Raw genomic sequence first — 72,089 nt, forward strand, 5'->3', positions numbered from 1 at the left:
AAATGCAACATCAACTGTCGCATCATGCTGCTCATCTCATCCAACATTGCTCCCTGACGGGCTTGATCGATGCCTTGCCTTTGTTGTTCAGTCCTCAAGTCACTTATCTCAGTCTGTACCCAACTCCATTGGTCAATTGACCAAGATGATGAACCCGCCGCCTGCTGGATGGGTTCCTGATGCTGTGGAACAAACTGCTCAGGAGGTGCTTGAGGATATTCTTCTTCTCTTTCCGTTCCTTCTTCCTGGTCATCTACAAAGTGCTCACCTGCATTAAAATGGTCAGTTTCATGGCCTTCATCCACATCGAGATCGACACTCACATATAACCAATTCGCACAGTCAGTGATAACAACTCTGTCCGGATCCGGCAGAGCGATGATAAACCTTTTATGAATGAGGACGGAATAATAGGTAGGGGCAACCGCAATCATACCTTGGGAAATCAGAGCAGACATGTCAATTTTTGTATTACCTGCAATTGGCGTGTCCTCGAGTAAAACAGCCTGATACCTGAAATGCAATGCAATTTGGGTAATCATACCTCCCACGGAAATGCCTCCGGAGTTCGCTCGGCCGACTCTCCCCAGGTAGTCTGCTGCAAAGGCAGCTACATTGATGGTCTTGGTTTGAGCCATCGAGTACATGAAGAATAGCTCTCTCTGAGTAGTTACTCCAGTGTTGTCGCCTCTACCGAACAGGGTATAGGCTAAGCCTTTTTGGGCGTACCTGAAACAGGGATTCTGGATGCCCGAGGCTTTCGCACCTTTAGAGGAGTAATCCATCCTCCCAGTTATGGAGATCCATAAATCCTTAGGAGAAAACCCGTCTGGGACCGCTCCGGGTCCATTCAAAGGGAGTCGGAGTATTGCAGCTAACTCCTCAACAGATAATTCATGATAATTATTAAACAACCAAAAACGTAAGGTACCGAAATAATACCTGGTTGTGTTAATCCACCGCTTTTCCAGCTGGAACTCTAAGGTACTGAGGAACTCGAGAGTGATGCGCTCGTAGGTCGACTCCTCCAAACTCATAAACTCGAGCATGCCCAAAACATGGAACATTCGGTCGACCTCAATTTTCAGCCCTAGAGCGTTCAAAGTATGCTCACACATATGCCTGGTCGGCGTGCGCTTTCGCTTCCGGTGAATTTGGTAACGTCGTTCTTGCTCCGTATTGTCAAACACAATATTGTGGGGATTAGGATTCCGACTTGGGCGTTTCCGGGACTTCGCCATCTCTGCAAGTTGTTGCTTTCCGGTAAGGATTCTTCTCGGGGGCATTTTGGACCTGCAAAAAATAGCAATATTCCGAACTTTTGAGTTAGGAAAATCTGAAATCGTGGTTACGACCGGGACAGCGAGGTGAGAAATATTTGTGAAGGGTGTGTGAGCTATAGGTGAGTGGAACTTGGTTGCATGGAGGGTTTTGTGTGGTGAGGTGAGTGAGTTTTAATGGAGTTTGTGAGTGAGTGAGAGAAAAAGACGAAAAAGTATGAGAGAGAGTGATGATAAGTGTGGTAAAAAATCTGATAATGATGAGTGATAAGGGAAAAAGTGTGGTTAAGAGTGGTTTAAGTGGGTGGGTCCCACGAAAAATTCAAATTTTCAAAAAAAATTCAAAAAATCCGCATGCCTGACACGACTGTGTCAGTTGACACGGGTGACCGTGTCAGGCTACTGTTTAGCCACTTTCCACAAAATGTTTTACAGTGATCCTGACACGGGCCGTGTCAGCTGACACGGTCGACCGTGTCAGGCCACTGTTTTACCAAACCTCAAACCAATTTTCCCTCAGTGCTCCTGACACGGCCCGTGTCAGCTAACACGGGTGGCCGTGTCAGGCCACTGTTTTCCAACACTCTTCATGCATTTTCGTCCTCTGACACGGCCCGTGTCAGCTGACACGGGTGGCCATGTCAGGCTTTCCTTTTGGCCATTTTTGGGTCTTCTTGTCAGGTCAACCTCTGGTTCCTTTGGCTCCTCCTTGTAGAACTCCTGTATATCTACAGACATACACAAATGCTTAGAAATAAAAAAGTGTGGGTTGCCTCCCACAAAGCGCTTCGTTTAACGTCGCATGGCTCGACGGTTCATTCCCCTTATTATGGGGGGTATTTCAGGTTCAAAACCTTGTTGCACCTTTTGTCCACAACTAGGACGTTGTCTCTTTTCTCAGTGTGGACTCCTTTGTGCCACGATTCCTTTTTAACCTTCCTCTTGGTGTTTGGAATAGAGATGGGAATCTTTTCGTTTAAGGTGGTTACTGGCAGTGGTGAGATTCTAATAGCATTCAATGTCCTGATTACGCCTACTTGATACTGAGATTCTGTATCTTCCTCCAGCTCCTGGTCTTCAATAGCATTCAATGTTATTTACTTATCGTGAACTTTCAAGGTTAATGTGCACTGATCCATGTCAAGCTTGCATCGACTCGTCTGCATGAAAGGTCGACCCAGAATGATGGGTGCCTCATTATCTTCAGGTATGTCTAGGATTACAAAATCAACTGGAAAATTCAAGTTCGTTATTGTTACCAGCACATCTTCAGCTATACCATATGCATCTTTTCTTGAGTGATCCGCAAACTTCAGATTGGTCTTTATATCACTAATATTTTTAATACCCAGCCTGTGATAGATCGATAATGGCATCAGATTCACACTAGCTCCAGAATCTATTAGTGTCTTTTTGAAGGTTCTTTCTTTGATTGTGCATGGTACTGTGACAGTTCCTGGATCCTTTTGTTTGTTAGGAATGTTCTGCCCTAGTGAGTTTGCATTATACTGTTCCTTCCAGGATACCTGTTCTTCAGTGGTTGGTTTCTTTTTAGCCATTACCTCTTCCATGAATTTCTTGTACATGGGCATCCTTTCAAGTGCTTCAAACAAAGCCATATGACCCTCAACCCTTTTAGCCATTGTCATGAATTTCTCCAAGTCTGACTCACTAGGTTCTTTCTTTGTCATTCTCTGAGGGTAGGGCAACTTAATCACCGGTTTAGTTCCTTTGGTAGTTTCCTCTTTAGTCGGCTCGCTCGGTGATATAATTTTTTTCTTTTTAGCAGCCTTTTTCTCCGTTTTCGTGACGGTATTAACATTCTCCTGACCTCTCAGATTTTGAACTATTTCACTTGGTAAGGAACCTGGTGTTCGAGAACTTGCTAGTTGTTGTGCTATCTGACCCAACTGGACTTCAAGATTCTTTAGAGAGGCGGTGGTGTTTTTCTGATTGTTTTTAGTCTCTTCTTCAAATTGCTTATTTTGAGTTGCCATGTTTTCAATGGCAATCTCCCAATCTGCTTTCCTTGGAGCTTGTTGTTGTTGATATTGAGTCTGATATTGATTTTGACCCTGTTGTGAAACATTTCCTTTTTTATCTTTCCAGGAGAAGTTTGGATGATTCTTCCACCCTGGATTGTACGTGTTAGAATAGGGACTATTCTGCTTCAAGAATTTGATCTCTTCAATTTGTTGGGGAGTCACAAAACAATAGACCGTATGATGAGGTCCATTATAGATTTCACAAGTGCTTGCCTGAGCTTCCTGAACATGTGCTATCTGTTGAGTACCTATATTCATAGCTTTCAACTTTTTGTCTACTTCGGCCGCAACAGTGTCTTCCAGACGGATTTTATTTGTTTCTAATTTTAGATCAATTACCCCGTCTGGCTGACTGGTACACCTGTCATATAGCTCTAGATGCTCATTAGCAGCTATTGCTTCAATAATCCTCTTGATACCAGTGGCTGTTGAGAAATTTGTTGAGCCACTGGTTGCTGTATCAATCAACTGTTTTGTCTTTATTTTCAGCCCATTAACGAACATCTGTATTTGTTCTGTCTGACCCATATTATAAGTGGGACACGCGACTAAGATCCTTTTGAATCTTTTGTAAGTGCCTCCCAATGATTCACCATCCTTCTGTTTGAAATTCAGAATTTCATACCTTTTTCTCAGGAATACTGATGCTGGAAAATATTCATTTATGAATGCAGTTTCCATCTCCTCCCAGGAAATGATACTACCGGCAGGGAGAGAATAGAACCATTCTTCCACGTCTTCAGCTAAAGTGAACGGGAACATTCTTAATTTTTTTGCTTCATCATTGTGACCATCAATTTTCAAGGTGGTGCTCATGGTCAGAAATCTCTGCAGGTGTTTGTTGGCATCTTCATTAACCTTTCCGGTGAAAGGTTTTCTTTCCAATTGATTGATCGTGTTAGGATGCAGTTGAAAATTTGTCACATTCACCGGTTGGTTAACAATGGTCAGTCGACCACCCGGTGCGTTTGCACCTCCATAGTCACCTAGGAGTCTTTTTGGAGGTGGAGGAGGTGGAATTGGAGGAACTTCAGCCATTGGTTCCTTGACTTCTGGTTGATCCGAGGTACTTTCTTCTGTAGAATCCACTCTTTGTTCTCTGCGTCTTCTGTGAATGGTTCTCTCGATCTCTGCATCAAAAAGAATTTCAGCTGAGGGTTTTCCTCGCATACACTAGTTAGTAAAATATAAATGACAGAAAAATAATTTTATTGCAGAGCAACAAAATTTTAATTGAAATAAAATTTAAACTCTATATTTTTGGCAGTCCCCGGCAACGGCGCCAAAAACTTGATCGAAAAAATAGCAAGTGTACTATTTTGTCTTTTATAGTAATAATGGGGAAATTCCCCCGAATGTCGATCTCAAGGACTGCACGTTAGTATTGAGTTTAAATTATCATTCAATTAAACAAAAAATATTAATTTGGTTTTTGAGTGTAAAAAGAAAATAATAAAGAAATATGAAAATAAGGATTTATAGAGAAAAATGAACAATGTCAGGGAAGGTGTATGATTTATCCCTGTAATAACTCTGAGTTACTATTGCATCAACAAATATCAATTACTACCAGTTCTCAAGGGTATTTTCTCCCAAGTCCTTGGTGAGAAAACCTTTAATCAATCTACCCTAATTCCTATGTCCATAGCCAATTAGGGTGAAGTTAAGCTGTATAATATCAAGAATGCTCTGGTTCATACAGGGTATCCCTAGTCCTAGGTGATATCTACTACAAAGTAACCTGATGAAAACCTTATCACTGGCGGTCCAGCCTAAGTGATAACCATAGATCAATTTCAATTGGTCCGAAAGAGAAAGCAATAAACACATCAAAAGGTTACCGTAAACAAAATATTATAAATGCAAATGTAAACTCAAATTCATTACAATTCTAAATCAGGGACACCCCATAGCATTGGGGGGTTTAGCTACTCATATTGTTTAAAATAAATTCAAGATAAAAATTATACATTACAAGTAATTGGATGACTTTGATCTTCAATCGCTCCCGCTCATGAATCTCTTCAGCTCTCCAAATGCCTTGATCTCTGTAATACTTGATTGCTTCATAATACTGTGGTTTACTGTATTCCAAGATGATTTTTCCTTTGGCAGAAGACCTCTTTTTATAGTGAAAGTTCCCAGCAGCAGTTGGACAGGTCCAAAGATGTCCCCACAAAGGCCGAAGAATGAAAAGCCCAAGAAAATTGGAAATATTGGGCTTGGGCTGACACGGCCCGTGTCAGCCTACTGTTTCTCCCGACACGCCCATGGCAAGGGGGGGGGGGGGGTTCTGCCTGACACGACCCGTGTCAGGCTACTGTTTTCATTCCTTTGCTTCCCTTGCCCTGACATGGCCCGTGCACCTGACATGGCCCGTGTCACCTGACACGGGTGGCCGTGTCAGGCCGCCTGTACCGGGGTTTTCTGGCTCCTTTGCGTGTCGGAATCTCGCACTGTCTTCTTCTGAGTTCTCCGATTCTTCTACCTGGATCTGTCGGACATAAACACAGCTATCCCATGCATAAAATCAAGATAATAAAAGGTAAAACATAACCAAGATTAAAAATGCGTAAATAAAATAACGGAAGTAAAACTACTCGAATTGTACCTTAAATGCTTGCATGGTGTATCAAATGTCTCTGTTTTGCGTCGGATCAGTAATGAAAACTTACTATAAATGGTGACTAATCAGTATCCAAGTGCATAACGTCTAATAAGGTTACGTAAGCACACCCGTGGTGAGTATTCAACTGCATAACGCCTAATAAGGCTACATAAGCACACCCGTGGTGAGTATCCAAGTCCGTAACACCAAAAGACTACACAAGCACACCAATCCATAACTCAGGTGAGTATACAAGTGCGTAATGCCTAATAGGGATACACAACCACACCTATGGTGAGTATTCAAGTGTATATCGCCTAGAAGTTTAGGCCCACTCCTTCACTCGAACATGTGAAAAGAAACCACGTCCAAACATTCGAAATGGGAACGAAAGGACAACCGAGAATGTAATGAAAGGCATAAAATTGTACACTATATTGATGCCTCAGCTTCCCATAGAAATTGACCATGCCTCGTTCTGAATTACAAAACTCAAGATACGCTAAGATAAGTGAAACTAAATTTCATCTTGAGAGGCTCCCTTAGCCACCCCCAACGATGTCAAAGTGAGGCCAGAAAGAATTGAAATTTTTTCCCCAAAATAGGACTCTCAGTTAAAAAGCTCTGGATCACTTAGTGAGAAAACCCAGGAATCCACTTTTGTCATCCATGAAGGCTCGCTTAACGAACAATGGGTCGCTTAGCGAGCAAACCCAAAAAGTTGAAAATAAACACGCATGAAGGCTCACTTAGCCACAATTATTCTCACAAAGCAGGATTAGCACAAAAGGCAAAAAAAGGACATTTAGAACATGAAACAGATTCCACAAACACCACATGCATGGATCACAATATCCGATTTACATATTAAGCATGCAATAAACACCAAGTATCACATTTAAGCAATTTATCACACAAATGATAAGATTTCTAAACATTGTCACAAGCACACATGTGGTGAGTATCCAAGTGTATGGTTCTCTTACTTACTAATTTCATGAATATACAAGTAATGAGTAACACGATGTTAGGATTCCATTATCATCCTAGTTCAGGGACTGTTAGATTCGCTCTAACATTAATGTTAATTAAATTACCCGTATTACACCAGTGTACTGAGTGAATTTTGGAGTAGTATCTGCCATCCCACTTAGGCCACACAAGCACATCAATATATATCCAAGGTGAGTATCCAAGTGCATAACGCTAAAGGGATACACAAGCACATCAATTGATAACTCAGGTGAGTATCCAAGTGCAATATGCCTAATAAGATACACAAGCACACCTGTGGTGAGTATCCAAGTGTATAATTTCAATAGATTACACAAGCACACCAATCGGTAACTCAAGTGAGTATCCAAGTGCATAATGCGAAAGGGTTACACAAGCACGCCAATCAATAACTTAGGTGAATATCCAAGTGCATAACGCCAAATGGCTACACAAGCACACTAATCATTAACTCAGATGAGTATCCAAGTGCATAACGTCTAATAAGGCTACATAAGCACACACGTGGTGAGTATTCAAGTGCATAACGCCTAATAAGGCTACATAAGCACACATGTGGTGAGTATCCAAGTCCATAACACCAAAATACTACACAAGCACACCAATCCATAACTCAGGTGAGTATACAAGTGTGTAGTGCCTAATAAGGCTACACAACCACACATATGGTAAGTATTCAAGTGTATATCGCCTAGTAGTTGAAGGTGAGAAAAACAAGAAAGGGGGGTTTGAATTGTTTGGAAAAATAAGCGCTTTTCAAAATGAAAATCACACAAGGATTTTATACTGGTTCGCTTATAACACAAAGCTACTCCAGTCCACCCGGCCAAGGTGATTTCGCCTTCAACAAGGACTTAATCCACTAATCTTGAAAGATTACAAACAACACCTAAGAGAGAAGAAAATCTCTTAGTCTTCTCAAGTCTACAGACCACACAAAGTCACTTGAGGAAATCAAACAAATAAAAGATACAAGATATGTAATCTAGAGTGCTTCTAAGAAAGCAAGTATTACAAACTTAAGAACAGATTTTTCACTTAATAAGCAAAAGCTTAGTGAAATTCTTTGAGAGCAAAGATGATTTTCTTGAGCGTGAAATAATTCAGTATAGTTTTGGCTAGTTGATTTCTTACTTACTGAATGTTGATTGCATCTCTATTTATATAAGAGTTGGAGTAGAGTTGAATCTGGTGGATATTAAACTGAGTTTACTCCATCACTAAAATAGCTTCTGCAGTTTAACTTTTCGTCTTTGAAGTGACTACTTACCACAAGTAGTATCTTCTCTCTTGGAAGTGGAGATTAACGTCTCTTTCTCAATTAGGAAATCCATTTGAAAATCTTTACTTGTCTTCAACGTTACTCTTTCATGATTAGCAAATCCATAATCAGAGTATTTGTGTAACTGGAGAAACTAGGAATCTTGCTTCTGATGTTGATCTAAAAGATTCTTCAGAGGGCGTTGTTCAGAGTCAGAGCTTCTAGACTTTACTTCATGTTCAGATGCTTCTGATACTTTGTAGTTTTGTCCAGAGTCAGACTTTCTTGAACGAGATTCCACTTCAGATGCTTCTGATACTAGAGAATTTGTATCTGATCTTGTTGTGCATCTGATGACATCATCAGATTTATTACTTCTTCCTTTAGAACCCTGCACACTTAGAAACTTTTCGTTAGGGTGCCATTTTTGGTTTCATCCTTTGTTATCATCAAAATCAAGGAATCTGTTGTAGAACAATTTTTGTTCTTACAATCTCCCCCTTTTTGATGATGACAAAACAACTTGAAATAGCAGATGAAACATGAATAAAATAAGATCAGATAGACAGAAGCTCCCCCTGAGTTAGTGCTAGGGAGTTCAGAAGTTCTTACCAGAGCTTTCCAAGTAATGAGATTTCTGAAAACTTTCTGCAATTTCTTAACTTTAATGTTAGAGCTATTTAATCAGAGCTATTTCTACAATTGTTGCAGAGTGCTTAAGGTTTTAGACAATTTTCATCAGAGCTATTTAATGATTTCTCCCCCTTTTTGTCAGAATCAAAAAGACATAGTAATAAAAATAACTTAAAGAGAAAAACACTTCATTAAAAGAGAAACACAAAACATCGGATTCAAAAAGATCAAGAGCAAAACATTAGATCCAAAAAGAAGACAGAAGCAAAAAGAAAACAAAAGGCAAGCAAAACATAAAATCCTAAGTGCCTAAGGGTTCTGAGGCAATTTCTGCAAGATCATGGCAAGCATCTTCTGGATATTCTCATTGACCGTATCTTGCTTGTCCATTCTGTCTCGGAGGATGTTCTGATCTTCCTTGAGGTCCTTCAGAGTCTGAAGGATCATGGGAACAGCAGTTGAAGACTCCCCCTGAGTCAGAGCCTGCTGGGCTTCAGCTTCTGCAGCAGCTTGAGCTTCTGCATCTGCCAGAGCCTTAGCTTCAGCTTCTTGTTGCCTTAGGATTTCTGCTTCCTGAGCAATTCTTTCCTCTTCTATTCTTCTTGCTTCTTCTGCTTCTCTAGCCAACCTCTCCTCCTTTAGCCTTTTGGCTTCAGCTTCTCTGGCTAATCTCTCCTGGAGTCTTTCCTCAGCATCTCTGATGTAGCCATTTCTGACTTGTTCAGAGACACTCTTCAGCCTATAAGACTCAGAGGTCATCCAACTAATGACTCTGTTCCAGTGTGTCCTAACAGATTTAGGATCATCACTGACTTCAGAGTTGTTAGCCAGAGACTTGACCTTCTGGATTGAAGCTTCTGCTACCTGCCTGATGGCTTCCTCAAGGGTAGGTATGGTAAGTTCAGGTTCAGGTTCAGGTGAATGAGGTGGAGAGTTTGGAGGGCTAAGATTTAGAGTTTGAGGTTCAGATTCTGCTTCTGGTTGAAGTTTAGAGCTAGGAGATGAAGCATAAAAAGGATTTAGATCTAATGGGTCAGAGTCTGGTTCCGGTACAGCGGGAATAATTGGTGGAGTGATATTAGAGGTGAAGGGATCAGATGGTTGAGTTTCAGAGGGTAGAGTTGTTGTTTGTTGTGGTGGAAGTGAAGTTTGGAGTGGTGAGGTTACTTCAGATTGTGTTAGAGTTTGTTGTTGAGAGGCAAGTCTATGAGCATATAGAGTGGCTATTGTTGGGGAGTCAGGATCAGAAGGTTCAGGGTCAGAGGAAACAGTAACGTAGGGAGGTGATTCAGGTTCAGAGGATGAAGAAGAAGAAGTGCTTTGGTGAGTTTGTGCAGGTATAGAGGGAGGAATGAAAGTTCTGGCTATGTTTAGAACTGGTGTAGGTTGGGAGGTTCTGATAATTGATGGTGGGATTTCAGAGGTAGTAAATAAGGGAGGTGTTGTGAGAGGATGAGAAGAAGCCATCATAGGTACAGAAGTAACAAGAGGAATAGACATACCAGAAGAAGAAGTTTGCAAAGGAGCAGGAGATTTGGTTCCAGAAGATTCTCCAAGTCTGGCTTTCTTTGCTTTCCTTGCCTCAGCAGCTATCTGTTTCTCAGAGACACCTCTCTTGTATCTGACTAAATCTTCTTCAGAGTCCAGACAGTCATCGAGGCTGAAATCAGAGACATCAAAACCTTCTTCCAGCAGACGATGAAGATAGAGGGCAACAGCGTCTCTGGGCTCATTCTTGAAGAATCTGGCAAGGCCATGAGGCATCTTCCTCTGATCTTTCAGACTATCCCAGGATACTTCCAGAGTTGGTTTGACTTGTATTTTCTTGATTATCCCCATACTCTTGAGGTTTCTGGCATTCAGAGGCTTCCCTACATCAATTGCCAGATCATCCATACATCTGGTCTTTTCCAGATCGTCTACCAGTCCATGCTCAATGAAGATGTCAGAAAGCAATCTCCCCAGAGGAATGTAGGATCTGGGCTTCATGTTATTCCTGGTTTCTCTGACTGAATCTCTCAGATATCTGAAGAGAAGAGCAGGAAGGTTGATCTTCACACCTTTCTGGATGCAGTATAAAATGCATTTTTGATCTGCATTTATGTAATCTGAAGAATTTGAAGCTGGACGGTGGTGGATTGTTCCCAGGATGATTTTCAGCCACACTCGGAGGTTCTGGTGTAGCTCCTTGTTCTTAGAGGGGTTTCCTTCAACATTTGGTTTGAAGATAGTTGGGTTGATGACTTCAGTGATGCGCTTAGACCTTGGAGGAATGTTATAGATCCTTTTTCCTCCACTTTGCTCCATATTCAACAAGGAAGCAATAGACGCTTCAGTGATAACTATCTTCACTCCCAGAACAAAAGAGACAATGAAGTTGTCATCTGCATCTGCATGTCTCCAGAACTCCTTTACCAGAAGAGGGTAAATTGGACCATACAACCGTTGGAAATAGTTCTCCCACCCTTGTTGACGCAGTTCACCAGTAAGATCAACGCCATTTCTTTTTAGGTTGTCGAAATCAACCAAAGATTCATACAAAACATCCAAACCTTCAAAGGGAGTTGAAAGGTTTATGTGGCGTTCTCGGTCAAGAATGTGGGGTTCTTGATAAACAGGGGTTATAGAAACACCGGTGACGGTTGGAGTTGAAATACTAGAGGTTTGAGCGGTGGAACTTGACTCCATTTGCTGTGAGTAGTTGAACAGTTGTTGTTGTTGAGCATCCATTGTAAAGAAGAAGATGAAGATTGATGAAGTTGAAGAAACTTGCAGAGAATGCTTCGAGAGAGGGTTTAGGGTTTAAGAGTGAGTGAGAGTGATAAGTGTGAAATGTGAGTGAAAGTGTTTATATACTCTAAGTAAAACACATGCAAAACGACAACACATGCAAAACGACACACATACCAGCGTTAGCACAAAAATCAAAATAGCACGTTTGGGGGGAAAAATGATTACAGCTAATAAATGAATGTCTAATCCCAACAGTACGCACACTGCTCTAGGAGATTTCAAACGTTCTGACCTTTGATTTCTTTTGACAGCTGTCTAGAAGTTCTAGGGTTAGACGCTTAGAGTTCCACGTGTTGATGTATCTGATCTTCAGGAATACCAAAAGATTTCTGAAGATTTCTAACTCAGATATCTTCTTAACTTGGTAGAAGTATCAGAGTCAGAGGCAGAAGTGTATTTGTTTTTATCAGAGTCTCATTTTACATGTTCAGAGCCAAATTTTACTCAGGGCAATTTTTAATGTTCAGATTTTCTAATATGAAAAGAAATCTATCTTCAGCTAGAGGCTTAGTAAAGATATCTGCCCATTGATGTTCTGTATCAATGAACTTCAGCGTTACTATCCCTTTCTGAACATAGTCTCTAATAAAATGATGTTTTATTTCTATGTGTTTGGCTCTGGAATGTAGAATGGGATTCTTACTTAAACAAATAGCAGCAGTATTATCACAAAAGATAGGAATGTTACTCTCAAATATCTGAAGATCTTCTAGCTGATGCTTCATCCAGAGCATCTGAGTTGTGCACAGTGATGCTGAGATATATTCTGCTTCTGCAGTTGATAGAGCAATTGTTGACTGTCTTTTGCTAGCCCAGGAGATTAAATTGTTTCCCAGAAGCTGGCAATTTCCAGAAGTACTTTTTCGTTCTATTCTATCTCCTGCATAATCTGCATCACAATAACCCGAGAGTCTATACTCTGATGTTTTCTCATACATCAGGCCCAGGTTAGGAGTTCCTTTCAGATACTTAAGAATTCTTTTAACTGCTGTTAAATGAGATTCTCTAGGATCTGATTGGAATCTGGCACAAAGACAGATACTAAAGAGAATATCAGGACGAGTAGCAGTCAGATAGAGGAGAGAGCCTATCATACCTCGATAGAGCTTCTGACAAACCTTGTTGCTTACCTCTTCCTTCTCCAGAATGCAAGTTGGGTGCATAGGAGTTTTTGCAGAGTTGCATTCAGTCATATCAAACTTCTTCAGAACGTCTTTAATGTACTTGCTTTGATGAATGTACGTGACTTCTGGAGTTTGATTGATTTGAATTCTCAGAAAGAACTTTAGTTCTTGCATTAAACTCATTTCAAATTCAGCCTGCATTAACTTAGAAAATTCTTGGCAAACAGAGATATTAGCAGAACCAAAAATAATATCATCAACATAAATCTGGCATATCATGAGGTCATTATTAAGGTTTTTACAGAAGAGTGTAGAATCAACTTTCCCTCTGATAAAATTTTGTTCCAGAAGAAAATTACTTAAGCGTTCATACCAAGCTCTGGGAGCCTGTTTAAGTCCATATAAGGATTTCTTAAGTTTAAAAACATGTTCTGGAAAGTTTGAATTTTCAAAACCTGGAGGTTGATTAACATACACTTCTTCTGAAATATAACCATTAAGAAATGCACTCTTGACATCCATTTGGTATAATTTGATAGAATGATTAATAGCAAAAGATACAAGAAGACGAATAGATTCTAACCTCGCGACTGGAGCAAAAGTTTCATTATAATCAATACCTTCTTGTTGACTATAACCTTGAGCTACCAGTCGAGCTTTGTTTCTGACAACTTCTCCTTTCTCGTTCAGCTTGTTTCTGAAAACCCATCTGGTTCCAATGACATGAGTGCCTCTGGGTTTAGGAACGAGATCCCAGACATCATTCTTGGAGAATTGATCTAATTCTTCTTGCATAGCTGCCACCCAATCGTTATCTTGAAGAGCTTCATCATAGGACGTAGGCTCAATCAGAGACACTAGTCCCAGAGGAATATCTTCAGAAGTTCTGAAGGTAGATCTGGTTCTAACAGGTTCATCTTTGTTTCCCAAAATCAAATCTTCAGATACGTTAATGCGACTTTTAACTTTCCTTGGAATTTCTGGAGATTTAATTTCTTCAGAGTCTTGAGTGACAGTTGCTTCTGGAGTTTTATCAGATTCTACCAGAGTGATCTCTAAATCTGCAAACTTTTCAACTAGCTTTGACTTTTCAGGGTCAAGCTTATCATCAAATCTAACATGAATTGATTCCTCCACAATTTTGGTTTCTGTGTTGTATACTCTGTAGCCTTTAGAGCGTTCTGAGTATCCTAACATAATACCTTTCTGTGCTTTGGAATCAAACTTGTTCAGATGTTCTTTAGTATTTAATATAAAGCAAATGCATCCAAAAGGATGAAAATATGAGATGTTAGGTTTTCTTCCCTTACACAGTTCATAGGGAGTCTTTTCCAGAATAGGTCTAATAGAGATTCTATTCTGAATGTAACACGCTGTATTTACAGCTTCTGCCCAAAAGTGCTTTGCTACATTAGTTTCATTGATCATGGTTCTGGCCATCTCTTGGAGTGTCCTATTCTTCCTCTCTACAACTCCATTTTGTTGTGGAGTTCTAGGGCAGGAGAAATCATGGGATATTCCATTAGAATCAAATAATTCTTCAAAATCTTTATTTTCAAATTCTCCACCATGATCACTTCTGACTCTAACAATTTTGGAGTCAAATTCTTTTTGCACTTTGGAACAGAAACTGGTGAATACAGAGTGAGACTCACTCTTGTGCTTTAGGAATTTTACCCATGTCCAGCGACTGTAATCATCAACAATGACTAGTCCATACTTCTTTCCATTAACTGATGCTGTTTTCACAGGACCAAATAAGTCAATGTGAAGAAGTTCCAGAGGCTTAGAGGTAGAAACAACATTTTTCTTTTTAAAAGATGTTTTTGAAAACTTTCCTTTTTGACAAGCTTCACACAGAGCATCTGAAGAAAACTTCAGTTTAGGTAAGCCTCTGACTAACTCAAGTTTAGTTAGCTGAGAAAGTTTTCTCATGCTAATGTGGCCTAAGCGTCTATGCCATACCCATTGCTCTTCGTGAACTGACATTAAACATTTAACATTTTGATCTTTTAAATCAGAAAGATTTATTTTATAGATGTTGTTTTTCCTCTTGCCTGTGAAAAGGACAGAGCCATCGTTCTGATTAATGGCTTTACATGTTTTTTGATTAAAGATTACATCATAACCGTTATCACTTAATTGACTTATGGATAACAAGTTATGCATTAATCCTTCTACATAAAGAACATCAGATATAGAGGGAAGAGTACCATTACCAATAGTTCCGGAGCCTCTGATCCTTCCTTTCTGATCTCCTCCGAAGCCTACAAATCCAGCGTCTTTAAGTTCCAGGCTTTGGAACATAGACTTTCTTCCCGTCATATGTCGCGAGCATCCAGAGTCCAGGTACCATGACTGGTGTCTGAACTTTGCTGCATAGGATATCTGCAACATAGATAATCTTATCTTTCGGTACCCAGAATCTCTTGGGTCCTTTTAGATTAGTTTTCCCAGAGTTTCTCACAACTTTGGGTCTTCTAGCATTTTTAAATTTGTGTTCTTGTGTGTGTGTGTAGTGGTATGAAAAAGGAGATTTAATTTGATCACTTGTAGAGGTTTATCTTTCTCAGGATCATAACCAATTCCCCTTTTATTATTCTGACTTACTCCATAAATCATGGATGCCATAATACTCCTATCTATCCCATTCTTCAGAAATTTTTGAAAGGCTTCTTCATATTTATAAATAATTTCATTTGAAGTTTGTGGTGCTTGAGACAACGCTTCTTCTAATTCTAAGCTTTTTGTTTTAGCTCCATCTCTTTCCAACGTTAAAGATTTGATTGTATCTTCATGTGCTAGAATTGTTGTCTCAAGTTCACTACATTCTTCAAATTTTATTTTAAGACAGCCTTTAACGTTTTTAAACTTTTGTTTTAATTTCTGATAAGAAGTAAGAGTTTCTGACAAACATGATTCTAAGTCAGATCTAGAAAGTTCAGAAAATACCTCTTCAGATTCTTCGTCTGAGCAGCTGGATGTGGTAGCCATAAGTGCTACGTTGGCCTGTTCATCAGAGTCAGATTCTGATGATCCAGATTCACTGTCATCCCAGGTAGCCATCAGTCCTTTCTTTGTTCTGAAGGTGTTTTTCTTGAAGCTTTCTTTTCTAGGATTGTCTTTCTTCAGCTTAGGGCATTCATTCCTGTAATGACCTGTTTCTTTACATTCATAACATGTAATATCTTTGTTAGCTTTACCTTTTGAAATTGACTCTGATCGATCCCCTCTGGGTCTTGGTCTTCTGAAGTTGTTGTTCCTCTTTTTCCAGAGTTGCTTAACTCTTCTGGTTAGTAGGGACAGCTCTTCTTCATCATCAGAGTCTTCAGGTTCAGAATCGTCAGTATCTTCAGCTTCTGCTTGGAGAGCTTTGGTTCTGTCAGGTTTCCGTCTTTCAGATCTGGACTTCAGCGCTACTGACTTGTTCCTTTTCTGAGGCTCATCTTCCTCTAATTCTATCTCATGGCTTCTGAGAGAACTAACAAGTTCTTCAAGGCTAATATTGTTCAGATCTTTTGACAGCTTCAGAGCAGTAACCATAGGTCTCCATTTCTTTGGCAGACTTCTGACTATCTTCTTAACATGATCTGCAGTTGTGTATCCTTTGTCCAGCACCTTGAGACCTGCAATAAGAGTTTGGAATCTGGAAAACATAGCCTATATAGCTTCATCATCTTCCATTTTGAAAGCTTCATATTTTTGGATAAGTGCCAGAGCCTTTGTCTCTTTGACTTGAGAGTTTCCTTCATGAGTCATCCTCAGAGAGTCAAGTATATCTTTGGCTGTTTCTCTGTTGGTGATCTTTTCATACTCGTTATAAGATATAGCATTTAGGAGTATGGTTCTGGCCTTGTGGTGATTCTTGAAAGCTCGTTTCTGATCATCTGACATCTTACTTCTGGGAACTTCAGCTCCATTTAAGACTGGAGGTGTGTATCCATCTGTGACAATGTCCCAGAGGTCAGCATCATAACCCAGAAAGAAACTTTCGATTCTATCTTTCCAGTAATCAAATTTCTCTTCATCAAAAACAGGAGGCTTGGCATTGTAAGAATCTCTTTCATTTGAGTGGGCCATTTGTTTTTCTCGAACTGGATCTCTCTACACGGTTAAGTGTTTGATTAGAAAATCAATAATAGAGCCGGAGCTCTGATACCAATTGAAGGTGAGAAAAACAAGAAAGGGGGGTTTGAATTGTTTGGAAAAATAAGCGCTTTTCAAAATGAAAATCACACAAGGATTTTATACTGGTTCGCTTATAACACAAAGCTACTCCAGTCCACCCGGCCAAGGTGATTTCGCCTTCAACAAGGACTTAATCCACTAATCTTTAAAGATTACAAACAACACCTAAGAGAGAAGAAAATCTATTAGTCTTCTCAAGTCTACAGACCACACAAAGTCACTTGAGGAAATCAAACAAATAAAAGATACAAGATATGTAATCTAGAGTGCTTCTAAGAAAGCAAGTATTACAAACTTAAGAACAGATTTTTCACTTAATAAGCAAAAGCTTAGTGAAATTCTTTGAGAGCAAAGATGATTTTCTTGAGCGTGAAATAATTCAGTATAGTTTTGGCTAGTTGATTTCTTACTTACTGAATGTTGATTGCATCTCTATTTATATAAGAGTTGGAGTAGAGTTGAATCTGGTGGATATTAAACTGAGTTTACTCCATCACTAAAATAGCTTTTGCAGTTTAACTTTTCGTCTTTGAAGTGACTACTTACCACAAGTAGTATCTTCTCTCTTGGAAGTGGAGATTAACGTCTCTTTCTCAATTAGGAAATCCATTTGAAAATCTTTACTTGTCTTCAACGTTACTCTTTCATGATTAGCAAATCCATAATCAGAGTATTTGTGTAACTGGAGAAACTAGGAATCTTGCTTCTGATGTTGATCTAAAAGATTCTTCAGAGGGCGTTGTTCAGAGTCAGAGCTTCTAGACTTTACTTCATGTTCAGATGCTTCTGATACTTTGTAGTTTTGTCCAGAGTCAGACTTTCTTGAACGAGATTCCACTTCAGATGCTTCTGATACTAGAGAATTTGTATCTGATCTTGTTGTGCATCTGATGACATCATCAGATTTATTACTTCTTCCTTTAGAACCCTGCACACTTAGAAACTTTTCGTTAGGGTGCCATTTTTGGTTTCATCCTTTGTTATCATCAAAATCAAGGAATCTGTTGTAGAACAATTTTTGTTCTTACAGTAGTTTGGGCCCATTCCTTCACTCGAACATGTGAAAAGAAACCACGTCCAAACATTCGAAATGGGAACGAAAGGACAACCAAGAATGTAGTGGAAGGCATAAAACTGTCCACTATATTGCTGACTCAGCTTCCCTTAGAAATTGACCATGCCTCATTCTAAATTACAGAACTCAAGATACGCTAAGATAAGTGAAACTAAATTTCAGCTTCAGAGGCTCCCTTAGCCACCCCCAACGATGTCAAAGCGAGGCCAGAAAGAATTGAAAATTTTACCCCAAAATAGGACTCTCACTTAGAAAGCTCTGGATCACTTAGTGAGCAAACCCAGAAATCCACTTTTGTCATCCATGAAGGCTCGCTTAACGAACAATGGGTCGCTTAGCGAGCAAATCCAAAAAGTTGAAAATAAACACGCATGAAGGCTCACTTAGCCACCACTATTCTCACAAAGCAGGATTAGCACAAAAGGTATATAAAAAAAGGACATTTAGAACATGAAACAGATTCCACAAACACCACATGCATGGATCACAATATCTAATTTACATATTAAGCATGCAATAAACACCAAGTATCACATTTAAGCAATTATCACACAAATGATAAGATTTATAAAAATTGTCACCCAACCTTAGGTTTCTAAATCCCCAAGTCTTAACTAAGGACTTACCTTGATTGATGAAAAGATGTTAGTTAAGGATTGAGTTTAGATGATAAAGCAATCAAAGAGTTGAATTGTTCTTGATGCATGGAATTGAGGAAGATGAAAGTTGTTGGCTTGCTCCCTCTTTTCCTTGTTTTTTCACATGTTCCTTCTATCCCACTATTATTTCTCGGTTTGGAACAATTGGAATATGAAGGAATGAGGAGTTGAGTAGAAATATGCATCTCTACTAAAGGGGTAAAAGTATTTATATACCCTTTTATTTAATTGGTCAAATTCTAGTGGAAATCCTAATTAGCCGGATCATTGCACTACTAATCTCCTAATTAGTCTTACTAACAATTCATTAGAATGTTAATTAGTCAATAGTTTGTGTTGAGGTATTACATTAATGGTTTGACACAATCCCAACAAGGGGTGAGTGATGTGATCAATGGCCGAGTGATACATCCCATGGTCGTATATTGTGATTGATGGGCGACTAGAACCTAAGCTTCAATGACATTTGATGTTAGCCATTTACTCATCTAGAGCTGACCTATCTTGTTTCCCATTGTTTTATCTTCTGTTAGAGAGAGAGAGAGAGAGAGAGAGAGAGAGAGAGAGAGAGAGAGAGAGAGAGAGAGAGAGAGAGAGAGAGAGAGAGGGATATATATATATATATATATATATATATATATTATATATATATATTATATATATATAATATATATATATATATATATATATATATATATATAGAGAGAGAGAGAGAGAGAGAGAGAGAGATATTGATTTTAGTGTTTACATAAGTTTCATATTTTATGCATTATTGTTTTTGACATTTTAATTTATAGGATAAAATATTTTTGAACTTAATTATTTATAATGTATATATTAATTGTGTATTTACTAAAATTTGTTATTTTATTTTTTAAAAAAATTCCAGTGGTTGAAAACGTTTTTTCCTTTTATTGGGAATTTTTTTCAAGTTTTTCCTTATTTTAGTGTCATTCTTTATTTTATATAACCATTTATTTATATATATTATTAATTAACGCTTATTAATTTTTAATTTATTAAATTTAGTTATTTTATTTATTTTGAATTTTTTAAAGGTTGAAAAAGTTTTTTCCTTTTATTTTTAATTTATTCATTATTTTAAAATGATTATTTATTTTATTTAATCAATTTTTATTATATATATATATATATATATATATATATATATATATATATATATATATAGATTTATTTTTATTTTTATTTTTTATTTATATTTTATTTCTATTTATTATTGGTTTATATTTATTTATATAAAATATTTTTTTCAAAAATATTTTATATATTATTTTGATTCATGTTTATTTTAGTTATATATTTTATAATATTGTTATTTCTATTAGTGTTTTTTAATTATAAATTTTTATACATTCAAATATAAAAAAAATTCTTCAAGTTTCTACTCTCATCCATATTTGAACATATTGTCAATTTCATTGACATAAAGTAACAAAATTAAATAATTGGACTTATTTCTCTTGGAAAAAAAAGTGATCGACATTGCACCTCTTGAATCTTTCCTTGTGCATAAAGTTTTCAAACTTCATATACCATTATTTTAGAGATCGTTTAAGGCCATGCAAGTTCTTCTTTATTCTACAAATCTATATTCTCACTTTTTATGAGAATTTTTCAGTAGTTGATGCATGTATATCTCCTAAACTGAGTTTGTATGAAGAAATGTAGTCTTCACGTCCAATTTCTTACGACAAATTTATTCACTGACAAAAATATTTATCACACCTGATAGTATTATACTGCACAATTGGAACTAATGTTTCAGTGTTCTTAACTCCTTCTTTTGGTTAGAATCATTTTACCACTAGTCAGACTTTGTATCACTTAGAGCTATCATGTTCCCCCTTCAACCAATACACTCATTTTGTTATAAATTTTCTTCTTTCCCATATGTAGTTATTATCTAGTTCCCATGTTTCTTCTTTCCCATATGTAGTTATTATATAGTTCTCATGTTTGCTTGAAAATTAAAGACTTAACCTGGTCTTTCATGGCAAGCTCCCACTGATTAGCATATGTTGTCTAACTTGCTTCTGCATAATCTCCAAACTCTTCTCCAAGTTAACAACATGTAGTTCATGTATCTCTTATTAGAAACACAAGGTCAAGAAAACCTTCTCAAGACATGCTTTGGAGTAGGATGCTCTGGTATGTTAGACAATTGTGTGTTGCATGATTCAATTGATTCCTCTATCTGAGGACTTTCAATAGTTAGACTTTCAGGAATATCTCCCATATCTGCATACATAGGCTCACTCTTATCTGAGTTATTGGTGGTTGTGTTTTTTCCCGTCTTTGTACACACTCTTTCATTGAAGATCACATATTTATTGCATATCATCTTTTTTACTTTCACCATTTCAAAGTTGGTAGTCAAACTCATCCTCGCCATAATTCATGAAAGTTCACTTCTTTGGTTTGTGATCATGTTTATTCATGTCTTGATCACTAATATATACACATTATGCAATCGAAAACTCTAAGGTGTGAGATTTTTACCTTTTTTTGCACTGCATACCCCTTACGATATTTCGTGCTCTAACGGAGCCAAGTGACCTCAATTGATTAAGTAAGCTGGTGAATTGAGTATTTGTTTCCAAGAACTGCTTTAGTAAGTCTGACTGCACACTTAAGTTGTTGGCTATCTCAACTAATGTTTCATTCATACACTCTCCAACACCATTTTGTTAAGGAATTCCTTGAACAATTCTTTCCATTTTGATCATATACTCTTAGAAGAACTTCTTGAATCAGGTGTCTTGATATTCACCATCATTGCTAGTTCTCAATTTTTTGATCTTCATTCTTGTCTCATTTTCCACCATGACTTTCCGTCTCTTGAAAGCTTCAAATATTTCTGACTTATGTTTAAAAAGGTATACGCATAACTTCCTAGAGATATCATCAATAAAAGTAACGAAGTAGTGCTCCCCCAAATTGATGGTTCAGTTGTTGAATCCCAAATATCAAAGTGAATAAACTTGTATCTCTATTTCTTTGGAGTTCTTCCACTTGTCAGAAAAGTTGTTTGTCTTATGCTTAACAATTTGACTATTTTAAAAAAAAAATAATGTAATTTTTTAAAATTTTATTTATAGCTTATTATATAATATTAAATTACAATTTTTATTTTTAAATTATATTTTTGAAAAAACTCACTAATTTTTTTTTATCTTATCATGCTGATTTCTAACTCAACTCAAATCCAGGAAAATATTTTTAATTAAAGAGACATGATACAATAAATTTCATAATTAACTTATTATATCATCTTGTCTCTCGAAAAAGTGGATTAAAACATGATATGATCAATTATCTTATTATGTCTTTTATTTTATGCACCAAACCGATTTTAAAATCTCTAACAATTTTTTTATATTGTATATATTTTTATAATTCTATCGATAGATTGCATAATTTAGTTTGTGTTAGTTTGTTTTATTATTTGTTATAGATTTGTGGATTAAAAATAAATCTGTTAATATATATGCATTTTGAAATTAGTTTAAGACTAGCATATTTACTTTTACTTTGAATTATTTAAATATATTATTAAATAAAATTAAATAATTCATTATAATATATTTATTAATATTATTATTGAAAAACATTTAATTTCATTTAATTTGTCTAGACTTAGTTCAATGGTTAGAATTTGAATTTGTAACTTCAAGGAATATGGTTCAAATTTCTTCTAGACAACATGCCAAAAATTGTTGTAAATAATAATTTTTCATTTCCTAAATTTATAAAAAATAAATAAATTAAATTTTGTTGGGCTTTGTATGTGGGCTTACTAGGATGGGTAAATGAGCCCATATTTTTAACATAATAAGTACCCTATTTATAGGTTTTGCCTCATTTTTATTTTCACACAAAATATTGCAGAATAGAATAGAGACTGCTCTGAAGAAAATCACAAAATATTCTGGTAATCCTAAATCTCTACTTTTTATAATCTAAATTTTTTGTTCATGTTGTTGTAATTTAAGATTAGATTAAAAATTGTATGAGATTGAGTTAAAAAATTTATCAATGAAATTACAACTATATATTCATTGCTTCATTTTCAATTTTCATGTTGTAATCTAAATTTGTTGGTTGAATTTTATATGAATTTCTGTAGAATAACTACCTAGTTCTCTTTTTTTTGTTTTGTTAAATATATGAGTATATTGTTGGTGCATTTTATGATGATACTATATAAATTGTTTTTGTAAATAAAAATGTTGAAACTTAAGTGTTATTGTAGCACTTTTCATTAATTTAATATTTTTCTTTTTTTCTTTTACTATTTAATGTATTTTAAAATATTATTTTTTGTTTCTCTGATTATTATTTTTAATTAAAAAATAGGGAAAGAAAAAAAAATATTATTAGAATTTAATAAAGTCAAATTTAATATTGAGTTAACACTTTATGAATAAAATATTTGACTAATATTAAAATTTCATTCAAAATAATCTACTTTTTATTTTTTAAATATTTAATCATTTACTACATCATTAAAAAATAGTATTAAAACCTTTTAGTATTTTTTCAGTCAATAAAAAATAATACTAGTATTTATTAATATTAATATAACCTATTCAAAGCACAGCTATACTTGCAAACAAAAGTGAAAATTAATAATACATTTATTTATTTATTTATTTATTTATTTACAGAACTATTTATTTATATAAAAAAATACAATAAATATATAAAATACAAAAACGGTGGAAAGTGTTATGGTTGGTTGAATGTTGACCATTAGAAAACGTTAAAAAAAATTTAATTTATTTATTTATTTATATTTTTATTTTGACCAAAATTGACGAATCAATTCACTTCATTTAAAATTCTAGTAACTTTGAAAAAGTAACTGTGTCACGTTTTACCGTGGTCAAATTCATGTTTTTACTCTTATTAGTTAAATTTGTTAATTCTTGCTTAAACGTCACTTGTCTTAAACAGTGATTAAAGCAAAAGTTATAATGATAGTTTACGTCGGTATAAATATAATAATGTGATTTTCAACTTTAATCACTTTTAATTAGTTTAATTAATTTAATTAACCTTTGAGTGATTAAACTAAAAGAGTTATAGTATATTCCAAAACGAAAAGATCATGTGATCTGTCTCTCGCTGGAGCCATTTCTGTCCGTTAATAATAAGATTCCATCTTTTTGTTTTCAATTATTATTATTTTTAAAAAATAAAATAATACTAGTATTTAATATTATTAAATAGTAAGATATTTTTTTAAAAGTGAAGAAGTTGCTGATTATGGAAGAAGAACACAAGAACAAACAAGACGATTACTTCTCACAACTCAGAAAAGTGATTATTTGAAAAGTGATTTTGAAAAGTGACTTTTTTTTTCGATCTGTATTTTCAGGTATTTAATTCAATTAAGTGATTATGAATTTAAGTTACTTTTTCACGTTTTGTTGTTGTTATTACTGTGATTGATTGATTATGGATGTATATGTGTATGTATATATTCTCCATCAACCTCAACCTCACGAGTCTTATTCTCAACTACCACAGTTTCTCTTCTAATACACTGTTAGTTGGATTCATTCTTGTATTGTACTGTATGAACTAAGCCGTTTTTTCTGTCTCACTCACTCTCTTTCACTCTCTTTAATAGTCTTTTTAATTTCGTGATTTTTTTTTTGTATAATTGTAGATTTGTGTGGCTTGAAGGTGAATCAGTGTAGGAATAATCAATTCAAGGAAAATGAAAGGTGCGGTTCTTGTTGCAATTGCTGCTTCCATCGGGAATTTTCTTCAGGGTTGGGATAATGCTACCATTGCTGGTAATAATTCTTTTTTTTCTCTTTATTTCTTCTAATTTGGTTGTTTGTAGATTTGATTAGATGGTTGGTGATTAAATTTACATGGTTTTTCGTTGAATTCTGCTTATTTTTGTTTGCAAGGTTTTTTTTTTCTTTGTTTTTCATACTTGTTATGTTATTGGCTGAGAAAAACTATCTGATTAATTATGATCCAGGCTAAAATGAATTTGATATTTGAATCGTTGATCTTAAGGTTAAGTGATTTAATTTGCTGCTTTTGTATCCACTGAATCGGATCTAGGACGTGTTTGAATTGGCTTATTTCAGATTTCTTCTGGTATAAGCACTTCTGAGAATATTTCATTTAAGCTATAAGCTTGTGAATCCAGCTTATAGCTTATGTGAAAACAGTTCAACTTCATTTTATACATAAGCACTTATATGATATAAGCACTTAATTAAGATGTTTGAATTGGCTTATTTCAGATTTTCTTCTTGCATAAGCACGTCTGAGACTTTTTCATATAAGCTCTAAGCTTATGAATCCACGTTATAGCTTACGTGAAAACAGTTTAACTTCATTTTATATTTTGATATAGAAATAGCTTGTACATAAGCACTTATAGGATATAAGCACTTAATTAAGATGTTTGTTTGAACAAGGTTCTAGTATGGTTCAATTTAACAAGCAAAGTGTTTCAGCAGGAATTGTGTGGTATGAATTGCTTACTGAATACTCGTTCTTCGTGTTTGTTTGTAGGTTCAATTCTTTACATTAAGAAAGACCTTGCTCTGCAAACAACTATGGAAGGACTTGTGGTGGCCATGTCTCTGATTGGAGCTACTGCCATTACGACTTGCTCTGGTCCTATCTCAGATTGGCTTGGTCGGAGACCAATGTTGATAATCTCATCCGTGCTGTATTTCTTGGGTAGTTTGGTAATGTTATGGTCTCCTAATGTTTATGTGCTGTGCTTAGCAAGGCTGCTTGATGGATTTGGTATTGGCCTTGCCGTAACTCTTGTTCCGGTTTATATATCTGAGACTGCTCCCTCCGATATAAGGGGATCGTTGAATACACTTCCCCAGTTCAGTGGTTCAGGAGGCATGTTTTTATCATATTGTATGGTTTTTGGGATGTCATTGAGTGCCTCCCCTAGCTGGAGAATAATGCTCGGGGTTCTCGCTATTCCTTCTCTCTTCTTTTTTATATTGGCATTATTCTTCTTGCCTGAGTCTCCTCGGTGGCTCGTGAGTAAAGGAAAGATGCTAGAAGCTAAAAAGGTTCTCCAAAGATTGCGCGGCCAGGAAGATGTGTCAGGTAATGTTATTATCTCCAAATCAATTTTACAAAACATTTGAAAATAGATAGACAGTGAACTTGTTTTACATGTTTTTAGTGTTATATGTATTGTGCTGTTGATACCATTATTATACTAGCTTATTATGACTATTTATTGATGATTTATCTGCTATAACTCTGAATTAATAATAAAGTTTAGATGGAACCCTCTTTAGGGATTATTCCCATCGTGTATTTTGTGTTCTAAATCGTTTTCATTTCTTCACACATTCTCGTTTCGCATTTTTATTGTTAATTTGTTATCATATATCATTTTATCAATTCATACAGGTGAGATGGCATTGCTGGTTGAAGGTCTTGGGATTGGTGGTGATGCATCTATAGAAGAGTACATAATAGGCCCAGATGACGATGTGGTGGATGGCCATGAACAAACAACAGAGAAAGACAAGATCCGGTTATATGGATCTCAAGCAGGTCTCTCTTGGATAGCAAAACCTGTAGCTAGACAGGGTTCTGTGGGTCTTGTGTCACGCCATGGAAGCCTTGCAATGGATCCTCTTGTGACCTTATTTGGAAGCGTTCATGAGAAGCTTCCCGATTCAGGAAGCATGAGAAGTGCTTTGTTTCCAACTTTTGGAAGCATGTTCAGCACGGCTGAGCCTCATATTAAAAATGAAAATTGGGATGAAGAGAGCCTACAAAGAGAAGGTGAAGACTACATGTCAGATGGTGCTGCCGGGGGCTCCGACGATGATTTGCATAGTCCTTTAATCTCACGTCAAACAACTAGCCTTGAAAAAGACATGCCGCCTCCTCTTTCCCATGACAGTATGCTGAATAGCATGAGGCGCAACAGTAGTCTCATGCAAGGGTCAGGTGAGCCAGTTGGTAGTACCGGGATTGGTGGTGGTTGGCAGCTTGCATGGAAATGGTCCGGTAAAGGTGAGGACGGGAAAAAGCAAGGAGAGTTTAAAAGGATTTATTTGCATGGGGAGGGAGTTTCTGGATCTCGACGTGGATCCATGGTATCAATTTCTGGTGAAGGCGACTTTGTCCAGGCCGCTGCCTTGGTTAGCCAACCCGCACTTTACTCCAAGGAGCTAATGGGCGAACAACCAGTTGGGCCTGCAATGGTTCACCCATCTAAGACTGCTTCAAAAGGGCCCATTTGGAAGGCTCTCCTCGAACCAGGGGTCAAGCATGCATTGTTTGTTGGGATTGGAATTCAACTTCTTCAGCAGGTAATGTTTAGTTACTATTCGTAAACATCTGAAATTCGAGGTGTCTTTTCCAGGTAATGACTAACACTAAATTCTTCATGTTTGTGCAGTTTTCGGGGATAAATGGAGTTCTATATTACACTCCTCAAATCCTTGAAGAAGCCGGTGTTGCAGTTCTTCTTTCAGATTTGGGTCTTAGCTCAACGTCCTCGTCTTTTCTTATAAGTGCTGTCACAACCTTGTTGATGCTTCCATCTATAGGCCTAGCCATGAGGCTTATGGATGTCACTGGCAGAAGGTACGTTACTACCTGTCACAATTAGTTTTACTAAATTAATTTCATTCAGAAACGCATTTGTAAAACGCTAACTCAATATGTATCATTTGCAGACAGTTACTACTTGTCACAATTCCGGTGCTGATAGTGTCACTCGTTATATTGGTCCTTGGAAGCGTAATAAATTTTGGCAGTGTTGTCCATGCAGCGATCTCAACTGTATGCGTCGTGGTTTACTTTTGCTTCTTTGTTATGGGTTATGGACCAATTCCAAACATCCTTTGCGCAGAGATCTTTCCAACTAGAGTGCGTGGGCTCTGCATTGCTATCTGTGCGCTAGTGTTCTGGATTGGAGACATCATCGTCACATACTCACTGCCTGTGATGCTCAGTTCATTAGGACTGTCCGGTGTGTTTGGCGTTTACGCAGTTGTGTGTTGCATCTCTTGGGTATTTGTGTATCTGAAGGTTCCTGAAACAAAAGGCATGCCCCTTGAAGTCATCTCCGAATTCTTTTCTGTTGGTTCAAAGAAAGCCGAAGCTGCCAAAGATGAGTGACAGAATTTGTTATATACTTGTGTAATTTTTAGTTGGCAAAGCCACCATCTCTGGTATTTATAGATTTTGCTTGTCTTAAGTTTGTGATAAGGAGTATATCTTCTAGCTCAAATATTATTCTTTCAGATAAAGTTTTGCAATTCAAAATTGGGAATAGCCTTCTGGTTTTTCAACTGAATGCATGTTTAAAGTGTTTGACGCACAGTTTGCCGAGATTTCTTAGTTAACATTGTCACAAGGAGATACTCTGCACCGGTGTATAAAAAAGCTGTTGAGTCATGTGGTAAGGAGAATTTTGGTCTGATACAGTTATTAAATTAACTGTCAACAACTACCTAGTGATTAAATAAGGGAGGAACTTTCTCAACCCCAAGTCAAGTCATTTGGGGTGTACAAATCTGGAAAAACACAGTTTTGTGCTGCTTATGTGTATTTTCGGACAGATATAACCTTTGTGTGCCAGTAAAGGAAAGATGAAGTAGTGATTTTTGAAAAAACTTTTTACAGAAGCATAATAAAATTGATTTTAGAAGAAGAGTGAGTTAGAAAATTGGTGCATTGAAGTAAGTAGCACAATGATCCTTTATATAGGAAAATATTTCAACTAAAAAGAAAACAATTCCGGTGTCTGACCGGTCCCGCTAATCGATTAAACTTAATCAGAATAGAAAACCATAATTTAGGTTCGCTACATAATCGATAACTAGCTTCTTAATAGATTAGGAGGAGAACTCACTCCTTGATTAATTTGAAGAAGACATTAATCGATTAGGCAACAAGTTTTATTTTTCTAATTGATCATAATTGTTTTTTGATCCATGAAGTATTTGACAAGTTTAGTTTTTAGAAGAAATATGAAATAGATAAAAAGCTTGAAAGCATTTTAGTGTGTGTGGGTTTGCCTTAGTACTGCAAACACATCTTTATCACAACTTAATTTTTGATCTTTGGTATTCAAAGATTTTTGAATCCTCTTGCATTAAGGGAAAATACACATAATGTCTAGGGCTCCAAAGAAGTAGGATGAAAAAGACATATTTATCATTTATTTTTATGATTTTTGTTATAAAAATCATATAAAGAAGACACATTTTTATTTTCACGACTTTTTTTTAATAAAGCATAATAGAGCAACATTACCACTTTTATCACAATAGTCACATCTAGGTATATTACATTTAAATATCCTATTAACATGAAAAATATTACCAAAACTCTTAACATTGTTATTTGACTCATAATTTATATCAGCTTTATTATAGGTTGTTAATTGATTAACTAGAACGAGATTCAAATTATCTCTCCTTTTTATAAATTTATTAAGTGTTATACAAGTTATCAATTTTATTTTATTTTTAATTTTATTTTTCATATTCGATAGGTTTTCTAGAATTCCATAAGAAAGAGAAAAAGTGGAATTAAAATTTTGAATTAAAAGAATTTGTTTTTCTCTAAAGACACCCTATTTCTTTCTAAAGGTTTTCTTTTTCTTTTCAAGAGAAGAAATAATTGACTTAGAGACATAAACATTATTTTTTTAATTTTTTAATTTATTTGACTTACCATCTAACATTTTGCAGAAGAGGAAGAAATCATTATAACTTCAGAATGTGGATTATTTATCATTTGTGTTTTATTTATAAAAAAATGGAACCTTCATTTTTATTATTTTTTAAATTAAAAATAAATTATATTTTTTTCTCGATTAAATGTACCAATAGAGGAAAAAAGTTATCTAGTTTTTACCTCAAAACTTTATCTTTTATTAATAAAATATTATTTATCCCCATAAATCAAATTCCATTTGTTTTTTTTATTGTCGTTGTTGTGAATATATGACTGAGTAAGAATAGTTTCTTAATGTTGTTGAAAATTTGACTTTGAAGATTTATGTCAAGGTTCAATTTATCCCGTATATGGTATGTTTGGACCTGAACATCAATCTTCAACGCCGTATTTTAAAAATAATAACCATTTATGTGCATTTTTTTATGAAATTATCTTGAGAAGATATTGCAATCCAAAAAAATAAATGGTAAATTGTAAAAAAAATTGAAAAGGAAACAAGACAATGTATAGTTTCCTTTTTAATTTTTTTTATCATTAACCATTTTCTTTCTTTTGGTTGTTATATAAGTCATCTATTATCTCGGTTGGACAACCAATTGAGAAGAAAACTTCCTCGGGGACACACTTAAATGGTTGTTTAAAGAGAATGGTTGTTTAAAGAGAATAACAAGAGTTTCACAAATTAGTATAATGAAAGGATTTCTAAAGACGGGAGTGCATCCGAGACAATTAAATGAGTGTCATATATGTCTAAATTTAATGTAATTACTTGAGCTATATATGACATTACTAAATTTTACTTTTATATAAAAAGGACGATCATAATACCATGTCAAATAGTGAGGTTATGGTTGAAACTCAATCCATGTACTTCTCTAGTTCCAAAGATAAGAATCTTGTAATGACATTTAGACCGTACTTTGGGATCATGAGGATATTTAAGGGATTGATTATATTAGATTTAATGTGTCTTTATTTAAATTCAAGTGGATTCATAGTAACACCGGTGTACAAATTATTGAATTAGGATTCACATGGGTTGACTTTTGCAAGACAACTTATATGAACGGACATTTCATCATGGCATCCCAAGAAAATTAAGTGTTTTATATCACTGATCCTTCTAATAATAGATGATTGATTTTTCTACAAGGAAAGCACATTCCTGCTAGTGACGAAAATCAAGATTTAACTCTAGATATTTCTGAGACATCTTCTTTCGCAACACACATGCGTACCTCATATGCAGAAGATGATTCAGATGATTTGCGTGTTAGTCGTTATGATCATCAAAAAAGGATGTGGGAGAACTAACAAGTGAATATTTTATATGACATAATATATATTTATAATACTAAAACGTTCACTTTACTTTTAAATATTTTTTATTAATGTTTAATTTTTTTCCAACTTGTAAAATTGTGGAAGGATAACATATGTTGCATGATTATTGTCTATGTCGGCATTGTTGATTCATGGAAGCGGGTAATCACTTTATCCATGCATTTAACTTATTTATGTTAGTTGTTTTTGTCGTTGAGATTGGATGTTTAACTATTTGATTTATTTCGTGTTGTTGTTATTTGTTGTTGTGTTAGTAAAAGGTTTAACATTGTTGTTATTGTAATCAAAGTTAATATTGTTATTGTTAGTAAAAGCCTTGTTGTTGTTGTCCTTGAGATTTAAGTTTTACTATTGTTGTTGTTATTGTTGTTGAGATTTAATGTTTAAAGATTTAATATTGTTATTGTTATTCAATGTTTAATGTTGTTTTTGTTGTTGTTATTGTTGTTGTTGGAACAAAATTGGTTAATACCATATCCTTTAGGTTTTGATGATAACAAAGTATTTAAAGAATAATTGGGTATTCTAATATATATTTAAGTATGTAGGATTATATCATTAAGAACATATGAAGAAATGCTTGAGGAATCTAAATCTGAAGATCGAAATCTGGCTCTGAAGATCACTTTTGAAGACTCTGCCTCTGATGGAGATCCGAAATCTAAAGAAGTTAACTTTGAAGAAAGTTTGCCTCTAGTGACCCGAGCTCTGAAGCTTCAGAATTCAAGAAGAGGACTCTGATGTGATCAGCCTCTAAAGAGTGAAGTCTGAAGGAAAGTCAACCTCTGAAGTGGAAACTCTTCTATCAAGGCAAACTCTGACAGACTCAGAGCCATTTTGATCACTGAAGACTTAAGGAAATATCTCTGTCTTGGTTGATTGAGCTTCATAGGATCATTCCTCTGGTAGAAAGGTGTTTGATTGATGTGTCTAATCAAGTACAAAAGTTAACCAACCTTTTGGTTAAAGTCTTCAACGTCTATTTTCTCTCCTCTCTATATAAGGAGCTATAGAACTGAAGAAGAAGTCCATCAAACTTTATTACAACACACTGCTACAGACTCTGTTCATTGATATTCCAAGAGAAATTACTCTTTCAAATTTACAAGACTTAGAAAATCTTAACTTTGTGTATATTTTAGAAGTTCTTAAGTCTAAGAGTCTTTCTAAGTTGTATTTTGTCTACACATCTGATTGCAGATTAAGTGTAGTTGTTACCCAAATCTCTTAAAAGTTTGTTAAAGAGTCAGAAGTCTCTTGTTTTAGTGCTTGAACATTTAAAGTCTTTACCTTGTGTGCTAGAGGAAGAAAGTATCAACCTTGTGTGTTTGAGCAAGGAAGTCTTGAGCTTGTGTGATTGAGCAAGAAAGTCTCAAAATTGTGTGTTTGAGAAAGGAAGTCTTATACTTGTGTGTGTAAGCAAAGAGTGCTTGAGAATTTGTAATTAGTTTGGTTATGGTGAAATCCCTTGGAAGTACAAGGGGACTAGACTACTCTTAAGTTGTGAGAGGAACCATGATAAACTGCTTGTGTTCTTGCTTTTACTTTCTTGCTTCTTTACTTACATATTCCGCTACTCTCAACTCTGATCATTCAAATCAGATTCTGGTTCAAAATTTGATAAGGTCCTTCAGAAGTCAAACTAGTTTTCTGAGTCGGACTCTAAACCTTGTGTTCAAACTATGATAAAGATCCACTAGAAGTAGAAGCTTAAAAGTCTTTAAAAAATCCAACACAATTCAACCCCCTTCTTGTGTTTTTCTTAACTTCAGTTGGCCTCAAAGAAAGGTCAGTGTTAAACACTTAACAGTTGTGCATAAAAGATCCTGAGAAAAATACAATGGTTGATGAACTTGAAATAATTAGTTCAAGTGGGGGTTCTTCTCCTCGTGGTGATAATAATCATGATCAAAGTACATTTGAAAGAAACAATTATATTGCTAGATCTCCAACATTTAGTGTAGACTGGATTTGAATGGTGGAAATGCAAGATGTACACTCACATCATAGGTCTTGATGATGAGTTGCGGGATATCTTGGAAGATGGTATTGACATTCAAGTTAATGGTGTTGGAATGGTGTAGGAAAAAAAGTCTCTCACACCTGCTCAGAAAAAGATTTACAAAAAACATCATAGAGTAAGAGGCATCTTGTTTGATGCTCTATCTCATTCTGAGTATATCAAGATCATTGATAAATCCACTACTCAGACCATCTTTAAATCCCTATGTCATACATATGAAGGGAATCAACAGGTTCAGGAAGCTAAGGCTAATCTTCTGGTTAAACAATAAGAGATGTTCAAGATGAAGGAAGATGAGGATATTGAAACCATGTTTTCTAGGTTTCAAATTCTTGTGCCTAGCTTTCAAGTACTAAACAAAGGTTATACTACCCCTGACCATGTCAAGAAGATTCTTAGGAGTCTTCCTGTCAAATTCAGAGCCAAGGTAACAACTATTCAGGACTTAAACTCATTAAGTCTTGAAAGTCTTATCATCAATCTCTAGATTCATGAGATGAAGTTCAATGCAGATTAACCTGACAAGGAGTCAAAGTCCATTACTTTAAATCTTATGGAAATATGAAGAAGCTTCTCAATCAGAAGCTTTTGAAGAAGACTCATATAATAAGGAGATGGCCTTCATCATTAAAATGTTTCAATACTTGGCCAAGAAGAAAAACATATTCTATGGTAGAAGTAGTGGCTTCATAGGATCAAGCTCGAGAGATAATAAAGATGAATAGAAGGGTTGCTTCAACTGCAAGAAGTTTGGTGACTTTATTGCTGAATGTCCAGAGCTGCAAAAAGACAAGGCAAAGAAAGGAAGCTTCCCAAAGGACAACTTCATAAACAAATTCAAGAAGAGTTTCATGGCTACATGGGATGAACTTGACAAAGAGAAAGACTCTAAGAAATATGAAGAGCAATCCAATCTTGCTATGATGGCTCTTACATCTTCTGAAGCAGAATCTGACTCAGATTCTAGTTCATAATTTGAGGAAGATGAGGTATTTTATAAATTATATTGTTCTAATTTGATCACCTTTATTCAAGAACTTATGAGTAGGTGTCAGGAAAAGGCCAAACACATGAGAACATTAACAAAGAAATATAATCTTTTAAAAGAGGAATTAAAATCCGTTCAAAACAAGAATGAAACTCTTGAGAGAAAAATATTGCTCCTGTTAAAGATGTATTTGATAAAATTCTTGATAAGCATGAAATATCTCTACAAGATTTATTTTAATTGACCTTGAAAGAACCAAACTTGCATCCATGATTTATGGTGTAAGTAGGAGCAGAAGAGAAGGCATGGGTTATTGTAAAAAACTTGCTAATCTAATGAATGAAACCTTGATTAAACCCTCAGATCCTTCCTCCTCTAAATCTACTAAAAAAAGTTTAGACTATTATTTTGTACCTGAATCTAACAATGCAAATATTTTGAACCAATTAGAATCTAAAACTGCTGAGTCAAGGGTTTTGAAGAAACCAGAACCTGAGACTCTAAAGTCAAAGGCTCTGATGTAATCAGAACCTAAGACTCTGAAGTCAAAGGTTCTACAGAAACCAGAACATGAGGCATCAGGTTATAAAGTTCAGAAAGGTTCAGAACCCAAGGTCAAGACTCATTCAAAATAACAAACTTTCAAATCAAAAGTCTTGAATGATTCTAAACCTATTTTATATGAGAACAAAGGTACAAAATAAGAGAAAACCTGTCAGAAATAATCCTAAACGATCCATAAGATTATGGTTACCTAAATATGAAATCATTTTTTCTACAGACATGCTTAAAGGGAGAAGTAAAACATCAAACCTGGTACTTGAACAATGGTTGCTTTCGACATATGACGGGAGAAAGACATATGTTCCAAACTCTCACTCTGAAAGAGGGAGGAACTGTGGGATTTGGAGGAAACTAAAAAGGGAAGATTATTGGGACATGTACTAATGGTAACTTCTCTTTATCTATTAATGATGTTTGGTTAGTAGATAGACTGAAACATAATCTACTTAGAATAAGTTAATTTTGTGATAGTGGTTATGGAGTAATATTTAATAAAAACATTTGTACAATCATTAATGAATCTGATAAGTCCGTGGTGTTCAAGGGTAAGAGGAAAGACAATGTTTACAAAATCAATTTTTTGAACCTGATTAGAAGGAAGTTTGCCTTCTATCAGTGAATGGTGAAAAATGGGGTCTGACACTGAAGGTTAGGTCATGCTAACTAGATATTAATCTCCAAGCTTAGCAAGTTAAAACTTGTTTAGGGACTGTCAGATCTTAATTATCATTCAGATGCCCTTTGTGGAGGATGCCAAATTTGGAAAATTAACAAAACCTCTTTTAAATCAAAGACCATTATCTATACCTCTAGACCTTTATAACTGCTTCACATTGATTTGTTTAGTCCTATTAGCACTTCATCAATCAATGAGGAGGAAATTTATAAACTACAAAACACATTAATATTGTATTTGGAAATAACCAAAAACGACCCGTGGAGAAAAATATATGAAAAAAAAGGTCGGTATTTTTTGATCTTCTATATTAATCTAGCCTCAATGTAAGACATTTATCTTGATATGATACATGTGGGGAAAATGTGTGCGATAATGTAATTGAAAGACTTCTGAACATTCAAGAAAAGACGAAAGATGATAAGAATGCTCATCTAGATATGGTGGAGATAGGTATATAACAAGAGTTAACCCTAAAAGAAATAGGTCAAAGAATATATTATCCCCCAGCATGTCACACTTTGTGTAGAAAATAAAAATATGTTTTTGCGATTGTGTGCAAGGTATTAAAGTTCCCTAAAGATGCTCATCAAATGTCAAAAAACTTGTATCAACGAAAGATATTAAATTAGTTGGATTAAAATTTCATGATTTTAATGTTTTGATGCAACAACTTCTACCAGTGGCTATCTGTGGCATTTTAACAAAACAATGTATAAGAAACTATAACTAGATTGTCCTTATTCTTTAAATTATATATGTAACAAAGTCATTGATTTAAAAAATTTAGATGAGTTGGAATATAAGGATGCAATTATCTTGTGTCAACTGAAGATGTATTTCCCTCCGTCATTTTTGACATTATAGTTCACTTAAATGTTCATCTAGTCAAAGAGATTAGGTTTTGTGACCCAATTTATTTAAGGTGGATGTATCAAGTAGATAGATACATGAAGATACTTAAAGGGTATAATAAGAATCAAAATTGTCAAAAAGCTTTGATTGTTGAAAGGTACATTATAAAAGAAGCTATTGAGTTTTGTTTGAACTATTTATCAAGATAAAATTATATAGTAATTCTCAAGTCTTATCATGATGGAAGATATGAAGGTATCGACACTAACGACTTAAATTTTAAGTTAATGGCACGAGATATAGTTCTTCAATCACATTTGTATATATTGAGTAACTATGATAAAGTTCAACCTTACTTATCCATTCACAAATGACTTATCAAGGAAAAATTCTCCTAGATGAGTGAAAAATGGTTGTTTAAAGAGAATAGCAAGAATTTCATAAATTAGTTTAATGAAAGGGTTTCTAAAGACGGAAGTGCATTTGAGATAATTAAATGAGTGTCATATATGTCTAAATTTAATGTAATAACTTGAACTATATATGAAATTAGTAAATTTAACTTATATATAGAAAGAATGGTCGTAGTACCATGCAAAATAGTGGGGTTATGGTTGAAACTTAATCCATGTACTTCTCTAGTTCCAAAGATAAGAATCTTGTAATGACATTTTGACTGTACTTTGGGGTCATAATGATATTTGAGGGATTGATTATGTTATATTCAAAGTGCATTTATTTAAATTCAAGTTGATTGATAGTAAAACTGATGTACAAATTGATGAATTATGATTCACATGGGTCAACCTTCGCAAGACAACTTATACGAACGAACCTTTCATCATGACATCCCAAGCAAATTAAGTGTTCTATATTGATGATCCTTCTAACAATAGATGGTCGATTTTTATACAAGGAAAACATATTCATGCTAGTGATGAAAATCAAGATTTAACTAGATATTTTTTAGATTTTTTCTTTTGTAACACATGTGTGTACCTCATATGAAGGAAATGATTCAGATGATTTTCGTGTTATTCGTTATGATCATTAAAAAGGGATGTGGGAAAAATAACAAGTAAATCCTTTATGTGATTTAATAATATATATTTATAATACTAAAATATTCACTTTACTTTTGAATATTTTTTATTAATTTAAATTTTTTCCAACTTTTAAAGTTGGGGAAGGATAACATATGTTGCTTGATTATTGTCTATGTCAGCATTGCTGATTCATGGAAGCAGGTAATCACTTTATCCAGGTATTTAACTTATTTACTAATGAAATATTATTTCTCCCCTAAACTAAATTCTAATTGTTTTTTTGTTATCGTCGCTGTTGTGAATATATCACTGATTAAGAACAGTTTCTCAATATTGTCATTGAATATTTGACTTTGAGATTTATGTCAGGGTTCAGTTTATTCGGTATATGGTATGTTTGAATCTGGACATCAATCTTCAACGCCATATTTTAAAAATAATAACCATTTATGTGCATTTTTTTCTAAAATTATCTTGAGAAGATATTGCAATCCAAAAAATAAATGGTGAATGGTAAAAAAATTAAAAAGGAACAACACAATGTGTAGTTTCCTTTTTAATTTTTTTTACCATTAACCATTTTCTTTTTTTGGGTTGTTATATAAGTCATCTATTATCTCGGTAGGACAACCAATTGAGAAGAAAAGTTCCTCATGGACATGCTTAAATGATTGTTTAAAGAGAATGGTTGTTTAAAGAGAATAACAAGAGTTTCACAAATTAGTGTAATGAAAGGATTTCTAAAGATGGGAGTGCATCCGCGACAATTAAATGAGTGTCATATATGCCTAAGTTTAATGTAATAATTTGAGCTATATATGACACTAATAAATTTTACTTCTATATAGAAAGGACGATCGTAGTACCATGCCAAATAGTGTGGTTATGGTTGAAACTCAATCCATGTACTTCTCTAGTTCCAAAGATAATAATCTTGTAATGACATTTTGACCGTACTTTAGGGTCATGAGGATATTTGAGGGATTGATTATGTTATATTTAAAGTGCCATTATTTAAATTCGAGTGGATTCATAGTAACACTTGTGTACAAGCTGATGAATTAAGATTCACATGGGCCGACCTTCGTGACACAACTTATATGAACGAACATTTCATGATAGGATCCCAAGAAAATTAAGTGTTTTATATCACCGATCCTTCTAACAATAGATGGTCGATTTTTCTACAAGGAAAGCACATTCCTGCTAGTGACGAAAATCAAGATTTAACTCTATATATTTCTGAGACATCTTCTTTCGCAACACACATGTGTACCTCATATGTAGAAGATGATTTAGATTATTTGCATGTTATTCGTTATGATCATAAAAAAGGGATGTGGGAAAACTAACAACTACATATTTTATATGACATAATATATATTTATAATACTAAAATGTTCACTTTACTTTTGAATATTTTTTTTTAATGTTTAATTTTTTTTCCAACTTGTAAAGTTGTGGAAGGATAACATATGTTGCATGATTATTGTCTATGTCAGCATTGTTGATTCATGGAAGCGGGTGAAGTTAGCAGAAATATAGATACATGCCCGAACATACAACAGAGTCGCCATCGAACTTTATTTATTCCCGAAGGAAAGGGAAAACATCGATAAAATCCGGGGGAAAGAGATATGATGGGTAAGGAAGTCGGTTATGCAAGGGGAAGGTATTAGCACCCCAAACATCTATAGTACTCCATGGGAACCATTTTGATTGTTCTCACTCGAATGGGTGTTAAAGATTAATTACGAAAGAATGAGGGAAAGGAAAGGAATAGATAAAGTTTTCGGTGAAGATTAGGGCCCTCATGCCTACGTATCCTCATAGTGCAATGAGGAATTCAGAGCTCCGTAGTTCAAATAACTAGTGATGGGAGATGAAAATAAGTGTGATCAAAGTATGGTCTGAACCAAAGGGTGATGTTGTTTGAACTCCAACAAGGGGTGAAATATGAACCCAAGAGTAAAACTGACATGAACCAACAAGTGAGGGCCTACAACACTGTATTGGAACAACCGAAAAAAGATTGAATTAAGCATTTGGTTACATAGTACAAACAAATCTTGGTTCACAAAGAGGTATGAGGTGGAGCACAAAAAAATATTGTATTTGACTCAAAGATTAGGTATATCACATGAAGTGAATGAAGGTAGCATATGGATGAATCATAAAGGTGAATGGAATGAAGTGACCAAAGTCATAGAATAGAGTATCTGGTGATAAGTGACTGAAAATGTATAATTTGAAACCAAAAGTCAAGGTATATTGGAATCCATAGGAGAAATGAGATTCGTACCATAGAGGGAATCAAGCATCTTGGCCAAAAAAGAAGAAATTAAATGTTTGGGGACAATCCAAACAACTTTAGGCACAAATGCAGACTATTCATTAGGCGTCCTAAAAGGGTGTATATGGGTATCCAAAGAAAGTGTATCTGATTTCAAAGAAACGGTATGTCACTGGAGTGAATGGTTTATGATCAAAGGTAGGGATCATGAAAGATATGAGTGGTTCCCTAGGGCGGAAGGGGGAATAATTAAAAGTATGTTCACCAAGGATTCGAATCCTCGTGCCTACGTATTCTCACTGTGCAATGAGAAAATCAAATCAATTATAGTTCGGAACTACGAAAAGAGAGAAAGGGATTGAGACTGATGAAAAGTATAACTCGCACTAAAAAAATGGTATTAAGGGAACTCAACGTCACTAGCTTCGAACCTAAGAGCAAAACTGGTAGGAACCAACAAGTGAGGGCATACAACACTGGTGGAACGACCGAAAAAAGATTAAATTAAATGTTTGATTACATAGCACGAACAACTCTTGGTTCACAAGACAGACTATTCATTAGGTGTCCTAAAAGGATGAGTATGAGACTCACAAGAAAGTGTTGTTGGGTGCAAGAAATAATATATCACTTGTTGGGGGAACAATCAATTCGAGATCAAAGGAGAATAATATCTTGGATGAAGGAATAAACTTTGAACCAAAGAAAGAAAGAGGTATTGACTAGGACGTGGAGGAAACTAGGCACACCCATTCCTGTCACAACAAATTAAATGTTTGGGGACAATCCAAACAGCTCTTGGTTCACAAGGCAGACTATTCATTAGTCGTCCTAAAAGGATGAACATGGAAACCAAGGAAAAGTGATATTTAATCTTAAAAAGACGGTATTGATTGATGAATGAAGAATGATTGATTAATAAATAGGGTAGATTGATAAATAAGATAACTCATGAAGAATCTGAATTCTCCTGCCTACGTGTCCTTATTGTGCAATGAGGAAATTAGAGCTTTCGTAGTTCAACCTACTAGGGCTGAAAGCAAGGATGATTAAGGAGGAAAGAATGATAGAAATGATTGAGAGTGTGGAATAGACTTGATAGTTATTTGATACGAATCACACTAAAGTCTATGAGTAAAGGTGAATACGATGAGCGCTGGGTCATTTGTCCCATACCCAAAGATATCCAGAATAGGGGTAGGAATTCTCTAGTCCCATTCCTTCTGTACTATTTAAGGCTCGTAACATGTAACTCTCATCTTAACTTTCAAAAGGAGAGAGGAAAATCTTTGTTGTTGTTCTTTGTACTTGAAGATGACCTTATAAATCGTTCAATTTGAATTGCACTAAAGTCTATGAATGGAGGTGAATACGATGAGCGCTGGGTCATTCATCCCATACCCAAAGATACTCAGAATGGGGGTATGAATTATCCAGTCCCATTCCTTCTCCATTGCTTAAGGCTCGTGTCGTACAACTTAAATTATGATTGGTAAGATGTTGATGTAGTCCTTGCTCGTTGCACAATGCTTTGTGAAGAGAGAGAGAGACTTGTCAATTGTATGATTCGAATTGTGCTAAAATATATGAATAGAGGTGAATACGATGAGCGCTGGGTCATTCGTCCCATACCCAAAGATATTCAGAATGGGGGTAGGAATTCTCCAGTCTCACTCCTTCTCTATTACTTAAGGCTCATGCCACACAATTCTAACTTTGATTCGACAAACTCTTGTAGTTTGCCACCTTTGATTGCTTGTATTATCTACTGTTTGGTATGACTGAGGATGCTTTGATTGAAGATCTTGACTTGAGGCTTCGAGCTCCACAACTTAGAGAAAAAGTCTTATTAAATGACCAAGGGTCTTTTGATCATTCAACTTAGACTGTGGGATTATACAAGTTCAAAGGATTTAGTTTATCAAAATTTATTTGGAATTCACATGAAATTCAGTTGGAATTCAATGTAAGTTTGTTAGTTAGTTAGAAGTTAGTCGGAAATTCAGACTTTTGTGAAATGAAAACCGAAACTCAGATTCAAAAATCCCTTTCCCTCCCTCTTTTTACTACACTAACGTAACCGAAATGTATTTGAAAAAAAGAAAGAGATGTCCTTCTGTTGGTGTATTGAAGGAAACTTTTATTCTTTTTGTTTTTTATATTGTATGCAAAGATTGAATCCATTTCCATTCATAATAAAATGTTGGATACACATATCTCCCAAGTTGCGCAACAACAATCTTCATCTTCATCCCTCCAAGCTCTTTTCCGGGTCATCCCGAGCAAAATCCTAAGGGACATGTGAATGTTGTGACAACTAGAAGTGGTAAACATGTTAGGAGTTATGTGGAAAAGGATAAAAAGGTTGAGGAGAGTTATGGTAAAAATGTAGAGATGGAGGAAAATATACCAACACCACCTGAAAAAGAGATTGTCGAAGAGGTAAAGAAGGAAACACATCATGTTACTCCTCCTCCCTATAATCCACCGATTCCATTTCTGCAAATACTTGCGAAGTCTAAGACAAAGGCCTAGTTCATAAAGTATGCAAAAATATTAGATAAGATTCACAAAAATGTACCATTCACTGAGGCCTTGTCTCAATACCTAAGTGTGCCAAGTCTTTAAAAGAAATCCTATCTAAAAAAAGTATTTTAAAGGACCATGAAACTAGAGCAACTTTTGATGTTAAGAGGGAAGGTTGACCTTTTAGGTGGGGGATGAAAGGATTAAATCCATAATGACTAATCTCCTAACACAACCCTTATACAATGGTTTCTTGTTTCTTAGTCGACGTGATTAGTACATGTGTGGAAGCCAAACCTGAACAACCGACACATGATATAACCAAATCCACCCCCACCGATTCAGAAGTATGAACCACCCCGTAGAAGGAAGAAAATGAAGAGTAATGGATACAAGAGATGTTAGATAGGTGGACATGGATTCCTAAGACCTCTAAGCCTAAGGTTTAAGGACCAACTTTTAGGGAACTATCATTGCTTGCACTCATGTAGTCTAGCTAAATGACTTCAAACAAAGTGCTATGTGGGAGGTAACCCACCAAATTATATGTTTTATCTTTCTTTTGTTTGATTATTTTTGCAGGAATAAAAAGAAAGTTACAAAAGAAGCATCTTCTCCTACCAGACGATATGCGTCAATAAAAGGATAATCCGGAAAATATTGAGCAAATGATGCAGCAGTTTATGCTTCATTTTCCGCCTCCTCCGAAAGGTGTTATGTAACTTTTCTCTTTGCCCTCTTATTTCTTATTATGGAACGTTGAGAATAACTTTTGGTTTAAGTTCCGGGGGGGGGGGGGGGGTATTTCCCTTTAATATTTATTTCTGCACATTTTTATTTTATCATATTATATGTGTTTGATTATGTTTCTAGCTATATATAAACTACTTTGAAAATTTTCTCAAATTTTGATTCATTTTTTTTTGTAAATTATTAACTTAATTGAGTAAGAAAGTATATAGAGATTTAGGGATGAAAGGTTTCCAAAATTTTCCTAAAAAGTATATCAATTTGACTCGTTTTGTGCCATACTCTTCGATTTTTTAGAAGTATTTTCTGGTTAGTTCTATAAAATAGTCTGGCATACTAGAAATTCGCAAGTTATACTTATTTAGTTGAAGAAAATGGAGGTAAAAGGAAACTGCACATATTAAGTTGGGTAACCCTTACCCGATTACTCAACTGAACGATGGTTGAACCATAACGTCGAACCCAAAAATGTAATAATAAATAAACACACATTTCTGTGTACAATCATTTGCAAATAAAAAGGCAACTAGTTTGCTCATGTGTGGTAAATAGTAAATAAACTCTCAATTAGTTTTGTGTAGTTTGTGATGATTATCCCTATTTTATTGCCTTAATTTGATTGTTAAAAGAACGGAGAGGGGAGAAAATTGATAAGTGAAACTTAGGTACAAAACCATAGTTGAAATGGTATCTAATGAAGGAGAATTTTGGTCCATGTTTACGGGGCTTGTGTCCTTACAATGCATATATAATTGATCTAGTACAAGGGAATTCGATCCAAATCTAATAAAAACTAATTTAACATATGAGTACTATTCATTTCAAATTCATAAACTTTGCATGCTTCATTACCTTGTCCTCTTTTTTTGTTTGTGAGATGAGTTGCTTCAGGACAAACAACAATTCAAGTTTGGGGGAGTTTGATAAGTGGTATTTATACCACTTATTTTTGTGTCTTTATCAGTATTTGTTATGCTTTCTTTTCCTTGTTTTATTCTTCTTTTACTGCTTTCTGGTATGGTTTTTATGTTTTCATCTAAAAAAGAGTGTCAAGAGTTGAAGCAGAACGAAAAGGACCGAAAAATGTAAAAAAAGGAGTCTCCCAGTACAAAAAAATCCCATGGCCAACACACTTGGGCCGTGTTGGCACTAGAGTTGCCTCCCATATGAAGAAGTAGAGGATAACATAGGTCGGTCGTGTTCCCTTACACTGCCTGTGTTGTCTATGATAAATCTCACCATGAGTGAGTAGTCCTTTAGGGACACGGGTCGTGAGATCTATCGTATGGAAAACCCCGATTGAGTCATTTGTATCAAAATACTGAGAAAATAAGAGCAATCACTATTTTATAATCTGAGTACTTAAATATATTCGTGTTAGTTGCGAAAGTAGAGACAACTCATATATGAATATACTGAAAGGTAATGATTCGGTATCCGAAAGCGGATTTCTAAAAACCGAGTTTGAGGCACCATTGACAAGATGTCTCACTCTCAATTGATGAATCCGCATAGCTTCTCTTTAAACATGTCTAGTGCACACGTTATGAAAGTAGGTGTTGTACAATTTTGTCTAATTTTTTATAACTCGCTCTGTTTTCTCATATTCAATTTTGGAGAATCAATTGGATATGTCGGGATAGATAATCACATGCCCTCATGTCCTATTTTTTATTCTGTTAATTTATTCACCTGCATTGAATCCTCAATATTTTGATCACGTTAGCTACACATTGCTAGAGTAAAAATTGGTAATCAAACATATCTCTTCATGACTCAATATCTTTTGTACTATTTTGCATTGCCATGCACTTGCGGATTACATCAGCAACCCCTTGAGGGATCTATACTTTAAGGAAATATAATTGTGTCCTCAGTAACTTCAAGTACTTTTAGCACAATCGTGGGCGCTTGATCCAAAAGAGAGAATCTTGCATTTTAGGGAATCAGATGCTCCAACAATTTCCATATATGTGTTGATGGATGCAACCTGCTCCTAGGGTCAATTCGTCCATCAATTTTTTCCAGTGACTGTGGCCTGAACTTTCTGATACAGGGGTCCTCGTATTTCGTCAGATATAGGTTAGGGCCCCAGAACCTCCATTTCTTCCGTGGGGCCGTCCTCTTGCTGACGCAGTTAAAGTTTAAGGAAATTGTCATCCAAGGCCTAATTATAGAGACATAGGTTGTCCATAGCGACTCTCATCTCCACTATGGCATCTTTGTCATCGCCGAAGTTGCTGCCGACTGAGGTTGTTGCTCGTTTGTTCACCATACTCAAATGGGGCTAAAGAGGTGGGCAACAAGTTGATCTTCAAATAAAAAAGGTGGTTGAGGTCTGTTTTGCTAGGGTCGCACGATGGACGACAATTGTACTTGTTAAAAAAGTACAATAAGGGTAACCTTATATTTGAAGTATTGTATGTGATGTTAAGGTTATTAAAAATGATGCTTATAACTAGTTCACGTAGAGGGATGAGAAACTCTGTATTTGTCATTTCTAAGTGAATAATCATCTTTTCTTTTTCAACCCTACAAATGAGGTATTTATAGAGACCCATTGGGTCTGGATCCTTAGACCCAAGAATGATTATTCTCTCACTTCCTTTAAGAGTCGGACATATGAAAATCATTTCTCTCTTATAATCATGGTGGATGTCGTTTTCCTCCTTGAATAACTCATCTATCATGTTGGCGTATAAGATCACATCATTATCCATATTCATTTGACAATTAAAAATCACACTCGATAATCCAAATCCAATCAGGACGCCTTATAATAAATCATGGACGATTTAAACGCTACATTAATACTCGCTCGACATTTCTTTAGGTGGTTATGGTATTCACCCATCCATAATCTAATTTGTATTGCTTCCTCTAAACCCTCTTCTTTTAGGCTTGAGAGGCTTATCTCAAGTACATGACCGAATACAATGATGCAAAGAGAGTGCCTTCATAGTCGAGTTTTAATTAGAACAAAGATCTTTTCAAAGATACATAGTCTATATTTACTAGCTAAAAAACAATTAAATTAAAGTTAACTCAATAGTGTGTACCCAAAAAGAAAGTTTTTGAAAGGGGATAGGGAGACAAATGGATTGATTGAGTTTAGAGCATTAGAAAACAAAGCATGGCGTTGGCGTCAATATGGACAGTTGAGTTTCGTTTGCTTTCCGTTCACGTAAGTATCTATCTTCAAACTCACTCTCTTCTCTTACCTTTCAATTTCACACAATGTATCATTCTTCATTCAACCCTAAAAACTTGAACAAAATTGTAGCCTTGTTCCCCCTCTTCCACCACCAGAACAACAAGAATCCATCGCTTTCGCATCACAAATGGGATTCCCAGAGAAGTTCTTACACGCACTCAACAACTCAAACAACACTGTATCACTTCCGTCTCCCAATTTCATCATCAGCTTGTTACTTCCATCCCAATGCCGCAGTTTTTGGTAGGGTTTCGTTTTTCACGCTCAATTTGTTATAATCGGTGTTAATTTGTTGTTGGAATTGAGATTAGGGTTTGGGGTTTTTAGTGTTTGTTGTTTTGTAGGTGAATCGAAACATTGGGAGCAATTTACCGATTTGGGTCTGTGTTGCTGTTGTGGTTTTGGTTGCGTCTTTGAGGAGGGTTTTTTCCAGGAAAAAAGAACGTCCTGGTTCTGTAGCTGATCTTGTTCGACGTGGTCAATTGAGATCGGATAGAAGAGGCATGTATGTATGATCTCAATCCATACTCAGTCATTGCTTTTCACTTCAACTCGATGTTGTTTATTATCCTATCAGTCTTCCCAATGCTATATATAAACCAATTTAGATAAGTGTTTGTTTAGATTGAAGGTTAGTTAGCATAATCTCTGTGTGCCACGATGGTTTTATCAAAAGCCACAATTTAGTGTATGTTTGGTTTCACGTTTGGAGCACTCATAGTTGATTCTGGATGTGTAGAACTGATTTTAACATGTTTGGTTGCTCTCGAGTAGGATTTGTAGCTTTTGAGTTGAAATTTTATGTTCAACTCACTTTTGCAGCAATTTATACAAACATAAATCACTTTACTTTCAACTCATTTTTAACCCGAATCAAATTTTGCAGAATCAATTCACTTAAAATCAATTTTAGTCTCTCAACAAAATTATGGTGCAACCATGATTTTGCCTAACTCACCAATAATCCAAACATGTAGTTAATGCTATTTGAGTCGCGAGGCCAACCTTATCCCTAGTGAGTGACTTCTACACAACTCACCTTGTGCGTGTTTCGATTCACTTTTTTAAGAGGCAAAAGCGATTCTAGATGCATCATATTCTTGATGTATTTTCAAATGGAATTCTTTTTTCCTGGCTAAGACTTGGATTATAACTTGATAGAAGATGTATTTTCAAATAGAATTGTTTTTGCCTGGCTAAAACTTGGATTATAACTTGTTTTCAACTTTTGTCTTTAGATGTGATTTTCATCTTTGAATTTATTGTTGAGCTCACTTTTCCGTATATATATTTATATATAAGTTACTTCACATTCAACTCATTTTTAACAAAAAATTATTTATTCGAAATCATTTTTTACCACTACAGAAATATACATAGGTTTATAATAATAATAATATATATTACTTGGTGGCAAGAACTTATTGAGTTTTACCTTCCTTTTATTACATTGCTTTGTGTGCGTGTTTTTCAGATCCAGGGATCTCAAATATGAAGATCCATTTGATAATCCCTTGGTCAAAGTCAGCAAAAGCAAGTCAAGTGTAGAGATGTGTGGAAAGGTTTACCGCTTAGCCCCCGTCACACTTACTCAAGAGGAACAAACGGTTCACCAGAGAAGGAGATCGCGTGCGTATCAGTGGAAGCGTCCCACAGTTTTCCTTAAGGAAGGAGACTCAGTTCCTCCGGATGTTGATCCCGATACAATCAGGTGGATTCCTGCAAATCATCCCTTTGTAACCACTTCTACAGATATTGGTGAGGACTTTGCACACAAAAATGTCAATCAAAAGCATGGAGTTCCTTTTCGTATTCAAGCTGAGCACGAGGCCCTGCAGAAAAAGCTTGAAGCCCTACAAAATGTAAGTTTTAGCAAAATAAGGAATTTCAACAGTCCTATGCTTGATATGGTTTTAGAATTTGTTATGCAAATGCCATGTCTTTATCCCATCTTCTAAAGATTTAGGGGTTTGGCTTTTTCTTTCAAGCTGATCTCACTGAGTTCCTGTTTTCGAAATTCGACACTGATTCAACGAATGCAGCTTTCTCTTATTATCTGTGAAGTACAGACATTGGACACAACACGGACACGTCAACACTGGACTTCTTTACCACTCATCTTTTGTATTATTTATTCTGCAGGAAGAGGAACTCAATAAAGTAGTGATAAATCCTACAAATGCTAAAGAATTGGAGAGACCATTCAATTCCCATGCCAAATCAAATGATCATGCAGAGAAGAGCTCTTTAAACAATCAGATGAAAGATCCCCCCTTCTCCAAGTTAGAAAATGGCCCAAATCACTTTGAAAGTGAGCCATCATCAGGCGAAGACCAAAAATCTTAAACTTTGAATTTTCACTTAGTAGGCTATAAATTTCAATAACAGTAGAAATATAGATTTCAATATGCTAAACATTTTTGTACTATTATCGTCGAGCATTAGAACTATCTGATTGTATACTGAAAAGTGAGGACTGTAAATATAATTCTATTGCTGTTTAGCAAGTGATGCTGTTACTCTTATGATTCTGGAATCTGATTTTTGGCCAACAGTTTGACAGACAAACACCCAAAAGAAAAAAAACCACAAGTTACATTTAAATATTAAAAGAAATCACAGATTTACAATAAGAATGCATGATAAAAAGAATCAGTTTACACTGTATTTAAAAGTGCAACTAAATCTATGGAACTACTGTATAAGAATCAGTTTAAAGTATTAAATGATATGATAAAAAGAATGTATTGAGACAAGTCAATGTAAATCTGAAATGAATTTAAATGTTTCTTTATGTGAAAATGATATTAGCTTGACTTTGATATGACCATTATCCTTTATGAAAAGAAAAAAAACAAGATAGGATTCTTTGTTAGAAAGGAGTGACACTAAGAATTCCATTTGAAATTGAAATGTTTAAAATTTGTTTGTGACTAACTTGTCTGCCCATTTTTGGCATTTAGAAGCTTCATTCTGTTGCATTTTGTAACTTTTAGTAAGAAAGATGTCGCTATGATGAAAAAGTGTTGTATGAGGTCAAACTTTAACTATTAATAATGTCCTCGTCTTTAAGTAATAGGTTTTAGATTATCCACGTTCTTACAATTACGTTACTGTCTCACTTGTTAAGACGTCGATGATAACTATACTTCTTTTGCATAAACTATATTAATTTTTTAAGTTGAAGAAAATCATAATGGATCATAAAATTCTTTAAAAACATTTAACTTCCGCATTCCAATATTGAATTTGAACTTAGAATTTATGATAAAATTAAAAGAAATGTTTTATTATCTCACCTAAATGTTGATAAGTTGTGGACTATTAGTATCGACTCAACAACAACACAAAGAATGAACATAAATTAGTTTTCAGCATTAATATTATTTTTACACTATCAATTAATAACTATCCTATATTCTGCCAAATCTTAAAAAATTTAAAATACTTATATAATATAATAAAATAATATATTTTTATTATTTTATTAGATGACACTGTAAGACCATCACTATTAAATCATATTAAAAAACTTTAAGCCTCAGTCATTTTAAAATTGAAGAGGAAATAGAAACTTCACTTATCACTATCATATGGAAGCTTTCCTAGAAGCCGCCCATTTAGAATTAAAAATTAAAAATCCTGCATGTGAATACCAGCAATATCCTAAAACTTGGGATAAATTAGATTAAAAGGAAGTAAAGTTACACTTTATTGACAAGGAATGATTATCCTATAAGTGTAAGGAGACAAGAGTTAGTGTAAAGAAATGGTTATTATCCCTCAAACGCATTTATAAGAAAAGTAGAAGTTGATAAAAAGAAAGGGAAAGCAAAAGTAAAGGATAAAAAAACGAAATTGAGGTTGTGATTAAACTTAGAGGGAAGTAGCCGCCTCCATGATTTTTTAAAGGCATGTTATGCCGCCTCTGGGGCAGTGTTACTCACTGGCTAGTGCCCAATGGCCACTAAGCACCTTCAAGCCAACCCAACCAATAGTTTTGTGATTGATTTTAATTATGAAGATTAAGTTTTGGAATAGAATTCAAAAAGAGAGACGATCTCACACCAATTTTGAGTAGGATCTTTAGAGTTTGTTATTCTAAAAAGGTAGGGGGATTCATTATTTGATTATAAGGTTCTCTATGTTGAATTATAATTTCTTGTGTTGAAGCAGGTTGTTCAACAGGAACAAGGAAGTGACGGATCATCTAGTGTGTTGAGTTGTGTTAGTGTGTCGAAGTGTCGAAGCATGTTGCTTCACACAGGATTTTGACTTTGGCCTATTTTAGTAGTGTTAGCTATTTTGAACTTTTATAGTTTTGGATTTTGCCTTGAGGTCCAAGTTAACTTAAATCTATAAATAGAGGGAGTAACCCTTATTTTTGTAATGTAATGAATAGAACATTCATAACATTGTATTCACAGTATTTTGCAGTTGCAAAGTGAATAAGAAGTTTTCCACAGTTTGTGGACCGAGAAAAACTATGCAGAATTTAATTCTTCTTTTCCTTACCGTTCTTTATTTCTTTCTTTCTTCATTGTTCTTTCTTTTCATTGCTATTATGTGGGTGATAACAATCTTATTCATCAAGATTGATTAAAATTCTCCATAGATTTTGGAGGATTTCCAACATCTGGTATCAAGAGCTCCGGTTAATCGATTCGTGGGAAGAAAATCACCATGGCAACGAATCATCCAAATGGACACTTTCCAGCAAATCTTCCGATTCTCAAGAACAACAATTATGAGAATTGGTGCAAGAAAAAAAGTTATGTTTTGTTATCAAGATCTTTGGGATCTTGTGAAGAAAGGAGTAACAACGCTTGCAGAAGCCACGACAGATCAAGAAAAGGCTACACATAAAGAATTAAAGAAGAAAGATTATAAAACTCTCTTTATAATTCATCAATGTGTTGATGCAGATAACTTTGAAAAGGTTAGTGATGCAGAGTCAGCGAAAGTAGCATGGGAAATTCTGGAGAAATCGTTTGGAGGCGCGGAGAAGGTGAAAGAGGTGGGGTTACAAACTCACAAAAGAACGTATGAATTGCTTCAGATGGAAGACAATGAAAGTATAACTGATTTCTTCACCAAGGTTACGAAACTGGTGAATCAAATGAAGGTATGTGGAGAAGTGTTGACATCAAGATCTGTTGTTGGCAAGATATTGAGGTCATTGACTCCAAAGTTCGACCAAGTGGTAGTAGCCATAGAAGAGTCAAAAGATTTGTCAAAACTGACAAAGGAATTCAAGGGATACTTGAATCTCATGAACAAAGAATGGATGAAAGAGTTGTAGGAAATTCGAAAAGTGACATGGCTTTGCAGGCTCAATCAACAAAAGAAAGAAAAGGAAAAGGAAGCTAGAATGGCAAAAAAAGTCAGAGGAGGCCACAATAATTCGACTGGTCGAAATCAGCAAGAAGAAAACTGGTCGAATAAGAGAAAATCCTGGAACCAAGGCAACCAAAGAGATGGTGTTGTAGGTAGATGAAGCGGTGGTGGTCAAAAGCCAGACAAGAGTCACATTCAGTGTTACAATTGTCAGAAGTATGGTCACTATTCTAGTGATTGTCCAGAAAAGCAGAAGAATCAAGAAACTTATGCAAAACTAGCGAAACATGAAGAAGAAGAGACATTGTTGATGGTTACAACAAGAGATGGAGAGAGATTCAAGGACCAGTGGTACTTGGACTCAGGATGCTCATCACACATGTCTGGAAGAAAAGATTGGTTTGTCAACATAAAGTCCTCAATGAAGAACATGGTGAAATTTGAAGATTACAATACTCTAGCAACTGAAAGTGTTGGTGATGTTCTGATTATGAGGAAAGATGGCAAGATGTCAATAATTTCAAATCTGTTGTACATACCAAGCATGAAGAGTAATTTTCTCAACATAGGGCAGTTAGTCGAAAAGAATTACAAGGTGTCGATCGAAGACAAGATGATGAGAGTTCTCGACTCAAATGAAAGGTTGATCTTGAAGGCTCCAATGTCTCAGAATAGAACCTCTAAGATTGAACTAAATGTAATGGAGCATAAGTGCCTTGCAACATCAGCCAGCAGAGATGAATGAATATGGCATTATAGACTTGGTCATCTCAATTTCAGAGACATCATAGATTTGAAGAGAAGAAATATGGTTTCAGGATTACCAGAAATCGACATTCCAAACGAAATGTGTGCAGGCGAAGCAACATAAGAACAACTTGAGTAATGATGCAGGAAGTAGTTCGAAGGCAATTCTTGAAGTCATATACTATGATGTATGTGGTCCTCTCCAGGTAGATTCGATTGGAGGTAACAAATATTTTGTTACATTCATAGATGATTTCAGTTGAAAACTGTGGTCTTACCTGATCCAGAAGAAAATTGAAGTGATTGAGGTATTTGCCAAGTTTAAATCTATGGTCAAAAGACAGAGCGGTCGAAAGATCAAGATTTTGAGGACTGATGGTGGTGGAGAATATGTGTCGAAAGACTTCGATGCATTATGTGTGAAAGAAAGGATTATGCATGAGATGGTGCCACCCTACACTCCACAGCAGAATGGAGTCGTAGAAAGAAAGAATATAACCATTATGAATATGGTTAGAAGTAGGTTAAAAGGCAAGCATCTACCCAAAGAATTATGGGGAGAAGCTGTGTCGACTTTGACATATATCCTGAACAGATGTATGACGAAGAAGCTAGAAGGAATCACGCCAGAAGAATGTTGGTCTGGTGTCAAGCCTAGCTTGAGTCATCTAAGGGTGTTTGGATCTATAACGCATAGACATGTGCCATATCAGTTGAGAAGAAAATTTGATGACAATTCGAGTCAGATGATCCTGATAGGTTATCATTCGACTGAAGGATACAAGTTGTTCGACCCAGAGAATAAGCAAGTAGTGATCAGCAGGGACGTGATCATAGATGAGCTTAAGGAGTGGGATTGGATTGAGAATGTCAAGAAAGATTTAGTGAGAATCTTTTGTGATGAACCAACTACTGAAGTCGAAAGAGAAGTTCGATAGGAAGAAGTCAGAGGTGAAGCAGGCCCAAGAAGACCTCAGAGAACAAGACACATGCTTGAAAGATTGCAATAATGTGTGATTATATCAGATGATGTGGTCAATGAAGAAGGTGAGCTGGTACATTATGCTTTCGACATAGATGTCGAACATGTCAATGCAGCTGAGGCATTGAAAGATTCGAAGTGGATGAAAGCAATGGACGAAGAGCCGAAGTCAATCGAAATCAACAACACTTGGTCACTTGTCGAATTGCCCCAAGGCAAGAAGGCAATCAATGTGAAGTGGGTATACAAGGTGAAGTTGAATCCCAAAGGAGAAGTGACTCGACACAAGGCGAGACTTGTGGCGAAAGGATTTCTTCAGAAAGAAGGAATCGACTTCGATGAAGTTTTTGCACCAGTTGCTTGGAGTTCGAGAAAGGAACCAGTAGTGGCATTATCATCGTGCGAAGCAGAATACATAACTGATTCTCTTTGTGCATGTCAAGCAACTTGGATGGTGAATCTGGTCGAAGAGATAACAGCGAAGAGTCATGGAGAAATTACCATGAAGATCGACATCATGTCAACGATCAATTTGACAAAGAATTCGATAGCACATGGTCGAAGAAAGCACATCAAAATGAGGTTCCATTATCTTCAAGAGCAGGTAGGAGATGGGACGATGAATATGGAACACTGCGGAACTGAGAATCAGATTCCAGACATCATGACGAAGGGAATGCAGGTCGAAGTGTTCAGAAGACTAAGAGCTATGATAAATGTAGATAGCTTTGACACAATGAATTATGTGGTGTATTGAATTGTAATTCCTTGTGTTGAAGCAGGTTGCTCGAAAGGAACAAGGAAGTGTCGAACCACCTAGTGTGTTGAGTTGTGTTAGTGTGTCGAAGTATGTTGCTTCACACATGATTTTGACTTAGGCATATTTTAGTAGTGTTATCTATTTTGGGTTTTTATAGTTTTGGGCTTTGGCTTGAGGTCCAAGTTAACCTAAATCTATAAATAGAGGGAGTAACCCTTATTTTTGTAATGAAGTGAATAGAACATTCATAACATTGTATTCACAGTATTTTGCAGTTGCAAAGTGAATAAGAAGTTTTCCATAGTTTGTGGACAGAGAGAAACTCTGCAGAATTTAATTCTTCTTCTCCTTCCCCGTTCTTTATTTCTTTATTTCTCCATTATTCTTTCTTTTCATTACTATTGTGTGGGTGATAACAATCTTGTTCATCAAGATTGATTGAAATTCTCCACAGATTTTGGGGAATTTCCAACAGCCTCAACTTGAGGTTAGGATAGAAGTTTAGCATCACATACTCAACAATGAGTCATGAAACGGTTTAAATGATAGATTTAAATACTCTGACAAAACTATTAATGAGAAGTTAATGGCAATAATTATATGATTACCATATTGAGACAGAAAGAAAAAATCATTAAATAACTATAAATGATAATTAAAAAAAGAGAGGAGAAATTAGAGTATATATGTAACACACATAAGAGACAAAGAATTAATCAATTCACAATTCACTTATATTGAGACTTTAGTGATTTTACAATTAGTATAATTAAGGCTTAATATATGTTTTAAGTCCCTTAACTTAATTTAATGTTCCGCTTTAGTCTTATGACAAAAAAATGTCAAGTTCTGGTGACTAGCGTGACAGCAAGACAATTGATAAAAATCTAAGTCAACATATGTAATTAAAAACTGATACATGTTAGAGACCAATTAGTACTACTTTTTATATAATTTTATTGGTCCCTTTTACCAATTTTTGATGTAATTACACACTTTTATTCTCACTATTTGGTATAAATGCAATTAGGTTTAATTGATGTTGTTTTGAGTAGTTATTTCACATATTTGTTAGTTTTGTAGAATTTTTGGACAAGAGAGCTTCAGAATGCATAATCATAATTTGGAAGAAGTGTTGAATGCAATTTGGAGGCCTATTTTTGAAGATTAACATTTGGAAGAATCTTTGGATGAAGCTTGCAAGGCAAGGAAGCTGAAGTAGCTTCAGTTCGCGCCACGATCGCCCTTCGCGCCGCGAACCTTGCGAATCCAGCAAGCTGTTTTGGGTAAGTGTGTTGTTTTCAGTGCCAGCTGTATTTGACAAATTTGTATCTGTTTTAGGGGGCTTTTCAATTTTAAATGAAAATGAGCATTTTAGGAAAGGTCAACCCTTTAAGAAAACAGAATGGAAAATGTTCATTCATTCATTGATAGTTTGATATTTTGTAAGAGAAAAACAGAGTTCTTACCATTGCCTTTTGCTTTCCAAAATGATGATGAGGAGCTAAACCCCATTTTGTCAAGATTGGAGGTAGTAGCTATTCCTATTTGTTTATGTATTTCATTTGACTCTTATATATGATAAAAGATTGTTGATGTATTGAATGATATTTTTGCCCTAAGTTGAATATTAGATTTGAGTAGTTGTTGAAAGAGATTATTTAAGTCTCGACATAAAATATATTTTCAAGTAGTGAATAAGTTGTAGAAATAGATTTATTCACTACACTTCTTTTGTATCAACTATTAAAGATTGCTATATTGATAGTTAGGTGGAGAAATCATCTGAAGATTAATATAGTGATTATCACAATATCATTTAGACATAAATGATATTGAGAGGATACTTGAACATCATCAATAATCTTGAATCTATATAGTTGTCATAAGGAATCATAAGCAATTTGAATAGTGAACTCCAATCTTGCCAAGCCTCTTACATTTGATTAAAACTATTTTATTATTTTAGTGACATTTTACTCAAAAGATAACTTTTCAAACAAAACAACTTGGTTACTTTCTAAACTTATAACAATTTGGATTATAGAATGACGGTAATAACAACCAATCTCTGTGGATACGATATTAAAATATTTGCCGAAAATATACTTTTCAACAAATTGGCGCCATTGCCGGGGATTGGTGTTCGATATTACAAGCATTGCAATAATTCATTGTTCTAAGTTTTGTACTTACTATCACTCTTGTGTTTCACTTGGTTTGTTAGTTTTGTAGATTCTAGTGCATGCGAGGAAAAGCTACCGAGGAGCAATTTCAATTCGATCCCGAAATTGAAAGAACACTTCGAAGGCTCAATAGCAAAACACGAAGAAGAAGGAAACTAGCCGAAGAGAGGAACCGGAGAGAAGAAGCATCTACTTCCGCACTTGTTCAAATCGAAGAAGTGGTTGTAGAGGCTTGTGAAGGAAACATGGCGGATGACACTCCTACCAAAATGTCCGCTAATAGTCCAAGAAGGAATGCTCAATTTGCTCGTGGAGGAAGGAATACGGAGATGAAGACCGGAATCCTCCAACTTCTCTATGCAAATCCATTCACCAGAATGGACCATGAAGATCCGTATACCCATCTCATCAAATTCTATGAGATTGCGGGTTCTACGGGAATTGATGAAACAGGTGAAGACGCATTATTCAAGAGGATGTTCCCACACTCCTTAGTGGCAAAGGCAAAAGAGTGGTACCTTGATCAAGCACCAAGAGTGATGACGGATTGGAATTTGCTAGAAGAAAAGTTCTTAGAAAGATATTTCCCTCAATCCCTATTCATGGAAGCCAAAATGGCTATTGCGGTATTCACTTAAGGAAGCAACGAGTCTCTAAATGAGGCTTGGGAACGATTCAAGTCAATGTTGAGAAAATGCAAGGGCCATGGTTTTGATGAGCTCACTCAAATCCATATTTTTCTAAATGGGCTCCAATCAACTCACAAAACACTTTTGGATGCTACCGCGGGTGGCTCTCTTATGTCAAAGAATGCGGAAGAAGCTAAAGTCATTATTGACCGGATGGCACTCAATGATCGTCAAAGTCAACATAACCGTAGTCCTTCACAACGTAAGCTGGGAGTTCTTGAGTTAAATACCAATGATGCCATTCTTGCTCAAAACAAGCTACTTTCTCAACAAGTGGAGTTGCTTACTCAACAAATGGCCAAGCTTCCACAACAAATGAAGGAAATTCAAGGGTCTCAAGTTCGACATCAAGTAGCATGTTGGGAATTATGTCAAGGAGATCATCCAACCGGTTTTTGTCATCCATTAGAGGAAGTGAGTTATGTGAACAATCAAAATCAAGGCTATCAAAGGCAACCTCCACCCAAAAACAACTCATATCAAAGGAACAATCAAGGTTATCAACCATCAAGGTTCAACAACCAAAATTTTCAGCAGCAAAGTCCTTATCAACACCCAAATTCTCAAGAACAACAATCGCAAGAAGGAAATTTAAAGCTAGAAGACACTCTCCAACAATTCATGCAAGCCTCCATGGTAAATCAGAAGAGCAACGAGGAAGCAATCAAGAATTTGGAAAACCAAGTAGGTCAATTGCGAAACAATTGTCGGAACAAACTGCGGGATCTTCCTTCTCCGCTAACACTCAAACTAATCCAAAGGAGCATTGTAAAGCAATTTTTACTAGAAGCGGTAGAAAGTTGACAAGTGGAAAAGTGAGGAGATTACAGTAGAGAATGAGATGGGTGTTGTATATGAAAATGAGGGTGTGGATTATGAAAAGGAGAAAGTGGCAGAAACTGTTCAGTTCGCGTCGCGAAAAAAGCAGAACCAACAATTGATAGCAGAATAGCAGTGTGAAGCGGAAATGAAGAAGGAAATCGAACCGAGAAAGAAGAAAAAAAAAGAGATAAAGGAGTGAATGTCATTCCAGTTCAACATCTACCCTATCCGCACGCACCATCAAAGAAGGATAATGCTAGACACTATGCACGATTTATGGACATATTCAAACAACTTCAAATAAATATTCCATTTACCGATGCATTAGAGCAAATGCCACGGTATGCAAAGTTCATGAAGGATATTCTCACAAAGAAAAGGAGACATGTGGAAGACGAGACAATCTTGCTTGATGCACGTTGTAGTGCCGTAATTCAAAAAACTCTCCCAAGGAAGGAATCCGATCCGGGCCGAGTCGTTTTACCGGTAACCATTGGAGGCACCTACATTGGTAATGGTTTGATTGACTTGGGATCTAGCATCAATTTAATCCCCTTATCCATTGTTAAAAGATTGGTAAATATTGAGATCAAATCTACAAGGATGACTTTACAACTAGCCGATAAGTCTACCACTTCACCATATGGAGTTGCTCAAGACATGTTAGTAAAGGTGGACAAATTCTTGTTTTCGGTAGATTTTGTGATAGTAGACATGGATGAGGATCGTGATGTTCCTCTAATTCTTGGAAGACCATTCATGAAAATAGCCCGAATGATGATTGACATTGATGATGGACTAATGAAAGTAAGGGTGCAAGATGAAGAGGTAGCCTTCAATCTTTTTGAAGCCAAAAAGCATCCTAATGACAAGCATGATTCTTTCCGAATCGATGCAACCGAAGAGGAAATAGTGGAGGTCGCAAACCAAGTTCATATTTCTAATCCTCTAGAAAGATCTCTTATCGGAGCCTACAATGTGTTGACCGAAAATGAAGGAAAAGAGATTGAAGCAATGTTGCATGAATTAGAGTCTTGTGGAGAGCTTGTTTATCATGAAGAGACAAACGAAGGCTTGGATATGACGAAGAAAGTGGAAGAGCCAAAACTAGAGCCACACTTGAAGTATGTGTTCCTTGGTGATGATTGTACTAAACCGGTGATCATTAGCAATACCTTGTCCACAAAAGAGGAGAATCAATTGATACGAGTGCTGAAAAAGAAGGAAGTTGTCGAACTATTGGAGGCCGGGATGATTTGTCCTATCTCCGATAGTGAATGGGTGAGTCTGGTGCAAGTAGTTCCGAAAAAGGGTGGTATTGGATTTTATCGAAGGTTCATCAAGAACCTCTTGAAGACAACAAAGCCCTTGAGTAAGTTGCTCAACAAAGCCGAATTGTGAAGAGAATCATTGAACCGTCGAGCTCAAAACGACGTTAAACAAAGCGCTTGTTGGGAAGCAACCCAACGTTGTAAGTCTGCATTTTATATTTTGTCAATTCTGATTGTTATGATATTCTGTTGTGTTAATTTTTGTGAAACTTGAGTTCTGTCCACTGCCAATAAAACTTTACAGAAATTCCTTCAGTTCGCCCCATGATCATCTTTCGCCCTGCGATCATCTTTCGCCCCGCGAACTGAATGGAAAGCTTCAGTTCGCGCCGCGAACAAAGTTCGCCCAGCGAACTGAGCGTGGCAGAACTACTTAAGTTCTGTTTAGGTTATTTTCTAATTTACTCTTATTTTCACAAAACAACAGCTTTTCTTCAACAACCCCACTTCCAAAACTTCCAAAACTCAAAAATTTCCCTCTCCATCTCCCAAATCCCAACTTGTTAACAAAGAACCAATTCAACTTCAACAAGGTATCAGGAGGTGGTGCGACCCATGACGATGAGATGGAGGACGTCCTTGGATCTGTTGGTGGCGGCCAAGAGGAGGAAGATTGAGGAGTTTGTGAATTTTAGAGTTTGTTTTTATTTTGAGTTTTCTTTGTATTATTATTGCTTTTGTAAAATTTTGATTGTACTTTTGGGTGGCTCTAGTTCACCAAAACTTTGGTTTGTTAGTTTGTTTTGTTAATTGCATGAGTACTCTGTGAGATTTAAGTGTGTTACAATGAATTTGGATTACCAACATTTTTTTTGTTTAATTGTTCTTACTCTTAAGTCAAGCTTAAAGCAACCAAGAAATGTTCACAAAGAAAGAAGCATATGACACTTCGAGTGGTGATGATAAGAATTAGTGTCGGCATTTCAAGGTACACTTTATCGCTTTCTAGACTTAACATGAGTAGTTTGATGGTGTGTGCAAATTCCATATCATAAATTCATTGAAATACATGTCATTTTTGAATCAAAATAGGACTTAACCAATTGTGAGGAGGCTTTCCATTGTACACTAAAATGCGGGAAACCGAGCATTATTTCAACTCATTCTTATCATACTAAATCATGCATCAAGCTATTTTCGTGTGAAAATATTGGAAATGATAGATGCATTGTTTGTTGAGAAAAACCACTTGACCAAAAAGTTTTGAATCAACGAACCTTGTGAGGAGTAATCCTTAGTTAACCCCCTTTGAGCTTACTTTAGGATTCATTTGATTGATAAGTGTAAAATCAATTGAAAATTTTATGAATAAATGAATCCTAATTTCTTTCGTGTCAATTGAACCCTCAAACCGAGTTGTTTGCAAATTTTGCCTTTTGCTTATGTCTAAGTAGGGAGCATTATTGAATAAATTTGGTTTTGGAATCTAAAGTTGGGGAGAGTAAAGTAAAAAGAGTTGATTAGAAACTTGGAAAAGTGAGTTTTTATGAAAGAGTGAAAATATGAAAAGAAACAAGAAAAAGAAATCACCCTTGAAACCATAGAGCAAAGAAAAAGAAAAGATATAAAAAAAAAACAAAGAAAAGGCTCATGGTTGTGTGGATGTAAAAAGAAAAAGAAAATAAAAAGACGGGGATCAAAGAAATGGAAATTGTGTAGAGTTGAATGTATGGGAATGCTCCCTTATGATAGGCAACTTTGTTGAATTCTCTTAATCATATCCTTTCTTGTAACCCAAGCCACATTACAACCCTTAAAAGACCTCTTGATTCTCATTTTTCACATGATTTGGTATTTGTTTTGATGACCGTATGATTTGAGTTGTTGTTGATTTAATTGCTTGGATGAGTGAAAGTAAACCTTCATGTTATTCATCATTATTATGATGTGTGTGTAAGTTTGATTCAATTTTGACATATATGGCTTTGAATTCCTTGGTATGATTTTTGCTCCCAACCATTGCTCTTATTCATGTTTTGTCTAGCATTGAGATAAGTGGATTGAGAAAGTGCCATACACTTTTGAACCATTTGAATGTCCTTGGTTAATCCTTGTTTCAATCTTTTGTGTCATTGCTTTGGTTGTGTTGGTGGAAATTTTTGTTTAGGGACAAACAAAATGCTAAGTTGGGGAGAGTTGTTAGGGACCAATTAGTACTACTTTTTATATAATTTTATTGGTCCCTTTTACCAATTTTTGATGTAATTACACACTTTTATTCTCACTATTTGGTATAAATGCAATTAGGTTTAATTGATGTTGTTTTGAGTAGTTATATCACATATTTGTTAGTTTTGTAGAATTTTTGGACAAGAGAGCTTCGGAATGCATAATCATAATTTGGAAGAAGTGTTGAATGCAATTTGGAGGCCTATTTTTGAAGATTAACATTTGGAAGAATCTTTGGATGAAGCTTGCAAGGCAAGGAAGCTGAAGTAGCTTCAGTTCGCGCCGCGAACCTTGCGAATCCAGCAAGCTGTTTTGGCTAAGTGTGCTGTTTTCAGTGCCAGCTGTGTTTGACAAATTTGTATATGTTTTAGGGGGCTTTTCAGTTTTAGATGAAAATGAGCATTTTAGGAAAGGTCAACCCTTTAAGAAAACAGAATGGAAAATGTTCATTCATTCATTGATAGTTTGACATTTTGTAAGAGAAAAAGAGAGTTCTTACCATTGCCTTTTGCTTTCCAAAATGATGATGAGGAGCTAAACCCCATTTTGTCAAGATTGGAGGTAGTAGCTATTCCTATTTGTTTATGTATTTCATTTGACTCTTATATATGATAAAAGATTGTTGATGTATTGAATGATATTTTTTCCCTAAGTTGAATATTAGATTTGAGTAGTTGTTGAAAGAGATTATTTAAGTCTTGACATAAAATATATTTTCAAGTAGTGAATAAGTTGTAGAAATAGATTTATTCACTACTCTTCTTTTGTATCAACCATTAAAGATTGCTATATTGATAGTTAGGTGGAGAAATCATCTAAAGATTAATATAGTGATTATCACAATATCATTTAGACATAAATGATATTGAGAGGATACTTGAACATCATCAATAATCTTGAATCTATATAGTTGTCATAAGGAATCATAAGCAATTTGAATAGTGAACTCCAATCTTGCCAAGCCTCTTACATTTGATTAAAACTATTTTATTGTTTTAGTGACATTTTACTCAAAAGATAACTTTTCAAACAAAACAAATTGGTTACTTTCTAAACTTATAACAATTTGGATTATAGAATGGTGGTAATAACAACCAATTTATGTGGATACGAAAAATATTTGCCGAAAATATACTTTTCAACAATACACTATTTAAACTGCGAGGTTTTCTTGAAAACAAAACCCATGCAATTTAAAAACTGTATCAGGTTTTAATTAAATATGCTGACACAGAATTGTACCAATGATCTTTCTGTCACGCCTCACCACCAGAATTTAACATTTTTTTGGGTAAAAAATTGACGGAAAAAACTAAATAAGATAACGAAAGTGAAGTTAAAAGACTAACTTGTAACATTTTTTAGTTAAGAGATTAAAACATAACATTAAATTATGTTAATAGACTTGATGACTAATTATAGTTATAATTAAATTCAATGTACTTTCTGCAAGTACATTTGACAACCACTGCGGAGCCTTAAGTTCAATATTAATATTTTTACCTCCTCTACGATGCCATTTGACTATGGAAAGACAATCATGTTGTGACGGAGTCACAAAACTATATTTACATGAAGAAATCATCGTCGGATAGAAACTCCTTCGATTTCGATGTCGAACTGTTACGAATTTCTAAAATATTCATTTAGAAAATTATATTTTATAAGTGGTCAAAATATAGTTCATGTACATATTTGGTATTAAGGAAATAGAAGAACTAATCGTTTAATTGTTTGTCCAAAGTCTTTGATTTGACATTTTTTAATGTTTTGATTATTATAATTATCGATTAAAATTGACAAAAAAATAAAAATATACATTCAAGGAATTTAAATTTGTAACCTTTGAACCATTCCAACCTATGTTATACCTCTTGAATGCTGAAATATATATACACTGTCAGTTAAAAAGTTTTACACTGTCAATACTGTAGCGGGGTAATCGTTACCATTAGAGAGAGAGAGAGAGAGAGAGAGAGAGAGAGAGAGAGAGAGATTAATTGTTATACACTGTCAGTGTAAAAAGTTTTACACTGTCAATACTGTAGCGGGGTAATCGTTACCATTAGAGATATTGACTAAATCCAAGGTAAATCATACAAGTCGAGTCGCCACCGCACTTCTATTTATCCAAAGGAATGGTTAGAAAGCGAACAAAAACCTAAAAGTTTTATCAAATCAAAAACTAGTAAAAAAGTCAGAGATCTGGGTAAGGGGGTTGGTTATGCAATGGGAAGGTGTTAGGCACCCAAAACATCCTAGGTACTCCTAGGGAGCCCTTTTCACATTTGTTGTAAGGTTGGTATTTTGTGAAAATTTATTTGTGCAAACATGATTGAAGAGATGAGAAGAGAATATACAAGTTTTTTACATTTGTGTTTGGATGGATAAACCCATTGCCTACGTACCATCTTAAAAAAGATTAGGATGAAAACCTCGTAGTTCAGGGTAAAAATCTCAAAACAAGTTGGTGAATTGATTGGTCCAAAAGCCTTAAGGTCTTTTGTTATCCAAGGGAGAAAACTCAACCCAAAACCACAAATCCACCATGTGAGGATAGCTTCAACATGCTAGTGAGGGGTTAACCCTATAATAAGCATGGAAGACTCATTGTCCATCACTAAGGATAAAGGTGAGCATTACATCTACCTCAAGGATAACTCAAACCTAATAGCTAAAGGTTGTGAACAATTTGATTAAGAAGGTGGCCATTGAAACCACAAAAAGACATTTGAATGGGTTGTATTTACCAATGAAAAGTATGTACAAAAATGGTCAAAGTTGACTTAGAAGTTCAATTCAAATAAGTATTAAGAAAAGAAAGTTTGAAAATCAAAAGCATAAGGCTTAGGTTTCTAATGTTGAAAACAATTGTTAAATGTTTGCACAAAAGTTTTGGCTTGGGTTAGAGTGGAGAGAAGAAGAAGAATGGCTAATGTCCTAAACATACAAGAGATAAGGGACAAGAAGCAAAACCACAAATGGAGTTCCTCTCTTGAGATCATATTGATGATCCAAGTAGCTCCCATCCTTTGGAATAAGCAATCACATAAGCATAAACTCAAGCAATCAACAATCAAATGAACTCTTGGAAGATCCCTCTCTCTTAGAAGCTCGTGGCAATGGTTCCTCAATTTGGCTCAATGTAGGAATCCCTAGCACAAAAACACACACATCAAAAGGTTCTATTAACAATCAAAGAATGGACAAGAGGGAGTTTAGAATATAGTCCTTTCAATGTTCATCTTCAAACTTTAAGCATTCTAAAGGCATGAGGCCTAGTTGCTCTTTGACATTTAAGCACTCTAAAGGCATGAGGCCTAGTTGCTCTTCAAACTCCACTAGCTTGGGTAAAGTCCTAAAGTCTAAGTCCATTTTGTCCAATTCTTTGCACTTGGTTCACAACAAACAGACAAACACAAACACAAAAGATATATACACAATTATGTGCTCAAGTGAGCAAAGAGCAAATGGCATTAACATAAACATGTGCTCCAATGAGCAAAGGAAAAAGCAAATGAATAATATGTACAAGAATGATAAATTGCATAAATGTAAAGTGCAAAAAGTAAATGTTAATGGTTAATAGTTAATGTTTGTAGTTAGTGTGCCATAAGGCAAATTTAGCGCTATGTTAAGCAATCGTAATTGGACTTATGTAGAAGTCACAACTATCTGAGACCGGTCAATAATAATGTAGGCAACAACATAAGTTAGAAGTCTTGATTAGTGAACCAAGTTCCAACAACTTGCCATGCCAAAAGAAAAGAGAATTGATCTTGTATTGGTTTAAGTCCTTTGCATGATTTAGGAAACAACCTATCCTTAATGCAAAGCCATTCACTTGATCAATTGATCAAGATGAATTAGATTTGAATCAAGGAAGGTTAAGTCTCCCCAATCAATGCTAACTTATCAACCTCTAACTCATTGATTAAAAAGAAGAAAGAAGAAGAAGATGAACAATGGAAATTGGAAAAGGAAAGAATAAGGTGCATTAAATGAAATAAAATGTACCAATCAACAAGTGTTGACCAATGACATTGAGGATCATGGTCAAACAATCAAAAACAAAAGTGAGATGAAGATTGGAAGTCAATAAATGAACACAATATTTTTGGCATTTTTTAATATTTAAAATAAACTTGAATTAAAATAATAAAGAAAGGTCAAACTTCAAAATCACTTCAAATCAACCTTGAAAGGTCCAAGTGATTTATCCCAAGTTCAACAAGGTCAAACAAAGTTTGACAAAAAATTTCAGCATTTTTAAAAGTCAGAAACTATTTTTAATCAATTAAAAATGAATAAAAATAACCTAATTGAATTAAAATCTCAAATAAATCTCAACTCAATTAATAAATTGATGAGAATATTTTTTATAGATCCATCATCATTCAAATAGGTTGAGAAAATAGTTTTGTATTTTTTGAATATTGAAAACTATTTAAAATGAATTAAAAATAACCAGAAAAGAGAAAATTCATGAAAAATATCAAATGATGAAATAAAAAACATTAAAAATTATTTTTAGAAACTAGAATTTAAATTGAGAAGAATGCAATTGGTCCCATATTTTTTGGATTAAAAATAAAGAAGTTATGAATTTTTGAAATTAAAGGAAATAAAAGAAATAAAATCAGAAATTAAAAAAGGAGAAAAAACCAGGAGCGTCTGATCAAGCCTCATTAATTGACGTGGCTGATCAAACGCTCCACATGCGCGCGCTCATGGTGGTCTCCTGTCAAACGCGTCACACAAGGCATTATTAAAAGTCATAAGATCCAAAGGCTGGGATACAAACTGGAGATCAGATCCAAGGGCTCACAATTGATCTGGCAAAGAGACGGTGGCCAGCGCCACCGTCTTCTCCGGTGAAACTCAAAAATTGCAGAAATTCAAATGTTCACCAAAACGGGCGATCTAGGTACCGTTCGAGAGAGGAAGTGATGTACATCACTCCTGTACCACTCACTTCCACTCTAGATTCCTATAAATGGAGAAATCAGAGATGGAAGCATGATGGTGTTCATCATGAACTTGCTTGATTTCAAAAATTAAACGCACAGCAATGATGCCTCTATAGAGAGGACTTCAGACAACACAATATCCAGTTCAATAGGTCAAGGAATAAGGGGTTTCGAAGAAAAAACCAGTTGAAGTAAACCTTTAAATTATGAAGATCTGAGCTCCTTTCTTTGGTTCTTTTGGCAAAACAGAAGTTCAATGGATCATATGATGAAGGTCTAGGAACTTTAGATCTAAAGATTCAACCAGATTCAGTTGAATTTTAGATCTGAAAAATTGAAGAAAATGTGAACTAGTTCCTTTAGGTGTGGCTAGGTTTTGATTTCTGCAGCATTTCAGATTGATTAAGGGTCTGATTTAAAGTGACCAAGCATGTCTATTTATAGATGGAATTGGCTGAGCAAGTGAAAATTCTCGTGTGCATGGCAAGTGGATAATCTTTGCATGGGCTTGCATGATCATGTAGAAGGCCCAAATTCAATTGCATTTGCATGCTGATGACCAAACAACTTAAAATGGACGTGTAGATGCAATTGATTTGGAGTGTGCAATGAGTTTCAAACAAGTTTCCATAATTGAGCTTAAAACTTCACCTCTTCGAAAGTGCCACTTAGAAAATCCAAACATAAGCATATGGGTAATGGTTGGAAAGGTCTTGACATAAGGAACAAATGTTATGTTGGACCAAAACTCATTTGGAGTGTGTAAGTTTATGAAAACAGGCCATGAAGTTCATAGTGCAAAACATGCCTTTGAGAATTTTGCCAAACTGGTCCAACTTCAAGCCCTTCTGGTTTGATGATGCAAGCCCCAAATGGGAAACCTCCAACATCAAAGTTGTAGATCATTTCAAGACAACCAAAATGGACTTAAAGTTTGCATAATTTGGATTTTTGATGAAGGAGTTATGGGCACTTGAAGTTGGACTTTTTTGCCTTTCAATGCATTTGGTCCAAAGTGACCTATAATGTTTTGCATTATCACATGTATTTCCTTTGAGATTATGAAATTTTGTTCAATATAACATTTGAAGTAGACATCTTAAGATTTCCAATGCATTTGATCCCACCTCCAAAGCATAAAATATGAATGAGTTATGTTCTTGGGAAAGTGACCCAAAATTAGGGTTTTAGTCAAAATGACCTATAATGTCTTGGAATGGGAGATGACCTTCCAAGCTTCAAATCAATTTTTGATGAACATGAAAGTTGTTCATATTGTCCTTAAGAACATTTTTTTCTTTTGGTATCATCTCCATTTGACCAACACATAAAAAGTTAGGTCTCAGTGCACTTCAAAATAGTCAGATGAATTGACTGATCAACTTCTCAAGTCCACAACTCATATCTTGATGAATTGATGATTGAGGACACTCAAATAAGTTAAAATATGCATGAAATGATGAATTAGAGAACTTCCCTTGATTATATTTGACCAAGGGCTGAGGTTGCTTCACTAGCAAGGCATTGGTACACAGATGAATTAGGGTTTCCTTGAGAAACAAAACCTCAAACCCTTTGACTTGCTTTGATCAAAATGATGAATTGAGATACTAGGGAGGCATATTTGATGGATGAGAGCTTTGGGAACCATTACCATGCTTGCTTTCATCCTCTCTTGACCATATCTTTGCACAAAGGATCTCCTTGAAGCTCTTGATCTTGTGATTGCTCAAGCTACAAACAAAAGATGTTAGTGACATATTTTTGTGCTTTTGGTTAGTGAATAAATATGAGAAAAGCAATAATATACAATTCAAGCATACTTGGTGATCTCAAACCACTCACAAGAGGTCCCACCCAAAGGCAAGGGGAACCAAGATGCTTATGATCCTTGAGGCTTTGCAAATGCAACGTTATGATGCCATGAGGGATCTTAGGGTCAAAATTGGGGTCCTACAGATGCCCCTATTTAAGGTCATTCTAGGCGGAGAAGTGAAGGTTAAAATCTTCGTCTCGACGAGGTAGAATGGGCTTAAATATTATCAGAGAGACGAATTTTGGTCCCTAAGAGACCTCATGATGCAAATGTATGTATGCAAAAGGTAATACTCTGTGGAGATATGTGTCCACAAAGAAAGAAAAGAAATCAGGAGAAACTGATAATCCATATGAGTAGTACGCTCAACGGGACAGAGACTCTGAGGACTCTTATGGGGATAAGAAAAGGAATAAGATGCGTGAGCAGGTCACGACTCAAAGCTTGGGGAGCAGAAATCAATGGAAAGACTCGAGCTGACTCAAAGGCGCATGTATTGGGGAATATGCCAATACAACAAAAGTTATTCATAACGGATACTTCGGATAAAAATCCGGGCTCAGGCTGGGAGAATCCACTAAGGGACTTCGCTGGGGAAGACCAGAACAAAAAACTCCTCTGAGGAAGCAACATGATGAGGTATTACCAGTTACTGGGTAATAAGCTCAAAGAGACATATGATCTGAACACCGGTATAAGAGTGAGAGAACAACATGCTCGGGAAGAATGAATATCTAAGACCGGTATAAGGGTGAGAGATATCAAACATCCGAAATCATCTGAGGAAGACCTAAAAAAGGTATACTTCAGCTCGGGAAAATATGACTCCGCAGGGGACAAAAGTCATAATAGGGAGCAGGGAGGAAGGAACACCGGGGATACCGGTTACTGGGCATATAATAGGTGACCAACCAAAGCGTGAATTGGGGAATATTCCCAAGACACTCATCATCCAAAAGAGGGCTAAAAGCAAACTCGATTATAGGATGGACATTCAATTCCAAAAAAGGAATACGAATCTTACTCGACTGGGGAAGAACAAAAGGCTTCGACCAAAGAGTGCATGAGATATATTATCTATTAACGTCTGAACGTAGATAATATACTCGCATGGAAGATTATCCACAACCGGTTACTGGGTTAATAAAGGATAAATCGACCGACAAAGAAAGGCATCGGGATACCGAAACTAGGTATATAATGATGACCAATCCAAGGGAGAAACAATTGTTACCAACAACAAAGGGTAGACGAGAGATGACTTACTGGGGATGAATTGCTTGATCAGAGCAATTATCCAAAATATGAGGGAATATCAACACCAAATATTGGATAATGATAACCGTCAAGGAGGGGATTACATCTACCGGGTACTGGGTAGAAAACCACGGAAAAGTAACCGTCATCGGTTAGGATGAGCAAAAGGTTAACTCTGCAAGGGGATAAAATGGGGTTTACAACTACCGGTATGAAGGTAGAGAATCACAAAAATAGATAGGACTTATAACCACCGGTATTAGGGTAGAAGGCCACAGACTCCGCCGGGGATAAGATGAATAATTACTGGTTACTGAGCAATCATTCATTTACACCACAGGGGAGTGCAAGAAGCAGCCAAAAGAGGCCAATGCTGAAACAAAACTTGTCCCTATGAGGATATAACTCAATGAGGAACTCCATCCCAATATATGTGTTGGGAGGAAATAGAAGCAACCATCATCCACGAGGGTATAACTCAGTGGGGAATATGGAAGGAAAGATGAACGCTTTCTGCTTATGGGCTGACCCTATATGGAGAGATCAACCACCAACATCTGCTTGGGGAAACATGAATACCCCTAAACAACAGATAATCAAACAAAGATATATGTCAAACAAATGCGACATGAATGTTATCAATATGCGCATATGTATGGTTTATGTATGATGAATGCTGACAAACAGACATATCTAACACAAACAAGTCCAACGAACAAGTACACAAACATCCGGTACTACATCTCAAGAGAGAAAGCCAGGCCCACAATGATCTCCGCAGGGGAATGAGCCTCAGTCCCTCCAACCGGGGCAAGGATCATCATACAAATGAAATCCGCCATGGAAGCACTCTACTGGGGAAATTATCAGAGGGGGGATCAGGGAACTCCGTGGGGAACAACCACCAAATCAGAAGTTTCCAAGGGTCATCAAACATTGTCCCAAATAATGAGGTCACCTCTGCTGAGGAGGAAGAATCACTATTCTGCTGAAAGAAAGAGGACTGAATAGACTTTCCCAACACTCCGCTAGGGGAAGAAACCACAAAAGGCTCAGGAGGAAGAGGACACCAACATGCCAGGAATATGAACAACTGCCTTACCCTGTCAAGAATCTTACCATCCTTGGGAGAGCACTGAAGACATCCTCAGTATCCCCTCATCATTGTGAATGTTCACTTTGTTTAAAAACAAAATATGAAAGATTTAGTTAAAACAATGATATTTTTCAATTAAAACATGCAAAACATTTGTTAACATGGAAACAAATAAGAGTGCAAATAATTGGATAAAGGCTCAAATTTATTTGATGGAATGGTAGTCTGCAAATGACAAGACTCCATAGATTTTTTCAAATTTGAAATTGGTGATATATATATTGAAAAAGGGCTACATTGAACATAATGACCATTTCTCCACCAATTCGGAATCCGATGTATTTGGAGCTTTGGTTGATGATGAATGAGCGAGAACCTCTGACGGATGACAGTTGGAGGACAAAGTCTTGTCAGGATGCAATTACTTGCCAAAATCCCTATTTTTTGCCTAGATTGCCCCAGGGGGAGGTACTCAATCTAGCGGGATACATATATTCATTTTTTTATGTCTCTAACTTTTGCCTGGATCGCCTTTTCGGGTTTTCAATCCACCAAGACGCTCATTTTTGCCTAAGTCGCCCTTTCGGGTTTTCAACTTAGCGAGCTATTCTGTTTTTATCTAGGCAAAGTATTTCTTGACTGCATCTGAATTCACAGGACGAGTGAAATCCTCCCCATCCATAGTTGTAAGTATCAATGCACCGCCTGAAAAGGCTCTCTTAACAACATATGGGCCTTCATAGTTTGGAGTCCACTTGCCCCTGGAATCGGCCGCGAAAGACAAGACTTTCTTGAGCACAAGGTCACCTTCTCGGAACACACGAGGCTTGACCTTCTTATCAAAGGCTTTCTTCATCCTTTGTTGATATAACTGACCATGGCACATGGCAGTCAATCTCTTTTCTTCTATCAAATTCAACTGGTCATAACGACTCTGAACCCATTCAGCATCAGTCAACTTGGCTTCCATCAAGACTCTCATCGACGGGATCTCCACCTCTACTGGGAGCACAACCTCCATGCCGTAAACAAGAGAAAAAGGGGTTGCCCCTGTTGAAGTGCGGGCAGATGTACGATATCCATGTAAAGCAAATGGCAACATCTCATGCCAATCTTTATACGTGACAACCATCTTTTGGATAATTTTCTTGATATTCTTATTAGCAGCTTCAACAGCCCCATTCATTTTGGGTCTGTAAGGAGAAGAATTATGATGCACAATCTTGAACTCGCTACACATCTCTTTCATCATTTTGTTGTTCAAGTTAGATCCATTATCAATAATGATCTTATCTTGCACACCATATCGGCATATGAGCTGATTCTTGATAAACTTCACAACCACCTGCCTGGTCACATTTGCGTATGATGCCGCTTCAACCCACTTAGTGAAGTAATCAATTGCTACGAGAATAAATCTGTGTCCATTGGACGCTTTCGGCTCTATCATGCCAATCATGTCGATTCCCCACATGGAGAAGGGCCATGGTGATGAAATCACATTTAGAAGTGTAGGAGGAATATGAATCTTATCCGCATAAATCTGACACTTGTGACATTTCTTCACATATTTGCAACAGTCAGACTCCATTGTCAGCCAATAGTAGCCTGCTCTCAACATCTTTCTAGCCATGGCATGTCCATTGGAATGAGTACCAAATGAACCCTCATGGACCTCAGTCATCAACAGGTCTGCTTCGTGTCTATCCACGCATCTGAGCAACACCATGTCAAAATTTCTCTTGTAAAGTACCTCACCATTGAGGTAGAAACTTCCTGATAATCTCCTCAGAGTCTTCCTATATTTCACAGATGCTCCAGGCGGGTAAATCTGGCTCTGAAGGAAACACTTGATGTCATAGTACCATGGCTTATCATCTTTTACTTCTTCTGCTGCAAATACATGAGCTGGTCTGTCCAAGCGCATCACAGTGATATTGGGAACTTCATTCCAAAGTCTGACCACAATCATTGAAGCAAGTGTAGCGAGAGCGTCTGCCATCCGATTCTCATCTCGAGGAATATGATGGAAGTCAACCTTAGTAAAGAACGTTGAAATCCTCCTCGCATAATCCCTATATGGAATGAGGCCGGGCTGATTCGTTTCCCATTCACCCTTAATCTGATTAACAACGAGGGCCGAATCACCATAAACATCAAGATGCTTGATCCTAAGATCAATGCATTCTTCCAATCCCATAATACATGCCTCATATTCAGCCATATTATTCGTG

The 72,089-nt window shown here is 35.7% G+C and overlaps 2 protein-coding genes across 6 annotated transcripts; both read left to right on the plus strand.

Moving 5' to 3' along the window:
- Positions 1-22,565: 22,565 nt before the first annotated feature.
- LOC127088357 (monosaccharide-sensing protein 2) lies at positions 22,566-28,018 on the plus strand. Of its 5 annotated transcripts, none has more exons than XM_051029314.1 (6): positions 22,566-22,632; positions 24,376-24,505; positions 25,245-25,805; positions 26,118-27,031; positions 27,121-27,308; positions 27,401-28,018. In XM_051029314.1, the coding sequence occupies exons 2-6, from the start codon at positions 24,427-24,429 to the stop codon at positions 27,843-27,845; spliced, it is 2,187 nt and encodes a 728-aa protein (XP_050885271.1). In that variant the 5' UTR covers positions 22,566-22,632; positions 24,376-24,426; the 3' UTR covers positions 27,846-28,018. The 5 variants fall into 5 exon arrangements, with proteins under 5 accessions (XP_050885271.1, XP_050885270.1, XP_050885272.1 ...); XM_051029313.1 differs by lacking the exon at positions 22,566-22,632 and adding an exon at positions 23,914-24,081; XM_051029315.1 differs by lacking the exon at positions 22,566-22,632 and adding an exon at positions 23,933-24,081 and having other exon boundaries at positions 24,393-24,505.
- A 17,411-nt stretch (positions 28,019-45,429) lies between these two features.
- Positions 45,430-48,218, plus strand: LOC127084829 (protein MULTIPLE CHLOROPLAST DIVISION SITE 1). Its single transcript, XM_051025347.1, has 5 exons — positions 45,430-45,663; positions 45,763-45,936; positions 46,038-46,198; positions 47,168-47,555; positions 47,836-48,218. Exons 1-5 carry the CDS (start codon positions 45,613-45,615, stop codon positions 48,037-48,039), a joined length of 978 nt encoding a protein of 325 aa, XP_050881304.1. The 5' UTR covers positions 45,430-45,612; the 3' UTR covers positions 48,040-48,218.
- Positions 48,219-72,089: the final 23,871 nt, after the last annotated feature.

This window comes from Lathyrus oleraceus, chromosome 5, assembly GCF_024323335.1.
Source record: "Lathyrus oleraceus cultivar Zhongwan6 chromosome 5, CAAS_Psat_ZW6_1.0, whole genome shotgun sequence".
NCBI lineage: Eukaryota > Viridiplantae > Streptophyta > Magnoliopsida > Fabales > Fabaceae > Lathyrus > Lathyrus oleraceus.

Excerpts from the sequence above, each read along its gene's own strand:
- LOC127088357 (XM_051029314.1), top strand. The coding sequence starts at position 24,427 with ATGAAAGGTGCGGTTCTTGTTGCAATTGCTGCTTCCATCGGGAATTTT. Across the intron at positions 25,806-26,117 it reads CGGCCAGGAAGATGTGTCAG|GTGAGATGGCATTGCTGGTT; the intron begins GTAATGTTATTA and ends CAATTCATACAG. Across the intron at positions 27,032-27,120 it reads GAATTCAACTTCTTCAGCAG|TTTTCGGGGATAAATGGAGT; the intron begins GTAATGTTTAGT and ends ATGTTTGTGCAG.
- LOC127084829 (XM_051025347.1), top strand. The coding sequence starts at position 45,613 with ATGGCGTTGGCGTCAATATGGACAGTTGAGTTTCGTTTGCTTTCCGTT. Across the intron at positions 45,937-46,037 it reads TCCCAATGCCGCAGTTTTTG|GTGAATCGAAACATTGGGAG; the intron begins GTAGGGTTTCGT and ends GTTGTTTTGTAG. Across the intron at positions 46,199-47,167 it reads AGATCGGATAGAAGAGGCAT|ATCCAGGGATCTCAAATATG; the intron begins GTATGTATGATC and ends CGTGTTTTTCAG.